At 48.6% G+C, this 71,750-nt stretch overlaps 1 protein-coding gene and 1 long non-coding RNA gene across 2 annotated transcripts; one reads left to right on the plus strand and one right to left on the minus strand.

Annotated features, from left to right (window-relative positions):
- Positions 1-14,318: 14,318 nt before the first annotated feature.
- Positions 14,319-39,228, minus strand: LOC121817262 (uncharacterized). The gene is made up of 3 exons (XR_006057096.2): positions 38,862-39,228; positions 16,939-17,117; positions 14,319-15,347 (listed from the first exon to the last, which is right to left on the minus strand). It is a non-coding gene; the product is annotated as an uncharacterized LOC121817262 (long non-coding RNA).
- A 510-nt stretch (positions 39,229-39,738) lies between these two features.
- FOXL2 (forkhead box L2) lies at positions 39,739-42,577 on the plus strand. Its single transcript, XM_027959904.3, has one exon. The coding sequence runs from the start codon at positions 40,118-40,120 to the stop codon at positions 41,249-41,251; it is 1,134 nt and encodes a 377-aa protein (XP_027815705.1). The 5' UTR covers positions 39,739-40,117; the 3' UTR covers positions 41,252-42,577.
- The last annotated feature ends 29,173 nt before the right edge of the window (positions 42,578-71,750 follow it).

Here is a 71,750-nt window from a genome sequence, read left to right on the forward strand (position 1 = left end):
TCACCAACTCCCAGAGCTTGCTCAAACTCAAACCCTTTGAGTCGGTGATGCCATCCAACTATCTCATCCTCTGTTGTCTCCTTCTTCTCCTGCCTTCAATCTTTCCTAGCATCAACATCTTTCCTAATGTGCTGGCTCTTTGCATCAGGTGGCCAAAGTATTGGAGCTTCAGCTTTAGCACCAGTCCTTCCAATGAGTATTCAGGACTGATTTTCTTTAGGATGGACTGGTTGGATCTCCTTCCAGTCCAAGGGAATCTCAAGAGTCTTCTCCAACACCACAGTTCAAAAGCATCATTTCTTTGGTGCTCAACTTTCTTTATAGTCTAACTCTCATATCCATACAGGACTACTGGAAAAACCATAGCTTTGACTATATGGACTTTTGTCAGAAAAATAATGTCTGCTTATTAATACACTGTCTAGGTTTGTCATAGCTTTCCTTGCAATAAGTAAATGTCTTTCAATTTCATGGCTGCAGTCACCATCTGCAGTGATTTTGGAGCCCAAGAAAATAAAGTCTGACACTATTTCCCCATCTATTTGCCATGAAGTGATGGGACCAGATGCCATGACCTTCATTTTTTGAATGTTGAGTTTTAAGCCAGCTTTTTCACTGTCCTCTTTCACCTTCATCAAGAGGCCCTTAGTTCCTCTTCACTTTCTGCCATAAGGGTGGTGTCATCTGCATATCTGAGGTTACTGATATTTCTCTCAGCAATCTTGATTCCAGCTTGTGCTCCATCCAGCCCAGCATTTTGCATGATGTACTCTACATAAAAGTTAAATAAGCAGGGTGATAATATATAGCTTTAACAAACTCCTTTCCCAATTTTGAACCAGTCCATTGTTCCATGTCTGGTTCTAACTGTTGCTTTTTGACCTGCATACAGGTTTCTCAAGAGGCGGGTAAAGTGGTCTGGTATTCTCTTTAAGAATTTCCCACAGTTTGTTGTGATCCACACAAAGGCTTTAGCATAGTCAATGAAGCAGAAGTAGATATTTTTCTGGAATTCTCTTGTGTTTTCTATGATCCACCAGATGCTGGCAATTTGATCTCTGGTTTCTCTGCCTTTTCTAAATCCAGCTTGAACATATGGAAGTTCTCGGTTCACATACTGTTGAAGCCTAGCTTGGAGAATTTTGAACATTACTCTGCTAGCGAGCATAGAAACTTAAGAGGATCAACCAGATGAGGATTAGACCTCTCATGGTGGCAGCCAGTGAGAGGAGGGACCTGTCCTTCCAGATGGCCCCCTCACAGATGCCCCGGCTCTGGGAACTCCAAAGTGGGAACTCAACTCCCAGAAAACAACTGGCAACAAGGTAAGGCCTCTCTATTTACTCTGAACTTCTCAATTCTGGAGCTATATTTCCCAGAGTAGGCGCTGGACCACCTGCAGCAGAATTCCCAGGAAAGCTTGTTGAACCTATGGATTCCTAAGCCCCATCTCAGACACCCTCGGTCAGCTCCCTGCACTAGGGTCCAGGAATCTGCATGTTGAAAGGGCTCCATAATCAGCCTTATGCTCCATTAAGACTGAGAACCACTTTGCGGGGGGGGGGGGCTGCCCTGGGTCTTCATTGCTACACCCAGGCTCTTTGTCACAGCGCACAGGTTTTCTCTAGTTGCAGCACATGGAGGCTTCTGCAGTGGTGGAGTACCGGCTCTAGAGCACACTGTCTCAGTAGCTGCAGTGTGTAGGCTCTCCAGTTGCAGCGCTCAAACTTAGCTGCTCCACGACATGTGAGAACATAGAGTTCCCCAACCTGGGATGGAACCTGCACCCCCTGCATTGGAAGGCAGATTCTTAACCACCAGACCACCAGGGAAGTCCCTGGTGACTTCCTGGGAAGTCCCTGGAACCACTTCTTCAGAGATGTATTTCGCCAGGTTATAGTTTCGTCCATTTCTACAGGTTTCGTGTTTCACTCTGCTTCAGTTCAACAAAAATTCATGGAGAGCCTGCTCCAGACCAGACGTTGTTCCAGGCACAGAGTGGGCAGCACTGGCAGGGACCCAGGTCCTGCCTTCCTAGAGGCTGCAGTGATTTTAGTCTCATGACAATGCCAACAGCCCCAGCATGCTAGGACTCTTTTTTTTTAACAAATGAGAAAACAGCACTTAGAGTGTAAGCAACTTACACGGACTGCTAAGTGATGTTTCTAGAGCTAGAATCCACTGCCCTCATTTCAGACCCACATGCTTTGCACTGGCCCTCAGAGCATTAAAGGCTCAGCTGGCGGAGTGAGAGCTGCAAAGACTCTTAGCAGACAACCAACTGGAATATCCAAGAGGTTTTAATTGTCATTTCAACTCTAACCAGTTGCCCCTACATGTAAGGGAAGGCTCTGCAACTATCCTAAGACCATGGCATCCAGTCATGGAAGAGCTGACTCATTAGAAAAGACTCTGATGCTGGGAAAGATTGAAGAAGGAGAAGAAGGGGACAACAGAGGACAAGATGGTTGGATGGCATCACTGACTTGATGGACATGAGTTTAAGTAAGCTCCAGGAGTTGGTGATGGACAGAGAAGCCTGGCGTGCTGCAGTCCATGGGGTCACAGAGTCAGACACAACTGAGCGACTGAACAATAATAATTGAACTACCAATACAACCATGATCAATGAAAAAAGCTGCTGCAATTGGTTAATCATGTCTACAGGGGGTATAGAACCAGGGAGAGGCTGCACGGACTACATATGCACACTGGTCCTGTATATGCACAAACCCTCCATTCTTATGTATGTATGTACGTATTTATTTTTGGTTGAGCTGGGTCTTTGTTGCTGTGCACAGGCTTTCTCAAGCTGTGGTGAGGCGGGCTACTCTCTAGTTGCAGTGTGCGGGCTTATCATTACAGTGGCTTCTCTCGTGCAGCACAGGCCCTAGGCACTCACGCTTCAGCAGTTGCAGCACGCAGTCTCAGTAGTGGCGGCTCATGGGCTTAGTTGCTCTGAGGCATGTGGAATCTTCCCAGGCCAGGGATCCAACCCATGTCACCTGCATTGGCAGGTGGACTCTCATCCACTGTACCACTGCTGCTGCTGCTAAGTCGCTTCAGTCATGTCCGACTCTGTGCAACCCCATAGACGGCAGCCCACCAGGCTCCCCTGTCCCTGGGATTCTCCAGGCAAGAACACTGGAGTGGGTTGCCACTTCCTTCTCCAATGCATGAAAGTGAAAAGTGAAAGTGAAGTCACTCAGTCGTGTCCGACTCTTAGCGACCCCATGGACTGCCCACCAGGCTCCTCCATCCTTGGGATTTTCCAGGCAAGAGTACTGGAGTAGGTAGGGAAGTCCAAATCCTCCATTTTATAGATGAGGAAACTAGGTCCAGAGAGAAATAAGTTATCCAAGTCTCAGACCTGGGACTGGACTTGAACCAAGGTCTCTAAAATTATAGTCATGGGCTCTTTATACTATCCAGTGCTGTCTTTCCCATGCAGCCAAGATAATTAAACTGAGAAATGGATCAAAGCATCAGGAATCAAAGACTTTCTGGTACTGGTGCCAAGGGTCCTGTGGAGGCCCGAAGACGGACGAGGCTGAAATGGTAGGAGGTCCCAACAGGACCAGCAGGGAGGCTGCTGCTGCTGCAGCTCTTTAGTCGCTCAGTCGTGTCTGACTCTGTATGACCCCATGGACTGTAGCCCTCCAGGCTCCTCTTTCCATGGGATTCTCCAAGCAAGAATACCAGAGTGGGTTGCCATTTCCTTCTCCAGGGGATCTTCCTGACCCAGGAATTCAATCCATGCCCCCTGCTTGGCAGGTGGATTCTTTATTGCTGAGCCACCTGGGAAGCCTAACTAGGGAGGCAGTCCCTCCCACTTCTGCCCTCCCAGAGAGGGAAGGAAGAAACCCACATTACTGAGCCCTCACCTGTGCGAAGCGCTGTGCTAACTACATCATCCCCTTTAATCCTTTGAATCACCACATGAGGAAGCTCCAGTCAGAGGAGGAAACAGAGTTGCTTGCAGGGGGTGGGGTGGGGGGGCGGCGGTTAAGTGACTGAGCCAAGCTCACATAACCCAAACCAGGGCAGGCTGCCAGGTATCGGTGGCTCTACACCCCACCTATGACCACACGGGGGCTTAGAGCACATGCTTTGGGTCCAAAAGATCTTATTTTGAGTTCCAGCTCTACCACACGCTGGCTCTGTCACTTTGGCAATGCCTTGACCTCTCAGTCTTTGCATCTGTCAAATGAAGAGATAGCAAGCCTTAGCTCAGAAGGTTGCTACTATGGTATTAAAAGAAATAGCATATAGGAAGCACTAAGCCATAGAATATAGTAAATGCTCATTAAATGCTAGCCCTTACTGTTGCCCTCACCACTGCCTTGGGCAGGTCACCTGAACACCTGGCACTCAGTGCTGGCCTGGATGTCTTTCTGGAGAAGGTCTCATCTTAAGATCATCTTGTTCCTACAGCTGGAGTTAGCAGCCCTGCTTGCAAATGTATTCAAGTATCATACAAATCACAAGGGAGTGAGTCTGTGGAGAAGTTAATGCTAAGTCGCTTCAGTCTTGTCCGACTCTGTGCGACCCCACAGATCGCAGCCCACCGGGCTCCTCCATCCCTGGGATTCTCCAGGCAAGAACACTGGAGTGGGTTGCCATTTCCTTCTCCAATACATGAAAGTGAAAAGTGAAAGTGAAGTTGCTCAGTAAGTGTCCGACTGTTTGTGACCCCATGGACTATAGCCTACCAGGCTCCTCCATCCATGGGATTTTCCAGGCAAGAGTACTGGAGTGGGGTGCCATCGCCTTCTCCGCTGTGGAGAAGTTAGGAAGCCCATTACGCACAGACAGACTCACCTCAGAACAGCTGCCACAAGATGGCAGCCTGAGAAGTGGCCGTAAGTCAGCAGAGCTCTTCCAAGTCAGGCCACACCCCGTCAGACGGGGTCTCCCCCAGCTCTGTTCACACTCACTGCAATGAGCAAGGACCTCTTCAGGGTACTTCCTGAGGTGGTCACTGCTTTCCTGACCTCACTAGGGACTATTAGGACATCAAAGAAGGGTGTTTGGGGTTTTAACCTAAGATAGTGAAGCGTGGTGCTTCTATTTACTAAGAGTAAATAAAAGTGATATGTTTCTTTCAGATGACTCTTAGATAAACGTATGGTTACCATGGGAGAAAGCGGGATGGGGTGAGGGGTAAACTGGGAGATTGGGATTGACATATACACACTACTACATATAAAATAGATAATTAATAAGGAACTACTGTACAGCAAAGGGATATCTACTCAACCTGTAACGGCCTATATGGAAAAAGAATCTCAAAAAGAAGGGACATGTGTATATGTGTAACTGATTCACTTTTCTGTACACCTGAAACCGAAACTAACGCAGCACTGTAAATCAATTATACTCCAATTTAAGATTTTTAAGAAATAAACAATAAAATGCATTTTTTCAATTAAGGTCCCCAAAACTGTGGTGTTGGAGAAGACTCTTGACAGTCCCTTGGACTGCAAGGAGATCCAACCAATCCATTCTGAAGGAGATCAGCCCTGGGATTTCTTTGGAAGGAATGATGCTAAAGCTGAAACTCCAGTACTTTGGCCACCTCATGCGAAGAGTTGACTCATTGGAAAAGACTCTGATGCTGGGAGGGACTGGGAGCAGGAGGAGAAGGGGACGACCGAGGATGAGATGGCTGGATGGCATCACTGACTCGATGGATGTGAATCTGAGTGAACTCCGGGAGTTGGTGATGGACAGGGAAGCCTGGCGTGCTGCGATTCATGGGGTTGCAAAGAGTCGGACACGACTGAGCGACTGAACTGAACTGAACTGAACTGAACTGAACTGAATAATATACCTAAGTAAAAAGTGTTACTAAAAGGCAGTAGTTTCCATTTTGTTTTTGGAAATCAGACCCAAAGAAGTCATGAACTTAGAAGGCCTGAGATGCAACCCCCTACACACACACACACACACACACACAGTGGGTCCCAGTATGTGCCGCACCTCCTCTGATCCCCTGATTCAAGGAGGAGGAGCACCCTCAGCCTCATTCATTGCACAAACTAACGTTTATTGTGTTTTATATGCGTTATCTCATTGACTCCTCCTCACAAAACCTTATACAAGTAAGATAGCATCATTATGGTCCCCATGTTAGAGGTGACAAAACAGGCTCAGTGATGTTACGTAACTTGCACACAAAGTTCTCAGTCACGAGTGGCAGGTCCAGAAGGCAGGCGTAGTTCCTCCTACTCCAGTACTTGACTTCTAACACCTCCAAGATCAGACATCTCCTGCTGCTCAAAGAATTCCTCAGTCAGTTCAGTCACTCAGTCATGTACGACTCTTTGTGACTCCATGGACTGCAGCACTCCAGGCTTCCCTGTCCATCACCACCTCCCGGAGCTTACTCAAACTCATGTCCATTGAGTCGGTGATGCCATCTAACCATCTCATCCTCTGTCATCCCCTTCTCCTCCCACTTTCGATCTTTCCCAGCATCAGGGTCTTTTCAAATAAGTCAGTTCTTCACATCAGGTGGCCAAAGTATTGGAGTTTCAGCTTCAGCATCAGTCCTTCCAATGAATATTCAGGACTGATTTCCTTTAGGATGGACTTGTTGATCTCCTTGCTGTCCAAGGGACTCTCAAGAGTCTTCTCCAACACCACAGTTCAAAAGCATCAATTCTTCTGTGCTCAGCTTTCTTTTTAGACAGACTCTCACATCCATACATGACCACTGGAAAAACCATAGCTTTGACTAGACAGACCTTTGTTGGCAAAGTAATGTCTCTGCTTTTTAATATGCTGTCTAGGTTGGTCATAAATTTTCTTCCAAGGAGCAAGGATCTTTTAATTTCATGGCTGCAGTCACCATCTGCAGTGATTTTGGAGCCCCCCAAAATAAAGTCTGTCACTGTTTCCATTGTTTCCCCATCTATTTGCCATGAAGTGATGGGACCAGATGCCATGATCTCCATTTTCTGAATGCTGAGTTTTAAGCCAACTTTTTCACTCTCCTCTTTCACTTTCATCAAGAGGCTTTTTAGTTCCTCTTCACCTTCTGCCATAAGGGTGGTGTCATCTGCATATCTTAAGCATGCATAAAGCCCTAGACAATGAAGGTAGGAAGTGGAAAAATGCATGGTCTCAGACCTTGCGTGCTAAGTCACTTCAGTCGTGTGGGACTTTTTGTGACCCTATGGGCTGGAGCCCACCAGGCTCCTGTGTCCATGGGATTCTCCAAGCAATAATCCTGGAGTGGGTTGCTATTCCCTTCTCCAGAGGATCTTCCTGACCCAGGGATCAAACCCAGGTCTCCCACATTGCAGGTGGATTCTTTACCATCTGAGCCATCAAGGAAGCCCCTCTCTGCCCTCAAGGGCCTTCAATCTACTGAAGGCAAGAACAACAGTCAGAATTGCCACCATGTGGCTGGGATAGTTTTCTTGGAGAAGAATCTTAGCAGAAAAAGTTCTGAAACAAAAGCTTTCACCAAAACCCCGGGGCCTAGGGCTTCTTCACATGGCCCACTTCCTCCAGAATCCCAGAAATCCTTCATTTTGGCTTGTGCTTAACTGAAATAGGCAATGGGGGAGGGCTGGGCCATGCTCTGATGACCAAGCTGTTATGATGTAACCTTGACTTGACCTTGCTGTCTACCCACAGATGTCCTGGTCTGGAGGGAACACAATCTGTCATTTAAGCAGGAGCCAATACCAAGAATGGGGCTGGAATCATTGTGTTTACCCCTGTGAACTGCAGTCACATAGAAGCACTTTCAAAGGGCAGCTGATAAAATTGCTGTTTTGACCCTCCTTTTAGCTGAAAACCAGACACCATCAAAATAGCTTTTCTTTTTATTAGCTACATTATTGGAGAAATGGTGAGGGATTGATTTCATAATTGATTCTCCAAATAAAGATAATGTCTGTAGAGCAAACAGGCAAGAGCTGACCAAGGATGGATACACGTGTGTGTGTGTGTGTGTGTGTGTGTGTGTGTATCTGCCTAATGTGCAGCTATGTCTCATCTCAGCACATGTGGTCTGCTCAGACTCTGTTCATCCTCCACAGATAAGACCTCTTTGCCACCAGACCTCATGGAGTGCAGTCAACCAGGCTGCCTGGAACCATCCCTGATTTCAGTTTGAAAAGTAGCAAGCTCTAATGTAACAGCCATTATATCAACAGCCTCTAGAATGAATTAAAAGCTTAAAATAAAGTTATTCATTTAAGTATTCAACCAATATTCACTGAGGCCAAGGTGCAGGGAATACAAAAGTCATCAAAAGAGCTAGTTCCTGCCCCTGGATAAGCTAGTAAGGGAGGCAGACATAAAACAAATTCTGTAAGCAAATATAAAGTACCATTAAATTACAAATAAAAAAGAATAAATTATCAGAGATGACAGTAGCTTGGCTGAAGGGGTGGCAACGGAGATGAACAGGATGGACAGGCCCATAGAAGCTGAGACTAAGAGTGCTGACTGTAAAGACAATTCTCCCCTGTCCCTGACCTAGAACTGCAATATTCTGTGGTTTACATCTTGTCAGTCCGTTGTTTATTCAGATTATTTTAAAATCATAGAATCTTAAAGACCTGCAATCTTTAAAGTCATGGAATCTTAGTTTTTTTGTTTGGGTTGTTTCTTTTTTTCTTGTGGGATCTTAGTTTCCTGACCAGGGATGGAACCCAGACCCTGGCAGTGAAAGCACCAACTCCTAACCACTGGACTGTCAGGGAATTCCCAAGGAATCTTAACTGTTAAACTGTGGTCCCTAGGGCCTTAGGTTTCTATGGGATACCCTGATATGCTCTGGGAATCTGAGACCTGTAGTCCTCGCTTTTAACCAGTGCAGTCCCACTCTCATTTATTGGAAAATCACCAGTTTTATAGATGAGAAAACTTCCAGTTCCTTGGGGGCTGAGACCTCCTCTCTTCCTAGAAGGCACATTACTTTTCCAGTTCAGGGCACACCCCATCTTCCTAAGCCACCATTTTTGCATCCGCAGGGCCCTTCCTCTGCCTGGTGGGCTGCCATTAGGACCTGGGGGGCAAGCCCACCCCACAGGCCATGAGGCCTCATGCGCCGTTTGTAGTCGCTTCTCGGGTCATCCCTGTCAAGCCTGTGGTGTCAGAAAGCGCAGACCTGCACTGAGAGCCAGGTCACCCTGAGCTGTAGGGCCGCCGGCCAGAGCCCCCTGTTTATTTTCCTTCCTGGACACACCGGTGACGCGGTGTTTGAAAAGCTCCAATGAGGCTGGAATGAGAGTCCACAGGAGAATGGACAGTCACCTCACAGAGGCCTGCTGGTGATTTGGAATGTCCTTCAGAAGGCTTTTTAATAAACTTTGTTTGTGGTCTGCCTTGATGAGGAACACATTTGCCTGGGATCGGCAGGGATGTTTGGTTTCTAGGCTTCCCTTTCTTGGCCTTAGAAGTTCTTGGTGGCAGTGGCTGCCTGCAGGCCCTGGGGACTCCCCTGTGGAGGGCTGACCTGCCTCCAGCTTTGTCCCCGTAACTTTAGTCCTGCTACACTCCTGGCCCCTGGTGTCCCTGATAAACTCCAGAGCTCAAAGTGCAGGGTCAGAAAGGTTTGAAAGTTCAACAGGAAAAAAAGGTCCCATTACCTTTTCTAAGAACCTTCCAGGCTCAGCACTGGAATTTGTTTTTTTTTTAATCCATCAAATAATGTCTCTTTTCCTCCTGGCTCTCCCTGTTCCCTGCTTTCCCAGCCTACATCAACTGTGAGAATTAGTTTCAGTAGCTTACACACATAATAGTTCCTGGCCAAGAATCCCCACTAGAAAGAGGAAAACATTTACAGGCCTGCTCCTCCAACTGGGTTTATCTCCCAGGCAGGAGTAGGCAACAACCAGCTGCTTTCCTAGACACCCCATGTGTGCTAAGTGCCCTGAAACTCTGTGCTGAACTGTTCTATTTGGCCAAAAAGGGATGAGCACTCAGCCCATGTGCTCTGTGGCCTGAGATACATGCACATAGATGAACCTCCTGGAGAAGGGGTACTTCTTATTGCCATTTGACTCGGGGGTGCACAAAGCAAAAAGTGGTCCAGGGAAGACAGGTTTGCAGTAATCTGAGGTCAGGGGACAGGAAGGAGGCAGCAGGGCCACGATCCTGCTCCATTTATTCAGGGTGACCTCCACACAGCCCAATGGAGCAAATGCCCACACTGACTGAAACATTTGCCAAAAACAGTAACAGCATGGAGGAGGGGCAACAAGAAAGCAAGCTGTAAGAAGCACACTACAATTGACTAACAGCAAAGTCTGTGACCTGCTAGGGGTCAGGGCGGTGCCCAGGATAAGGGTTTCCTGCTGCTCCCTGGAATCACACAAACTGCCTACAGTGGATTTAAAACCCAGCTCTGCTGTGTGCCCTTGAGCAAGTTGCTTAGCCTCTCGTCTTCAGTTTTCTCCTCTGTGCAATGGGGATGACAGTACTTTCCTTGAAGAGCTGTTTTTGTTCATTTTTTAAATTTGGCTGCTCCAGGTCTCAGCTGCAGTATGTGAGATCATCAGTCTTCACTGTGACATGTGGGATTTGTAGTTGCAGCATGCCAACTCTTAGCTGTGGCATGCGGGATCTGGTTCCCTGATCAGGAATTGATCCCAGACCCCCTGCATTGGGAGAGCAAAGTTTTAGCCACTGGACCACCAGGGAGGTCCCAAAGAGCTGTTTTTATGGTTAGAAAATAATATATGATATATATATATATATATATGTATACAAACGCATAGAAAGAAAACTAAAAGGACAAATCCCTAAGCTGGGAGACAGGCAAGAGAGTGGGGAGGGAACTGAAGGTGGGAGAGAAGGAGGGGCTTCGGCTTTCTTTCACCAGGCAGATAAAGACAGCGTGGGGGGACAGAGAGAGAGAAGAAAAACGGTGATTCATTTAATAATACGCTTAGCGCATTGCACACAGTAAATCCTTAATAAACAGTAACTCTTGGTACTCAACCTTTTTCTCTAGAGTCTTAGATCCTTATGTGGTAAAGGACCTGTCACCATGAAAAGTCCCTTGTAGTAGTCCCTTTGGATTCTGACCTGGGGCAGAGGAAGGAGTGGTGGTCAAAGGGCCCCTGATCCTTTCTTTATTTTGGTTCAAAACCACCAACAGGAGAGGAAGCTGGATGTGTGGACACCCCGTGGGTTACTTTCTTGTTATGAAATCCGAGCGAGAGCAGTTCCCGCCTGGCTAGAAAATGTGCGGCCTCCCTTCCGGCCTCGGCTGGAGCCCCTCTCAGGCTGTGCTCTTGCCAAACCCAGGTGGCCCCCCTCACAATACCATCCTGGAGGGGCAGCCCAGATATGCAGTACAAAAACACCCCCGCAGCAGCCCATTTCATAACATCACGTGTCCAAATAAATGGAGCTGTTGACTCAGGCTAATTCAATGAGGGGCCTTTCCTAAAGAGCAATCTGTGTGAAGCTAAGAAAAACAGGATTCTTGGTGGACTTAGGCTCCTAATCCCCAGCTTCCCCAGCAGAGCCATGGCCTGGAAGAGCTGGGGGGCCTCCCAGAGATGCCCTGTGATGAGCAGGCCAGAAGGCTGCATTCTTGTTCTGCTGCCTGCCTCCAGGCTTGCTCATCTCTCCAAGCTAGTTCATTCTGCCAGGGCAGGAGGATGGGGGCCTCAGGGCTGCAGTGGGGCCAGGACCCAAGCTGAGGGCTTCCCTGGGGCTGCACAACTGAGCTGTGGGCAACTGGGGCTGGTGAAGGCACCCCACAAGCCCCTCACTGTTACCTCACATGGGCTTACTTTAACCCTAGGAGTTGGGTACCATTCAAGCTGTGATTACCCAGGCTTACTTTCCAAGGGGAAATTAAAGGGAGAGATGGGTTTATGGGGAACCCCCCTACACACACACACACACACACACACACACACACACCAACACACAAAAGAAAAAGGAGGAAAACAAGAGGGTATGTGTTATAAGCATCTGCAAAGGGGCTGGCCCCCTGGCCAGGCCCACACTATCTTGCATCCACATCTCTTCTGTGAGTGCCTGTGAGCAAGGACCCTGTTCAAGACCTCTTTCCAAGTCACCTGGGGGTCAGTCAAGATCCAGGGCTTGTTATGAGGAGTAAATCTGGAAACTTGTGCCAAGGGCTTGGCCCCTTGCCCAGCCTGCAGCAAATGCTTCATCAGTGGTCTAGCCCTGTCCACGAATCTTACAGGGCCGGCAAAGAGTGGGTTGGAGCTGTGGCTCCTGCCAGAACATGGGGAGTTTATAAATAGGGTAAACAAGACAGACATTAGAAAAGGCCCTGGGACCCTCAGCTAAGAACTAGGAGAACTGGAGTTCAGAGCATAGAGCAAGATTACAGAAAGGGCCAGAGAGGGCTTCCTGAAGGAGCTGAAATTCCCAGAGGGGCCATGTAGGGACAGGCAGGATTTGGGCCCATAGAGAGGACAGAGGATGACATTCAAGTGAGGAAACAGCAAACACAAAGGTGGGAAACCAGAAAGGAGTCCAGCAAGAGCAGAATGTCTGCAGGGGGCCAGCAGGAGAAGAGGTTAACATTTCAGAGGAGACGCTGGACCTCAAGTGACCAGACAAGACCCTTAATGCAGGGATGGGGCCCAAACAGGAAGTGCTGCAGATAAAACAGGAAGCTTCACCTTACTGACTGCCCTGTACAGCCAGCCAGGCCTGCCCCCTCGCCTCTGCTCATGCAGTTTCCTCACCTCTCTCACCTCCTGGACTTATCCTCCCATCTGCCCTCATACACACTCAAAACTCGCCCTCCCCAAGAAGCCTTCTGTAAGGGTTTGGGAGTCAGACTGGGGTTGAGCAAGTCACTCAACTTCAACAGACCTCCTCTTTATACTCACACTTGCTTAGCTGTGAAATGGGAAAAGTACCTACTTCTGTGGCTATACTGAGATGAAATGAGATAACATATGTAAAGTGCCTCATAAGTGTCTGACACATAGTAAGGAGGTTCTCAGTAAACACTTGTGTTCTGAATGGGTTTCAAGCCACGTAAACTCCAACCTTTCCACCCTGTGAAGCCCTCTCTAATCTTTCCTTTTCTCCTCACACTTGTTGGCGTAGTCCCCTCCCCCCAGAACACCTTCCCTACTCTCAGCCTAACACAGTGCCCCACAGAGGCCCAGCTCAGCATCCTCAGGCCTGACATCACATGGTCCTAATTATGTACACCACATTATTGACTGTTCCCTCAGAGGTCAGACCTAGTTGTCCACTCCTTGGAGGCAGAGAACAGTCCACCTTCCTTCCACAGTAACCAGGATAAAGCTGGGTACATGCTGTGTGCTGGGCAGGGACTGCAGCTCAAATATCTTCAAAGACCAGGCAGGTCACACAAATGAGGGATGCAAGCCTGGTGACATACTATAGGGCATGGTGGGGCCTGTGGCAACCTGGCCAGCCTTGCTGTGTGTTGATTGGTTGACCAAGTTGCACAGGGAAGAGGCTCTTTAGAGACAGAAGTCCTGGATCCCTTGGTGGACAGGTGACTATAAGCCAAGTGGCTTCCCTCTCTCTGGACCACAGAGACACTATCTGTCCAGGGAAGCCAATAAACCCTTTCAGGAAGTTCCTAAGCTATGAAAAAGATCAAATGAGTTGGTGTTTCTCAGAACACTTTGAAAGCCTGAGGCCCTGTGGGATCTGAGGGACCATGTGCCGAAGTCTCAACATTTTCCCCAAACCAGGCCCCATATCTCAGATGATCAGGAACGGGTGTACTGTTAGCAGAGCTTAAAAGGCCCCTGCTGCCCAGCTGGGAGCCGCCTCCTATCTCCCCAAGATCTCTGGTGGCCCTGGCTCCAAAAGAGGGTGGTAATTGGGTCCCTCTGGAAAACAGCAGAAGCGGCTTAAGGCAGCTGGAGGCGGCAGAAACTCTATCCCCTCCAGAGCCCTGACATTCTCATCAGCTCCCTTCCCACCCACCAGCCATGGCTGCAGCTTCCTGGGACCACCTGGCTTCCTGCCTGCCTCTGTTCCCATGGCTCCCTGCAGCTCCTCTCCACTGCCTTGGCTGAGGCCAGTGACTGAAGCTGCTCCAGGGCTGTCTTCACTCCAAGGTCTTGGTGGCAGCTGCCAAATGGCACAGTGACCTCCTCAACCCCAGTTCCAATGTCGCTCACTTTCTGAGGCAGGGGGACACTGAGCCCCAATCTTCAGCCCAGCCTGACCCCAGAGGCCAGCTGTCACTGGCCACAAGGAGCACAAGCTGCCCATGAACAAGTGCATTCCTGGCTTTGTATCAGAGATGTACTATGATATTAGGTTGGTGCAACCTTAATTAGTTTTGAACTGTGAATTTTAAATCATTATAACTAGGCACAAACACATCTTTATTCATCAAAACAGGAGCCATTACAATTAACATGTTTTTATGAATAAGAAATGTTTGTTTATTCCTGTAGCATAAAAATCTGTGCTTCGGAATTTGAAAAACTCTTGGAAAGCATTCTCTGCCTCCTGCTGGTTGCGGAAGTGTTTTCCCTGCAAAAAGTTGTCAAGATGTTTGAAAAAGTGGTGTCGGTTGGCAAGAGGTCAGGCAGATGAGGCAAAACATCCAGCCCAATTCATTCAACTTCTGAAGTGTTGGTTGTGCGATGTGGTTGGGCATTGTTGTAGAGAAGAACTGGGCCCTTTCTGTTGATCAATACTGGCTGCAGGCATTGCAGTTTTTGGTACATCTCATCGATCTGCTGAGCATACTTCTCAGATGTGATGGTTTCTCCAGGATTCAGAAAGCTATAATGGATCAGATGGGCAGCAGACCACCAAACAGTGATTACGACATTTTTCTGGTGTAAGTTTAGCTTTAGGAAATGCTTTGGAGCTTCTTCTCGGTCCAATCACTGAGTTGGTCTTTGCCAGTGGTCATATAAAATCACTTGTCATTGCACGTCACAATCCAATTGAGAAATGGTTCACTGTTGTTGCATAGAATAGGAGAAGACAACACTTCAAAACAATGAGTTTTTTTCCAGTCCGCTCATGAGGCACCCACTTACCAAGCTTTTTCATCTTTCCATTTGCTTCAAATGCCGAATGACCACAGAATGGTCAGTGCTGAGTTCTTCAGCAACTTCTTCTGTAGGTGTAAGAGGATCAGCTTCAATGATGGCTCTCAATTGTCACTCTCAACTTCTGATGGCTGACCACTCCGCTCCTCATCTTCAATGCTCTAATCTTCGCAAAATTTCTTGAACCACTACTGTACTATTCCTTCATTAGCAATTCCTGGGAAAATGCGTTGTTGATGTTGCTAGTCTTTTCCACTGATTTACAACCCATTTTGAACTCAAATAAGAAAATTGCTCAAATTTGCTTTCTAACACCAATTCCATAATCTAAAATAAATATAAAATAAACAGTAATAAGTCATTAGCCAAAAGAAACATAAAGCAAGAAATGCACACTAAAATGATGTATAACATAACCACATTTATTTAGAATGTACTCCAATACTGAATGGCAAATTTCAACAATGCAAAAACTGTGATTATTTTTACACAAACCCAGTAGTTTCCAGGGCTCGTGCATGCATGCTAAGTCGCTTCAGTTGTGTCCAACTCTTTGCGACCCTATGGATGGTAACCTGCCAGGCTCCTCTGTCCACGGGATTCTCCAAGCAAGAATACTGGAGTGGGTTGCCATGCCCTCCTCCTCCAAGGGATCTTCCTGACCCAGGGATTGAACCTGCATCTCTTACATCTCCTGAATTGGCAGGCAGGTTCTTTACCACTAACGCTACCTGGGAAGCCCTTCCAGGCCTCAAGCACCAGCTATTTACCCAGCACTTCCCATGTCCTTTCAACAGCACCAAGAGGCGGTATTATTACACCCATTTTTCAAAAGGGAGAACTTCAGCTTGGAGAGCTTAGGTAACTTGACAAGATACAGATATAGAATTTACCCCCAGTTCTCACTAAAAGCTATTGTGTGTGTGTGTGTGTGTGGTGTGTATACATATACATATACACACACATTATCCCTCACCCATGAACATCCCCCTAGTTACTGCTCTTTCTCTCCCCACTTTTTATCTACTCATCTTAAGAAAATTACCTGGGGAATGCCCTGGTGATCCAGTTGTTAGGACTTGGTGCTTTCACTGCCACAGCCTGGGTTCAATCCCTAGTTAGGAACTAAGATCCTGCAAGCCACACAGTGTGACCAAGACAAAGAAAATTTTCTTTGCTCATTCTCTGCACTTCTTCATCTCCCTCAACTAACTTCAATCTGGCTGCTACACTATTTGCCTCACTCTTGTGTCATAAAATAATATTTGTAAAATGTTCCTAGCAGGAGCAATATAAGGATAGGGGATTCAGAGGTAAAAACTATTACATATAAAATAAGCTACAAGGATATATTATACAAAACACAGTATATAACCAGTATTTTATATAATAACTGTAAATGGGGTACATGGGCTTCCCAGGTGGCTCAGCTGGTAAAGAATCCACCTGCTGATGCAGACAGAGAAGGCAATGGCAACCCACTCCAGTACTCTTGCCTGGAAAATCCCATGGACGGAGGAGCCTGGTAGGCTGCTGTCCATGGGGTCGCACAGAGTTGGACACGACAGAAGTGACTTAGCAGCAGCAGCAGCTGATGCAGAAGACACCGAGTTCAATCCCTGGGTCAGGAAGATCCCCTAGAGAAGGAAATAGAAACCCACTCCAATATTGTTGCCTGGGAAATCCCATGGAAGGAGGAGCCTGGTGGGCTACAGTCCTCAGGGTTGCAAAAAGTCAGACATGACTGAGTGAGTAAGCATAGCACGTAAGTGGAGTACAAACTTTAAAAATTGTGAATCACTCTATTGTACACCTGTAACTTATATAATAGTGTGTATCAGCTATACTTCAAAAATAATAAGTAAATAAATAAATATAATCATTTTTAAATGTTCATATTAGTTTTATTAGGGCTTACCCAGGTGGCTTAGTGGTAAAGAATCCACCTGCCAAGCAGGAACCGCAAGTTCGATCCCTGGATAAGGAAGATCCCCTGGAGACGGAAATGGCAACCCACTTCAGTATTCTTGTCTGGAAAATCCCAGACAGAGGAGCCTGGAGGGCTACAGTCCACGGGGTCACAAGAGTCAGACACGACTGAGCAGGGAAACAACAACAACAAACTCATCAGCTTTATTATGATATCTAAAAACTGTACGCAGCTCAGGTGTCTAACAATAGGAGAATGGATAAAGTAACTGTGTTATAGTCAAACAATTAAATATTACCAGCAATAAAAATGAACAAAATATGATACACATACCCATAAAATATGAGTGAATCTAAAGATTCTTTTCCTGAATGAAAGAATAATTACCCGAAAAAATACACCTGGTAAGAATTTCTAGACCAGGCAAAACCAGTCCATGAAGGAAACAACAAAAGAGTTCCCTCTGGGCAAGGGCAGGGACTGACTGGGAGTGGGCAGGAGGGAACTTTCCTACAGAGACAATGATACTCTGTATCTTCATATTATACAGGTGGATACATCAGTCAAGACTCATGTGTGGTACATGGGGGGAAGAACCATAAATAAATATTTAACTCTATTTAATCATAGGTATGGGCTTCCCTGCTAGCTCAGATGGTAAAGAGTCCACCTGCAATGCAGGAGACTGGGGTTCAATCCCTGGGTTGGGAAGATTCCCTGGAAAAGGGAATGGCCACCCACTCCTGTATTCCTGCCTGGAGAATTCCACAGACAGAGGAGCCTGACAGGGTATAGTCATGGGGTTGCAAAGAGTTGGACACGACTGAGCAACTAACATTTTTACTTTCAGTAATATGTATGCCAGGTAATTCCCTGGTGGTCCAGAGGCTAGGACTCAGCATTCTCACTGCCAGGGGCCCAGGTTCCATCCCTGGTTGAGGAACTAAGATCCCAGAAGCAACAAGGCACAGCAAAAAAAAAAAAATTATATATATATATATATATATATATATATATATATATATATATATATATGATGAACAGGCTTCCCTGGTGGCTCAGACTGTAAAGAACCCACCTGCAATGTGGAAGACCTAGGTTTGATTCCTGGGTTGGGAAGATCCCCTGGAGGAGGCCATGGCAACCCACTCCAGTGTTCTGGCCTGTAGAATCCCCATGGACAGAGGAGCCTGGTGGGTTACAGTCCATGGGGTCGCAAAGAGTCAGACATGACTGAGTGACTAAGCACAGCACATGCATGCTAAACTGTTTAGAGATGATGTATATTGATGCCTGCAACTTATTTTGAAACTTATCAAAATACAAAAGGAATAGATGGATGACTAGAAGGATGGGTAAATGGACAGACACATAATAAAGCAAATACAGCAAAACAACAATTGTAAACTCTGGGTAGATAGTATGTATATGTATTATGTTTGAAGATTTTTATAACGAAGTTGAAGACTTTTATAATGGGGGAAGGAGATCATTACCAATAACTTCCTAAAGGCTACCTTAAATGCAATCAGAAAAACTGGGTTCAAATCTTGACAAAGCCACTTCCTACCTGTCTGATCTAGGACAAGACTTAAATTTGCCAAGTCTCAACATGGTAGTGCATAAAAAGAAGCTGATAAATAAGGTCTGTGTCACACAGTACTCGTGAGGATGACATGAGAGAACATATATGAAGACCCTGGAAAGGTTCATCGTGACCTGAAGCTATAAGAGGAAGAAGGAGGAGAAGGAGGGAGGGGAGGGGGGAGGGAAAAAGAGAAAAAGGAGAGTCTTCTACTACAAATTCACAGAAACCCTAGATTTTAAAATAACTAATAAAAAAATAAAATAACTAATAAAAAAGATCCACTTTTTTCAACTTCTTGCTCTCAAGAAAGACAAATCCCTAGACACCAGAAATAGAGGGAACTGAAAGCCAGAAGAGCAGCACGAGAAGACACTGAAGGAGCCCCAGACAAGGGGCAGAGGGCTTGCAGACTGCAAAATCTCCTTAAAGGCGGGGTGCTGCAGTTTGAACCTTCTTATGGACACAAGAGACAGAGCTTTGGGATCACTCAAGGTAAATTAGGAGTGAAAGTCCTACAGAAAGTCAGGACTTGTGAAGAGCTGCACCCTTAGTATAAAGAAGCTTAGAAAAACTTCCCCACCAGCCGAGACATAGCAATAAAACTTGTCTCTTCCTGATCGCCCAGAAGAAATCAAAACACCATCCTTTCACTACGTGATGGTTTAGAGGTGGACTTCTACCACCCGCACTGTATAGCAATCCCAAGTCAAAAAATTAACAAATAAATTAAAAATAGATTCCAAGCTGCTGATGTCTCCAGGGGACCTGGCAAAACCAAAATAAAACGTCTTTTTGAGGTCATTCCTACAACTCAGGCAGTCAGTACAGGATTCTCACTGATAGAGAAATCACCAATGAAAATGGCAGACAATACAAAGAAAAGCTTACCATGAGCAAGTTTTCAGACACAAAAAAGCAGGATAAATAGCATCCCAAGAGCTTCTCATAGATGAACATTCTGAAAGACTATAAAATAAGTATGTTTAAAATAATAAAAGAGAAAAAGAGAAGAAACCAGAAACCATAATGAAATACCAGGCAGTTGTTTAAAGAACCAAACAAAATTTGTATAAATGAAAAAATAGTCATCAAAATTAAAATTTATTGGATGAGTAAAATCATATTTTAGATGGAGGTGAAAAGAAAATTACTGACTTAGAAAATAGCTATGAGGAGGTCACCCAGAATATTGTACAGAGAGATAAAGCAATGGAAAGTATAAAAGATAATTATGTGAAAAAGAAAAGAAAATTTAAAAATCAACAAATTTATAATAGAAAAGAACAAATAATGGGAGAAAAGATAATATTAATAGATATAAACAGCCAGAATTCTCAAAAATGATGAATAATATGAATCTTCATGAAGAAGAAGCACTCCAATCCTCAAACAGAATATACAAAAATAATTCCATGCCTAGACATACCATATTAAAACTGCAAAACATCAAGATAAAATCTTAAAAACTGCTAGAGAGAACAGACACATTACCCACAAAGGAACAATTAGGCTTAATTCAACTTCTCAGCAGACACCACAGATGCCAGAAAGTAACAGAACATTCCAAGTATCTTCCATGTGCTGAGGAAAAGTAACTGTCACCTTCAGTGGTCTATATCCAGTGATATTAACATTTAAGAGGGAGAATGAAATTTCTTAATTTCACCAGGATTTTCTACTCACAAACTTTTGGTGAAAGCACCATGAAACTATATACATCAGGAAGAAGGAAATTAAACTCAAAAGGAAGAAATGGGTGAACAAAGAAAATGCAAACAAGTAAGTGACTCTAAACTAAGCATTAACTGTAAAAACACACAGATAATTGTGACAGTCTTAGCACATAACAAGTGCTTGACTGATGTTTACTGGTTGGTGGTGATTCTTGACCACATATACCTCTTCTGAGACATAATGCTACATATGTTTTGGGCACAAAACACTCAGAAGCACTTCAGCTTATGGTTGTCATATCCTATTCACTTCTTCATCCCAGGAGTATTTTATCACTTCTGATCTGCATTTATTTTTTTTTCCATCTTCTGTTGATGAGGGAGGGAATTCCAGTTTGAGTTCACTCTAGTATTTTGAAACTCCACTCGTTAAATTTTTAATGAACTGAAAAAATTATTCCCACCCCTCTGATACTGCACCCAACAAGAAAAATCCTCACTGCCTGCCAAACTTCAGAAGAGTTAGATTCTTACATGGCAACTTGGGGCTCCAAGTACAGGTCTTTCTTTATTTACAATGGAGTTACCTCTCAATAAACCCATCATAAGTTGAAAATATCATCAGTCGAAAATGCATTTCATATACCTAATCTACTAAATATCATAGCTTAGCCTAGCCTGCCTTAAACACACTCAGAAGACTATAGTTGGGCAAAGCCTGTTTTATAATAAAGAGTTGAATATCCCATGCAGTTTATTGAACACTATATAGAAATTGAAAAACAGAATGGCTGTATGGGTACAGAATGGTCGTTAGTATATCAGTTAGTTAATCTCATGGTCTCGTAGCTGAGAGCTGCAGCTTGCTACCACTGCCCAGTATCACGAGAGTGTTATACCACATTATCACCAGGAAAAGATCAAAATTCCAACTGTGAAGTTCCAGTTTCTACTGAATTTGTATCACTTCCACACCACTGTAAAGGCTAAAAATCAGAATTCAGGGACCATCTGTACAAGTGTTCCAGCAACCAAAACAAAGTCACACAATATCACTTCCACTGTACCATACTGGTCAGGGAAATCACACGAACACCCAGATTCAAGGGGAGGGGACACAGACCCTACCCCTTAAATCGAGGAATGCCACCGAATTTGGAGCTCTTATTTTAAAACTATCACCTGCAATCAGAACACAGCTGACATTCGGTGCAATTAAAAGTAGGAGGCAGGCTTTACAGGTGGCTCCAGTGGTAAAGAACCCACCTGCCAACACAGGAGACGTAAGAGGCACGGGTTTGATCCCTGGGTTGCAGAGATCTCCTGGAGAAGGGCTTGGCAACCCCTTCCAGTATTCTTGCCTGGAGAATCCCATGCACAGAAGAGCCTGGCAGGCTACAGTCCATAGGGTCACAAAGTTGGAAGCAAATGAAGTGACTTAGCGTGCAGTCACACAAAAGTGAAAGGTAAATAACCAGTAACAACAATGAGATCTGTAAGTTACTGAGCATATCCCATGTTCCAGACACTTCCATATTTCACTTACCTTTATGCTGAACCTGTGATATAGGTAGGACTAATACACCCCATCTTACAGAGGAGGATGTGCACTCATAGGGTCAATGCAAATGCCCAAGGTCCTAGAGCTAAAGAGTAGCCAGATTCAAATCCAGGACAGCCACAGGGCAAGGCCATCCTTTTACCCACCCTGCTATGCTAATTCTTAAAGTAATTGAGCAGGGATAGCATACTCCAGTCCTGGCTGCCTATAAGGAATTTGAGCTTGGAGCCAGCCATCAGGAGAGGGAGGTGGCACCCCAGAGCAGGGGCTTCCTGTATAAACAGGAGGTGCATGGGAAGCGGCACTGTGGTGCAGGGACAATGGGCAGTGAGCAGGCAGGGCCTCCTGTCTCCGGTGGGCGCTCAGGGCTGCGGGCGGCCGGGCAGGAACAGCTGGGGCCCTGACTCCCTGACGCCTGGCCCAGGAGAGGAACTGCCCCTCTCATGGCTTTCCCAGGAGGAAGTTCCCTACTGATTCTCGGGAAGCCCTTCCCATCCCAGGCCTCGGCTGTGCCTAGACCTCCTCTTTCTTCTTCAGGAGCATGTTGTCTTTAGGGCTAATCTGGGATACAGGCCTCCTCTGAAGTCCCCGTGGGCTGGAGGCTTGGAGGGTGTGGGCAAGCCAGGCCAGGTTCAGATGCCAATCTAGGAGGCAGCCACCTGTGAAACGTGTGCTAAGGGAAAGAGCATAGGGCAATTAAAGGGGAAAAAAATGGAATAGTAGAGCAAACAGATCTGACTCCATATCGCAGCTACAGTTCTTACAGCTGTGTGACCTTGGGCAAGACACTTAAGCTCTCTGAGCCAGTTTTCTCACTTGTCAACTCTGAAAAGAGTCGTTTGAAACTTAAATGAGATAATTTGTGTAAAGTTACCAACACATAGTGAGAGTTACATAAACAGTATCTGTGAGTATTTAAAGCACACAGAAGCTCCTCCAACCTCTGCCCAACAACCAGTTTACTGTAGCATCTAAACTTTCACCATCAGAGAGACTGTGTCACCACTAAAATCACCTCATAAGAGACAAGGCACCCCAAGTCTGGGAAGCCAGAGGAAGTGGGCTTGAGGGAGGGTCCCAAGCAGCCCCTCACCACTGCCTTCCCAAGGCTCCCCTTACACCACACTCTCCTGATCACCCCCTCTTCTCTGTCAACTCCTGCTTTTTACTAGCTCCTCAACTCTACCCATCTCTTTTTTCTTCCTCTTTCTCTCTCCACCCTCCTTGGGTGTATTCATCCTGTCCCATCTATAGGTTAGTGACTCGCAAACCTCTCTCCTGAGTCCACACCTTCACGTCCAACTGCCTCCCAAACATCTCTAGCTGGATGCCCCTTGGGCAGCTCAAATGCAACTTGCTCCTCACAGATAATCATCTCACCCAAGAAACCAGTGGGCCCTTCTCACCATCTTCCTGCTCCTTCCTTAGCAGACCTATCACCTCTCCCCTGTGTGCCTGTCACGTCCTTCCATCCTCTAAGCCACAGTCAAAATAGGCTAACAGACAAACCCTCCCTTTCACTCCCATTTGACAGCCAAATGGCCTCAGGATAAAGTCCAAGTCCCTCAGGAAGGCACCCTTGGCCCTCAGTGATGTGTCAATGGGTAGAGCCTCATGGTCCACTGCCTGCCACCTCCCCCCCACACTGGGCACTGCCAAACCCAGCCACTGGTGGTTCCCTGAGAACATCATTCCCTCCCTCAGCTCTGGGCCTTTACACACATGCTTCTTACTGGAATGCCTTCCCTACATCTTTCCTTAAGACTTAACCCCAGTATCACCTCCTCCAAGAAGACTTCCTCCTCCTTCCCCTATCAGAACTTATTACACTATACTGTATTTGCCTGTTTACTTACACAACTCACCACAAAACTGTACTTCCTAAGGGCAAGAACAAGGCCTTCCTCTCTAGATCCCCAGATCTAGCACAGGACCAGTGTGAAGGCAGTGTCTGGATAAGTTCATTTGAATGCGTGAATGAATGACAAATTCTGCCCAACAATGAATGGTACCTAAAGGCAATCTTTGTGGGACAGCTAGTCTCAAGCAAACCCACATATGTCACAGAAGGCTCCCAGATGACTCATGTAGTTTATTTTAATTTTTGGCCACGCAGTGTGGCATGCAAGATCTTAGTTTCCGGACCAAGAATGGAACCCACGGCCCTTGCAGTGGAATGGGAGCGTGGAGTCTTAACCACTGGACCACCAGGAAGTCCCAACTCATGTAGTTTAAAGCTTGAAAACAATTTTGAGCCACAGCCCCAGAAGTCACGGGAATGATAAACATTCTGTAATGGAACTTTTTTAAAGACTCAAACTGGAGAGAAAAGGGGTGGGTGTGGGGGAATGTGCGTGTTTGCACACACACGTGAACAACTGCATGTGAATGTGTGGGCACACCTGTGCAGAATGTATGTGCAATGGTGGGCACACACTCACCATTTGTGATTTGCTCTCCATTCATACACTCTACAGATGAAAGAAGGACCGCCCCGTGACATAGAAATAATGCCCCGGAACTTGCGAGCACCCATTTCTCAGAGAAAATTAGAGCGAAGGCAGCCCCGTCCGTCCCGCATGAAGCTCCAGCTTCCTCGCACAGGGCTTCCCTCGTCTGGACTACCTCGTCTCTAGTGTCGCCCCTGCCTAGAGACCGTCTTAGCTACGCCTTCTTGCGGCCACAGGAAGCTGCAGTGGGTCCCGCCGTCTCGGGCGGATCCTCTCTTCCCTTCCCGGACGGGCCTCCGAGGCAGGGCTTAGCAGAGGCAGACAGTGAGGGGCCAGAGTCTCCAAGGACTCGAGGAGACAGGGAGATGGCGGGGCGACCGCAGGGCAGGCCCCAGCCGGCCCCGCCGCTCTGGGCGGGCGCGTCTGCGCTGAGAGCCCAGGGCCACGCACCACGCCCGGCGGAGGCCCCGCGCCCCAGGCGCCGGTGCGCTCCACACGGGCTTCCTGCGCCGCCGCGGGCAAGGATGACATGGTAGGAACGGCCCCGGCCCCCACCGCCGCCGGCCGCCGCTTCCGGCGCTGCAAAGCGAGGAAGCCCCCCGGCGGCGTCGGGCCAGCCGGCTTCCGGCCCGCGGGGCGCGCAACGCGGGGTCAGCGTCCTGCACCCTCGGCACGCGGCGTGCCTGGCACACCCGGAAGCTGCGCCTTCCTTCCTCCACCCGAGGGCCTGGCGAGACTGCCCGCACAGCATTTGCCTTCTAGTCCTCCGGGACCCTCTCCCATCCAGCATTCCCTCTGCTTCATCCTGGCATCTCACCATCCATGAACATACACGTTCGGACCCCAACTGTTGGCCTAGAGTCCCTCCCATTCCCAGTTTCTACCTCTCAGAACTGTCATGAAATCCTGGATTGATTCATACTCAAGTGTCAGTGACGAGAAACATTTGAAGGCCTCATCTTTCCCCAGACTAAATCTGCACCTAAGAGAAAGCAGCGCTAAACTTGGAATCTTAGACATTCATTCAACAAACATTTTCGGCACTTCAGGAACATCAGTAACTAAGAATACAAAGATAAGAACGCAGTCACCACCCTCAGGGAGTTCACACTCTAGGAGGAGATAAACAAATTAAGAAATAATTGACAGCAGAGGGTAATAATTGCTGAGATAGAAGGAAGCACCAACAAAGTGCCATAGAAGCCCAAACACCCAGCCCAGCCTGCTGATGTAGATTATTGCAGTGGTTCCCAGCCTTTCTGGAACCAGAGACGGATTTTGTGGAAGACAGCTTTGCATGGACCAGGAGTGGTGGGGATGGTTTCAGGACAATTCAAGCACATTACATTTATTGTGCACTGTACTTCTAGTCTAACGCCTGCACTGATCTGACAGAAGGTACCAGTTTGCGGCCTGGAGGTTGGGTACCCCTGGATTACTGAGCCAGGGAATACCTCCCGAGAGAAGCCTATGCTTGAGCACACTTGAAGGATGAAGAGCAAGCAGCTGAGAGGATGAGCAAGTCACTTTTACCAAGACCCACATGACCCAGGATGCACACCTCGTTTGGAGTGAGAGGAGGGGTGGGCAGGAACACAGAGCACCCAAAACGTGGACATGCTGAGAAGGCCACACAGCCTGTTGAAGGCAGGGGGCATGTCCATCTCACCTTCAGTGCCCTCTTTCTGGCATAACTTAAACACTTCAGAAACGTTTGTTGAATTACAACCAACAAGCTGATCTATTGTAGAGTCAGTGTGTGTTGTCTTTCTTCCCAATCAGACTGAAGAAAACTCTTCATGTGTAGAAACTAGGTCTTTTCCATGTCCACCATACCACTTGGCACATACCTTGGCACCTGACAGGCACAAAGCTGAAAAGCACCCCTTGATTAAGGCAGTAACATGCTGTTTTCTGGCCCCCCGCACCAGCAGTGGCGGGGGGTGGGGAGGGCAACACAGCCTCTCCTGGGGGCATGACCTTTACCTGCCAGGCCTGCTCAGATTACCCAGCCAGAAATCTCTCCTTTCTTCCTCTTGTCACCTATGGCATTTGCATCTTGGGCTGGGGGGATGTGTACAGGCTGTGTACCTGTCACCTGGAACTCCCTGTGGGCAGAGAACACACATGGCTGCTCTCTGCATCCCCACACCTGGAACAGCCACTGCACAGAAAAGGGTCCAACACGTGTGTGAAGAAGCAAATTAAGTGATTGGGGAGTTTGTGAATTTGTTCAATCTTTTTTTTCTTCCTTTCTTCTTTTGGGTGGAAGACACACCTGATATCATCCAAGATGCACAAAAACAGCTATTTCCCAAACGATCACTTAGCGTCCCGTTGTCATTGTCATTAAATATAAGAAAAATCCATTATTCATCCTGCCTGTCCTTCACAGACACTACCTCAGGGCAACCAAGTGGTTGATAAGGGGTTTCTCTTTATGGAAGAGCCCAGTTAATTAATGAAAAGGAACGACAAGATTAGAATATCACCATTTTGCAAATGAACCCTAAGGAATAAAGCCTCTAGACAGTGATCATCAATGGCTGTTAAAATCCAAAAGAGGAAAAACTAAACATTAGTGCGTCCTGATTGAACTGTGGACTTCCCTGGCAGTTCAGACCGTGAAGAATCTGCCTGTAATGTGGGAAAACTGGGTTCAATCCCTGGGTTGGAAAGATCCCCCAGAGAAGGAAATGGCAACCCATTCCAGTATTCTTGTCTGGAAAATCTCATGGAGAGGGGAGTCTGGCGGGCTATGAACTATGCAACACTATTGGTAGAGTGTTCTTGCCAAAATATCAAACCTGATCTAACCAAGCCTCTAGATCTACTTGCACACAGGAAATACAGAGGACAGAGGAGCATGTTAAAGGATGCCACAGGGATGCAATCAGCAAAATCCAGGCTGTGAGAAGCCCTGTCCTAGAGGACGAGTGGTCCACTATTGTAGAGAAATTATGCATGGAGAAAGAAGAGATGTGATATCTATGGACAAAAAGACTTAGAGACATATTAAACAAATGTAGTAGTCCGTCTAGTCCAAGCTATGGTTTTTTTCAGTAGTCATGTATGAATGTGAGAGTTGGACTATAAAGAAAGCTGAGCGCTGAAGAATTGATGCTTTTGAACTGTGGTGTTGGAGAAGACTCTTGACAGTCCCTTGGACTGCAAGGAGATCCAACCAGTCCATCCTAAAGGAAATCAGTCCTGAATATTCATTGGAAGGACTGATGCTAAAGCTGAAACTCTGGCCAGCTGACTCAAAGAACTGACTAACTGGAAAAGACCCTGATGCTGGGAAAGATTGAAGGCAGGAGGAGAAGGGGACGACAGAGGATGAGATGGTTTATGGCATCACCGACTCAATGAACATGAGTTTGAGTAAGCTTTGAGAGTTGGTGATAGACAGGGAAGCTTGGCATGCTGCAGTCCATGGGGTTGCAAAGAGTCAGACACAACTGAACTGAATATATGGATAGGGCTTCCCTGATGGCTCAGCAAGTAAAAAATCTGCCTGCCAATGCAGGAAATACAGGAGACCCAGGTTCAATCCCTGGGACGTGAAGATTCCCTGGAGGAGGAAAATGGCGACCCACTCCAATATTCTTGCCTGAAAAATCACATGAACAGAGGAGCCTGGTGGCCTGCAGTCCAAAATGTCACAGAGTCGAATACAACTGAGTGATTAAGCACACACACAAAAAAATATGGATATATGGACCTTATTTGGGTCTTGGCTCACACCAACTGTAAAATCCTTTTGAGATATTTAAGAAAATTTGAACATTAACTGTGTGTTTGATATACTAAAAACATCACCCTCAATTTTTAGACATGATGATGGTAGTGTGGCTATTTTTTAAGTGCTAATATTTTAGGGATATTGACTCTCACATATACAAGTAAAGTAATAAATACAATGTCTCTATTTGGCTTCAAAAGAATGGTGCTGCTGCTAAGTCACTTCAGTCGTGTCTGACTCTGTGCGACCCCATACACAGCAGCCCACCAGGCTCCCCCATCCCTGGGATTCTCTAGGCAAGAATACTGCAGTGGGTTGCCATTTCCTTCTCCAATGCATGAAAGTGAAAAGTCAAAGTGAAGTCCCTCAGTCATGTCCAACTCTTCACGACCCCACAGACTGCAGCCTACCAGGCTCCTCCGTCCATGGGATTTTCCAGGCAAGAGTACTGGAGTGGGGTGCCATTGCCTTCTCCAAAAAGAATGGTGGGGAAAGGGTAAAGAAATGGGTGGGGATATAGAGAAAACCAGATGGAGGTTCACTGTACTATTCTCTCTTCTATTTTATAGACTTGAAATGTGCCACAATAACAGGCTAAAAAGAGATCAGAGACATTGTTATTATTGGTATTATTACTATTACTACTGTATATTGTCACGCTGCTTATTTAACTTATATGCAGAGTACATCATGAGAAATGCTGGGCTGGAAGAAGCACAAGCTGGAATCAAGATTGCCAGGAGAAATATCAATAACCTCAGATATGCAGATGACACCACCCTTATGGCAGAAGGTGAAGAGGAACTAAAAGCCTCTTGATGAAAGTGAAAGAGGAGAGCGAAAAAGTTGGCTTAAAGCTCAACGTTCAGAAAACGAAGATCATGGCATCTGGTCCCATCACTTCATGGGAAATAGATGGGGAAACAATGGAAACAGTGCCAGACTTTATTTTTCTGGGCTCCAAAATCACTGCAGATGGTGACTGCAGCCATGATTACTCCTTGGAAAGAAAGTTATGACCAACCTAGATAGCATATTCAAAAGCAGAGACATTACTTTGCCAACTAAGGTCCATCTAGTCAAGGCTATGGTTTTTCCAGTAGTCATGTATGGATGTGAGAGTTGGGCTGTGAAGAAGGCTGAGTGCCAACAAACTGATGCTTTTGAACTGTGGTGTTGGAGAAGACTCTTGAGAGTCTCTTGGACTGCAAGGAGATCCAACCAGTCCATCCTAAAGGAGATCAGTCCTGGGTGTTCATTGGAAGGACTGATGCTAAAGCTGAAACTCCAATACTTTGGCCACCTCATGTGATGAGTTGACTCACTGGAAAAGACTCTGATGCTGGGAGGGATTGGGGGCAGGAGGAAAAGGAGACGACAGAGGATGAGATGGCTGGATGGATTGGGGGCAGGAGGAAAAGGGGACCATAGAGGATGAGATGGCTGGATGGCATCACCGACTCGATGGACGTGAGTTTGAGTGAACTCCAGGAGTTGGTGATGGACAGGGAGGCCTGGCATGCTGCAATTCATAGGGTCACAAAGAGTTGGACATGACTGAGCGACTGAACTGGCTGACTGACTACTACTACTATTATTATTACTGGGTTTTTTAGTGCTTCTTCTTTAACAGATCCTGTGCTAAATACTTTTCACACAGTATATTATTTAATCTTCTCAAGAAGACTATCAGTTCAGTTCAGTTCAGTCACTCAGTCGTGTCTGACTCTTTGCAACCCCATGAATCACAGCACACCAGGCCTCCCTGTCCATCACCATCTCCCGGAGTTCATTCAGACTCACGTCCATCCAGTCCGTGATGCCATCCAGCCATCTCATCCTGGGTCATCCCCTTCTCCTCCTGCCCCCAATCTCTCCCAGTATCAGAGTCTTTTCCAATGAGTCAACTCTTCGCATGAGGTGGCCAAAGTACTGGAGCTTCAGCTTCAGCATCATTCCTTCCAAAGAAATCCCATGGTTGATCTCCTTCAGAATGGACTGGTTGGATCTCCTTGCAGTCCAACGGACCCTCAAGAGTCTTCCCTAACACCAGTTCCAATGCATCAATTCTTCGGCACTCAGCCTTCTTCACAGTCCAGCTCTCACATCCATACATGACTACTGGAAAAACCATAGCCTTGACTAGATGGACCTTAGTCGGGAAAGTAATGTCTCTGCTTTTGAATATAGTATCTAGGTTGGTCATAACTTTTCTTCCAAGGACTAAGCGTCTTTTAATTTCATGGCTGCAATCACCATCTGCAGTGATTTTGGAGCCCAGAAAAATAAAGTCTGACACTGTTTCTACTGTTTCCCCATCTATTTCCCATGAAGTGATGGGACCAGATGCCATGATCTTCGTTTTCTGAATGTTGAGCTTTAAGCCAACTTTTTCACTCTCCTCTTTCACTTTCATCAAGAGGCTTTTTAGCTCTTCACTCTCTACCATAAGGGTGGTGTCATCTGCATATCTGAGGTTATTGATATTTCTCCCGGCAATCTTGATTCCAGCTTGTGTTTCTTCCAGTCCACCTGAATACTATTATTTCTGTTTGCAGATAAGGGAACTGAAGCACAGAGAGATTGGGTAATAGCCCAAAGTCACACAGCAAGTAGATCCTGGAGCCAAGATTTAAGTATATATCTACTGAGATCCAAGCCCACTCTCTCCCATTCCACCATCTCGCTTACCGACACTGGCTTCCCAGGGACCAGGCATCACTCTCTCTGTTTGACAGATGAAGAAGCTGACGCTCTGTTCAGTAATAACTAGCAAAGTTGAAGACATCTGAATCCTTTGATCCAGCAGTCTCACTTCTTGGTAAACTGTAGCACATGAGCACTGGCAGACATATACATGGACATCCATAGCAGACTAGTTGGTAACCTTAAAGAATAGGAAATTACCCAATGTCCCTCAACAAGAACATGGATAAATAAACTGTGCTGTGTCCGTACAATGGAATGGTGCAACCCAGTGAAAATAAATGGAGTTTGTCTTGTATCAACCAGGAACTTTTCTCAAACATAAAGGTGAATGAAAAAGCAAGCAGGCATCTTTCTGCAACAGCAGGATACTATTTAAATAAAGTTAGGAAACACAGCAATACTAAGTATCGCTTAGAAATGGATACATCTCAAACAAGTATTAAAATAGTGGTGGGAATATTTAGCACCAAATTTACTGTAATCACTTCAGGAGAGAGGGACAGAGAAGGATCAGAGAGGATTCAGGGGAGTCCTTGACTATATCTTCAAGATTTCTTGAAAAAGTTTGTGGAGAAGCAGGAATCCCATTTGGGAGTGCACACTGCTTCATTCTATAAGGAGGGTAATTTGGCAACATCTATCAATGTTGCAAATGCACAAACCCTTGGACACAACTCTGCATATTTAGAAATTTTTGTACAGATATATGCACATACCTACAAAATTAGATATATACAAGATTTCACATTACAGTAATTTTTTTCCTTTAATGAACCATCATAGGCTTTTGGTATTTTGTTTTTAATTTTTATTGGAACATAGTTGCTCTACAATGTTGTGTTAGTATCTATTGTACGGCAAACTGAGTCAGTCATACTTTTATATATGTGTTTGTATGTGCATGCTCAGTTCTGTCCAGCTCTCTGTGATCCCATGGACTGTAGCCTACCAGGCTAGTCTCTCTGTGGGATTTCCCAGGCAAGAATACTGGAGTGGGGTGCCATTTCCTACTACAGGGGATCTTCCCAACGGAGCAATTTAACCACGTCTCCTGCATTGGCAGGCAAATTCTTTACCTGCTGAGCCATAGAGAAAGCCCATATTTACATATATCTCTTCTTTCTGGGATTTCCTTCCTATTTACGTCACCATAGAGCACTAAGTAGAGTTCCCTGAGCTATACCGTATGTTCTTATCAGTTACCTACTTTATGCCGTGCTGTGCTTAGTTACACAGCCATGTCCAGCTCTTTGTGACCCCATGTAGCTTGCCAGGTTCCTCTGTCCATGGGGATTCTTCAGGCAAGAATACTGGAGTGGGTTGCCATGCCCTCCTGTAGGGGATCATTCCAACCCAGGGATCAAACCCAGGTCTCCACATGGCAGGCAGATTCTTTACCAGCTGAGCTACCAGGGAAGCCCTACCTAGTTTATACACAGTATCAGTAGTGTATATATATTCAATCCCAATCTCCCAGTTCATCCCATCTCCCTTTTCCCCCTTGGTATCTATATGTTTGTTCTCTACATCTATGTCTCTGTTTCTGCTTTGTAAATAAGATCGTCTATACCAACTTTTCTCAGATTTCACATATATGTGCTATATACAGTATGGTTTATAAAAGCAAAGTATTTGAAACAAGCTAATATTATGCGGCTCTAAAAAGGGAATGCACTGATATGGAAAGATTTCTAAAGTGCAGAACACTGTGCACTCAATGCTTCCACGTGCAAAAAAGTGAGGGAGGACTGGAGAGCGCATGCTCAGTTCAGTTCAGTTCAGTCGCTCAGTCGTGTCCGACTCTTTGCGACCCCATGAATCGCAGCACGCCAGGCCTCCCTGTCCATCACCAACTCCTGGAGTTCACTCAGACTCACGACCATCGAGTCGGTGATGTCATCCAGCCATCTCATCCTCTGTCGTCCCCTTCTCCTCCTGCCCCCAATCCCTCCCAGCAACAGAATCTTTTCCAATGAGTCAACTCTTCACGTGAGGTGGCCAAAGTATTGGAGTTTCAGCTTTAGCATCATTCCTTCCAAAGAACACCCAGGTAGTATGTTGCATATGCCCCAGAAGGCTCCACCCTAAACTAGGTCACTTGCTGCCTGTGAGATGGGCGACAGGGAAAGAATTGAGAGACTTTTCATTGTAAGCCTATTTTTTTTTTAAATTTTGGTATATGTAAAGATATTGCCTGTTCAAAGAACAATAAAAATGTTAAAACTCTGAACCTAAGCAAGGTTTCATAATCTCTGAGGCTGATGTCAATAAGAATTAAGACAGAGGGGAATTCCCTGGTGGTCCAGTAGCTAAGACTCCTCGCTCCCGATGCAGGACCCCAGTTCAATCCCTGGTCAGGGAACTAGATCCCACATATCGCAACTAAGACCCAGCATAGCCAAATAAATAAATAAATAAACAATTTTTTTTTTTTTAAGAATTAGTGCAGAGGTCTGTGTTAACCACTCCACTACCGTGCCTCCGAGCCTGCAGTGGGAGGTGCAGCCTGCCATAGGTGACAGTACCATGCTCCAGGACCTTCCTTCCATCTACACTATTCCTGGGGCCTACATTGTGTATTTCTAGACCTTCGTTCCCATCACCCTTTCGAGGGGGGGCCCTTCTTGTTCAGACATGCTACCAGTTCCCATTCCTCAGAAGTACTGCTTCCTAGCAAAAGGTTAAGGCCAAGAGGTACCTGGATAGAGCACACAAGAATCCTGACTGTTCCCACCCAAAGCCCCAAATTCCTGACCACAGTTTCCCCCAACAAAAGCCTCTTGTAGCACCACCACAGCAGCCTGCCAGCAATTACCCCCAATTACAAACCCAGAGCCCAGCAAGGCCTCAATTAGTCTAAAAAGGGGCCTGAGGAGGGGCCAGCCACACAGTGTAGTGCCCACGTATCACCTCCACCCACAGGGCAGCACATTCCTCTCAGTGAAGCCCGGGGCCTTGGTTACTTGGTAAACAAGTCCTCAGGATATGATCCTGAGAAGGCATTCAGCTCTTCTCCGAGTGACCATTCCCTGCAGGCCTCAGTCAAGCACTCTGTCCTGAAGTGCAGCCCCTCTCTGCACAGACGGCACACATCCTTCCCACTCCCCACTATCCCAGGCAGGGTGTGACGTTTCCAGGTTATCATCCTCATCAACCCCAGATGAACATCCCTGGATGAACTTGCAGACAGAGGGATGCCCAGGGCTGATGCCTCTAAATCGCCATGGTTAGGGACTTGGCTCAATGTGTTGGGAGGAGGACCAAATGCCCATCTCTTCCCAGGAAAGGATGGCCTCTGAATTCTTCTCAGGAGCATCCAGAAACAAACTTGTCCCTGGTCTAATCTTTTCCTGAAAATTCCCTGAGAGGAACACCATCAGGTTGCAGAGCCCTGGGCTTGGCAAACTTTGAGGGTTTCATGAATTAGCCCCCGTGCCCATCTTCTTCACAGAGGGTGTGCATGGCTGTGAGAATGTGTGCATATGTGTGTATACACAGATCTCAAGCTTAAGTGTGACTATGTACTCGGGGAGGACCAGAGGTTACAGGAAATAGGTCTCATAAATAATAGCTAGATTTGGTCAGATGGAAGGAAGGACTGCCTGACCTGGCAGCGACAGAGGCACACACTCAGAGCTCCCAAGTCAAACTGCCATTTAGTGACTGGGGGCCTCCAGCAACTTACTTAACTTCTCTGAGCTTCAGTTTCTTCATCTATCAAATGGGAATAGTACCAACATTTCAGTTTGTCATAAAAATGACATGAGAGAGACACAGTTTGGGAAAGATTCCTGCTATTCTCCTACTTGCTGCAAGTAATAAATCCTTCCTTCTCTGGGAAAAAAAAAAATTAAATGAGAAAATGTACGTCAAGTCCCTGGTTCAAAATAAGTGTTTAATAAAAGACAGCCACTTTAACCCTTTATTATGAGGACAATAATAGCTGGAGGTACAAAGAGGTCTTCAGAGAATGCTTTCTAGAAGGAAATGTTTTCTAGAAGGCCCTGTTAACAGCATGTCTGTCTGTCTATATAACACTGTAATTTGTTCTTCCACTTTGGAAAACTGGCAATTTCTACTAAAACTAAATAGATGCCCACTCTCCTACATAGCCATTCAAGAGTGACTATGAAATGCCCTTCACAAAAAGACATGTAAAAAAACATTGACAGCAGCTTTATTTATGATATCCCAAGACTGGAAATAACACCATCAATAGGTGAATGGATAAGCAAATTGTGGAATATTACACAGCAATAAAGAGAATGAATGTCTGATACATGCAACAAGATGAGTGAATAGCAAAAATATTTTATGCAGAAACCAGACCCAAAGAGTATGTATTATGTACCCCACTTATGAAGCAGAAAGTTAATTTATGATGATAGAAATCAGAATACATGCTACCTTTGTGAGTAGGTATTGATGAGGCTGGAATTTCTAAGAAAGGGACTACACGTGAAGAAGAGTGGCTCAGATCTTGAGCTGGCCCTGTGTGGTCCAGCCACCCTTCTTCACCTATAGTCCCTTTCTTAGAAATTCCAGTTATTCCCTCATAACTAGGGAAATGGCATCTCTCAATTCTCTGTGGAGCACAGCCATGTTCCAATTCCACTATAATACATTAAACCCATGCTGGTGGGAAACACTGAGTGAGAAGTAGAGGACAGAGTTTCTGTCCATCGAGGTTTACAGTTTGGACATGGACAAAAGCAACTTTGGGTTTCCCTGGTAGCTCACTCAGTAAACAATCTGCCTGCATTGCAGGAGATGGGGATCAATGCCTGGGGTCAGGAAGATGCCCTGGAGAAGGAAATGGCAACCCACTCCAGTACTCCTGCCTGGAGAATTTCACGAACAGAGGAGCCTGGTGGGCTACAGTCCATGGAGTTGCAAGAGTTGAACTTAGTGACTAAAGAGTTGAACTTAGTGACTAAACCACCACCACCACCAAAAGCAACTTTAAACAACACATCAGCTCCCTCCACCCTAGACTTCTCTCTCCAGAGAGAAGCATTCCAGAGGACTTTGGAAGAGAGAGGTCCTGACATGGCCCAGGAACCAGCCCCCTCTGTGTTTTCAACCCTGAACTAGGCTCAACCAGGGAAAAGGTCTACAACTGCTCTGCAGTCTGCCTGGTACAGGGGAGGGCATACACTCCTTGGGACCAAGAGGGGCTGGTAGACTTGAGGCTCAATATCAGTAAGGTAAGGAGGGACCCAGAACTCTGGCCTGCTGCCTCCCAGCTCAGCTATCCACAGGGTAGGGTGGGCAGGGAGGTGGAGGTGGGGGAGATTCAGCAAGACACTTACCAACTGGAAACAACTCTCAGCTCTGTTTGTAAGTTCTTCCCCAGAATGGGTAATGGCTTCTCTCTCTCTCTCTGTCTCTCTCTCTCTCTCCATATCCTTACTCTTTCACGCTCACTCTCCCAAGCACTTATTTGGATAAGTGACTCTGCTAATCCTAACCAGGCAGAATAATACCAGCTGGCCTGGAGCCTGGTGCCGGGTGAATGTGTGCACAAGAGAGAACCACGCAACCTCCTCTGCAGCCTGTCGCAGTAAGTCCAGCTACAGGACAGAGATGAAGCCTGTGTGAGGAGCCTGCATGTATTAAAGCGCGTCAGGGGTCTGTTCTGTACCTGAGCTTCTCTAAAGAGCTCTAAACAGCGATCTTGCCATGGGAACATCCAGGTGGCAACCCAGTCACATGAAACACAGGCCAAGGACATCAGAGAATCAGCAGGCTTCTGGGAGTGTCAGACTTGCAGACACGGAGCCAAGAGATCAGCCACGGGATAGCTGGGTGTGGGAGTGTGTGAAGAGGCTTAAGGTGCCAGCCTCAGATTGGCAGGTTTTCCACCAAAATGTGCAAGATCCGAGCTAGTATATGTGACAGGTGAGTGTGAGAGAGTAGTGGGGAAAAGGGGAACTGAGCGGGCGCAGGGAGGATACAGGAGCTGACAGACAGATGGATAGAGGAATGTGAGCTGGGGAGAGGGCCCTGGAGTCCGCTGGGCGGGAGGGACCTGGGCGGCTCTAACAGCTGCTGAGGCGTCGAGTCGCGTGGGGAGGTGTTAATCAACACGGATACTCAGGCTTCCCTTTTCCCGCCGGCGAAGCACAGCAGAGAGCTCCCTCTTGTCCCGCAGGAGTGGGGAGCGGAGGGTGTTGGAGAGCCCCGCTGGCGGTGGCGCGGGACCCGCTGAGCGGCGCGGGGTTAGCTCTGCCGCCTCGGGCCGCCGCGCCGCTCGCGCGACTGTGGCAGGACTCCCTGCCGCGGGGAGAGGAGCGCCTCGCCGCAGGAGAGCCGAGGGCGCCGCTCGCGCTGCCTGTCGGGGCCTCCACCGCGCCGCGCGGGCGCGGGGCCCGCAGCCGTGTTTGGTCAGCGGTCTCATTACCGCTGCTCCGGCGGGAAGACCGGCGCGCAGCGGCGGGCCCCTGGGAAAACCGGACAGGAGAGGTTGGGAGCTCCGCCCGGCCCCTGGACGTGGGCACCGCCCCAGGGTCACCGAGCCGCAGCCCTGCGTCGCCGCGACGCCCTGGGCCCCACACAAGCCTCGGCGCGGTCCACCCTGCAGGCGGGATCCCGACCTCGCTCGGAAGTGGGGCCCTCCCCAGCCTGGCCAAGAGGGTCAGAAGGGAACGAAGGCGCGCCCCACGGCTTCCTGGAGAGATCAATACCTGCAGGCAGGACTCCTCTTCCTGCCACTCAGAAAACCCTTTAGAGCAACCCCTTCCTTTAACCCCAGCCCCTACACACACACACACACACACACACACACGCACACACACGCACACACACTCCTCAAAGGCTGAAAGGGAGCTGAGCTTGGAATTCGGGGAAGTGATGACACACACAACAATGCTGTCACACCTGGCTGCTGCAGGCCAGCAGCGGAAATGCCTGCAAGGGGGAGAGAGGCGGAGAAAGAGGACACCAGCCCGGGTGGTCAGAAAGAAATGGAGGACAGAGCATCCACCCCCAGGCAGGGACAGACCCAGCTGCTTTTGCCTCTGTCAAAGCCCTGGGGGAGGATGGGCAGTGGGGTCCATCTGTAGCAGCCCTAAGCCCAACTCACAGCATTCCTACCCAGAGCCTGGCCATAAATGGGGGTAAGCAAGAAAAAAAACATCTTCACTCCAGCTCAGGAAACAACAACAAAAGTTCTGAAGAAGACCCACTTGCCTCCGTGTATGCTGGAATCAGTGGAAAAAAAACAAGACACCTTGGGATCTTTTCAGTGGCGGGTGGAGAATGGTATTTAGTGAGGTGAGTTTAGGAGAGCCCTGCTTCCTCTTACTGTGGTGCTCAGGCCACACTGCCCTGCTGACCTCTCTGGAGTCGTCTTCAAGGTGCTGAATTCCAGAGAGCCCGATCACCCTGTCCTCTGTTCTTTTCATTGCAGAATGCAGATCAGGAGCCTAAGCGGGAAGAAGCACCTCGTGAGGGTGGCCCGTGGATGCTGGGGAAAAGGCCCAGAGGCCACCAATGGCTCTTCCCCAGAGATTGGGCAGCTTGGGAGGAAGAGGTAGCAACAGGCATTGGGCCAATCCAGACATGCCAACTAGTACACACAAAATTGCATGCCATCCATTCAGTTCACCTTCCTGCACAAAGGACCCTGGCTCTGAGGGGGACAGGGAGTTTGGGGCACGAAGACTCAAAACACCGGCCATCTCTCTCACACTTCATGTGACTGCAGACTTTTTGTTAAGGCCAAGTTAACCATTAAAAGGCACACTTGAGTATTTTTCCAGCACTGATTTCCCCCAAGACAACCTCCATGCATGCAACTGGGTCCCAATCAGATTTATGCTGAACATAGATGAGAACTCACCCCCCAACACTGGAGAAAGATCAGAACAAAGGTCTTGTCCAGAGAGAGATTTGAACAAATGCCTCCCTCACAGCCTGTTGTTTTTCTTTCTAGGCTGTGACAGAATGTGTACACTGGCAGGCAGGCCGGGAAGGAAGAATTGAGAAAGAAAAGAAAAGGAGGGAAGAGGGAAGGAGTGAAGAAATAAAGGAGGAGAGGAGAAAAGAGAAGATGAAAAAGAAGATGCAATATTCATGAGTCACATTTACTGATACATGATATTCAAATGTCATTATGCATCTATAAAGTATAAACGTGTTTTACCCCATAAATATAAATCTCACATCTTATATCTGTGCATACCTGTGTTTCTGCACACGCACATCCGAACAGCTATCCCACGTGTCACAAGGACAGACCCTGCCCATGACTTCTATTTGTGATACGAAGCACAGACGTAAACTGTCCCCCAAAGCCCCACGACAACCTTCGCGCCTGTGTCGGAGTAGAAGCAGAGTGGGGTCTACTTGGTGCTTTAAAGCGTACGTCCAACCCGTAGGATTAAGACGCGGATACTGAGTAGGTATCATAGGTCCAGGAGCAGCGCGAGGAAGAGCGGGAGCTTCAGGCGGAGCCCCTGGGCGCCTTCTCCCAGCGATCCTCTTCTCCGGCTCCGTCCCGGCCCAGACAGGCCAGGCCGAGGTTTCTTCGTTCAGTGACACGCGTTTCTGGGCTGATTTTTCCAAAGCCACCGCTCAGCCCTCTCCACCCCACCCCCGTCCGGCCCCCTCGCCGTTCCGCCCCTCCCCCGGGCCCGAGCTAGTTTAGCCCCGAGGCAGCGGCGAAGGGCAGAGCAAAGGAGCCGTTTTCTTTCACCTGGACGCTGCGAGGAGGCTTGGCGCGCCTCTCCGCGCTAGGGCCCGAGTTCCTCGCGCGCGCGGGCCGAGGGCGGACGGACCTCGCCGGGGCCCGCGGCATCTCCCGGCCCAGTCCGCAGAGCGAGCACCGGCAGATTCAAGGGCTTGTGAAAGCGTGAGCGCGGCTGTCCGCCGGGCTCCCTAAGCTCGCTGGGAGGGGGCAAGCCGGTCCGGGCTGTACGGGGCGTTTACCAAAAAGTGACTTGGAGATGAACTCTCCCGTGCGCGACTGGCCGCCCCGCTATAGGGGCGAAGGCGCCTGACGCAAGCGGAACTCGGCGGAGCCCATACGAATCAGAACAGAGCGAGGCTCCTGGCGCTCTGGAAACTCCAGGAGGCAGCTCCGCCAGAGACGCGGGTCGTGTCTCGGGAAACCGGAGGGTGGGGGGAGGGGAAGAGCGCAGAAAAGAAAACCCACCGAGGCGGGGACTGGCCTGGGCGGGGAGGGGCGGCGGAGCTGGAGCCCCTCTGTTGGGCGGACTCCCCATGGCCAGAGGCTAAGCTCCACTCCCGCCGGCCGCTCCCTTGGGGAAGGGAAAGAAGAGGAGAGAGGAGCGAGAGGCCGCCAGCAAGAGCGCGGGCGGCATCCGCGAGTCTGCAGAAGTTTGAGACTCGGCCGTGAACGGACTTGTGCGCCCGGATTCTTTGCCGCGCCAGCGGGAAAGAGCAGGGACTGCCCGGCCGCGGCGCGCCGGCTTTGTCATGATGGCCAGCTACCCCGAGCCCGAGGACGCCTCGGGGGCCCTGCTGGCCCCGGAGACCGGCCGCGCAGCCAAGGAGCCCGAGGCGCCGGCGCCGCCCAGCCCGGGCAAGGGCGGCGGCGGCGGTGCGGGGGCAGCCCCGGAGAAGCCGGACCCGGCGCAGAAGCCCCCATACTCTTATGTGGCGCTCATCGCCATGGCGATCCGCGAGAGCGCCGAGAAGAGGCTCACGCTGTCCGGCATCTACCAGTACATTATAGCCAAGTTCCCGTTCTACGAGAAGAACAAGAAGGGCTGGCAGAATAGCATCCGCCACAACCTCAGCCTCAACGAGTGCTTCATCAAGGTGCCGCGCGAGGGCGGCGGCGAGCGCAAGGGCAACTACTGGACGCTGGACCCGGCCTGCGAGGACATGTTCGAGAAGGGCAACTACCGGCGCCGCCGCCGCATGAAGCGGCCCTTCCGGCCACCGCCCGCGCACTTCCAGCCCGGCAAGGGGCTCTTTGGGGCAGGAGGCGCTGCGGGTGGCTGTGGCGTGGCGGGAGCAGGGGCAGACGGCTACGGCTACCTGGCGCCCCCCAAGTACCTGCAGTCCGGCTTCCTCAACAACTCGTGGCCGCTACCGCAGCCGCCTTCGCCCATGCCCTACGCCTCCTGCCAGATGGCGGCGGCCGCCGCGGCGGCTGCGGCGGCCGCGGCAGCCGCGGGCCCGGGCAGCCCTGGCGCGGCCGCGGTGGTCAAGGGGCTGGCGGGCCCGGCCGCCTCGTACGGGCCGTACTCGCGCGTGCAAAGCATGGCGCTGCCTCCCGGCGTAGTGAACTCGTACAACGGTCTGGGAGGCCCTCCCGCCGCGCCTCCGCCGCCGCCGCACCCCCACTCACACCCGCACGCACACCATCTGCACGCGGCCGCCGCACCCCCGCCGGCCCCGCCGCACCACGGGGCCGCCGCGCCGCCCCCGGGCCAGCTCAGCCCAGCCAGTCCGGCCACTGCCGCGCCCCCGGCGCCCGCGCCCACCAACGCACCCGGCCTGCAGTTCGCCTGCGCCCGGCAGCCCGAGCTCGCCATGATGCATTGCTCTTACTGGGACCACGACAGCAAGACCGGCGCGCTGCACTCGCGCCTCGATCTCTGAGAGCGCAGCGCGTGAAGGCTGCGAGGAGGCAGGGACCCGCGACGCCCGCCTTGGCCGCAGCAGCCGGCCAGACCGCGCGCCCGCCGGGGCCCCCTGAGCCAGCGCCCCCCGCCCCTCTGCGCCTCCTCGCACTCCTCGGCTCCTCTTGCTCCTCTTTGTCTCCGCTTCTCCCCGTGTTCGCCTCCGTGCCCTCTTTGCCCTTTCGCTCCTCTGGCCTGCAGGCCGCCTCTCCACGCGTTTTCCGCAGGCCTAGCCTTCTCCGGGCACCTCAGCGTCGGGGCTGGACACCCGTCGCCAAAATTCACGGCGGAGAGGAAGTGCCCGGGGCCGAGGTGCAGCCGGGCTTCGGCTGCGCAGACCTCCTGGCCTTTTCTCACAGGTCGGTGCACTCGCACTCGGCCCTCCGCCGGGCTGCCGCGCCATCCTTGGCTAGAAGCGCCGGCATGGGCCGGCAACAAGACCCGCGCCGCCCGAGAAAGGGACAAACGGATGTTTGCTCCGCGTACCCTTTTGGAGCTATTCAGAAGCCCCTTCCTGGGGCCCACTGGGCAGGGCGGGGGTTGGGCTGGATCAGGGAGCCGGGTCTGCCTCGCTCGGCGGCCTGTACCCGGGTTTACACAGCATCCCGGCTCGGAGAGAGACTGCGTTTCCTCCGCTCTCCATCCCGGCGCTTGGGGCCCCTTCAGGCACGGGCGGCTGGCTCATGTTTTGCTAAAAAGATTACGAGGGCTATTTTAGATAATATAAAAAAATATTTTTTAAAGGAAAAAAATTCACCGGAAAACCGGCGAAGTATTGTGGCCTTGGAGTTTGCTAAAGCAAAACATGAAAATCTTTTGCAGGAGATTTGAAGAATTCCTGTCGGGCCTTCAGAAAGCTATGTTCAGAGAGGTAGGAGTACATGCCCAGTATCAGATGGTTTCCTTTACAAATTAGAGCATTTCACCCCTCAGCCTATCTTTTTTTTAAAAGTCGAAAACAAATTTCCCCCTATCTTCCGATGCCAGCCCTGAGCGGGGAGATCACTGTCTGCCTGGCCGAAGCTGCAGGGTCGTCTCATTCCCTCCCTGATTTTTGTTTTTCAAACGTCTTGCTTCTCCCACTTTGGGCAAGAGAAATGTGAAACCCGGCAGCAGTCGGACCAGGCGGGCTTGTGGCTCCGAGCCTACGGGCCCACAACTCTAGACCTGGTTGTTTTGTAGTGTGTCGTTCGGAGGACCAAATTTTTCTAGAAAGAACTAGAGCACTTTTGTTGTTCTGTTGTTTGTTTGTTGTTGTTGTTTTGTCTTGTCAATTCTCGAATAAATTTTTTGTTCTTTCTTTTAACACGGACTTACATTATTTACATGGCGCCTAACTTTGTTCCGCAGCTAGTTAAAACAGGGAGATTTTCTGCAAAAAATGTATCCTTTCTCAGATAAAGGAGGGTTGAGGACGGCCAGAGTGGGGGGCCTTTGTGGTTGTTGCTGCCGCTTTGTTTTCCCGGAATTGTTTGTTTTGTGTGTCATCGCTGACTTGTTGCGGCTGTTTCACGTCATGGGAGAGGCTTTATCTGCCGTGGTTCTTTCACAAGGCCCACTGTAGGTAGGATTTGTTCTATTTTTGCATCCATGCAAGTTTGAACTTTACCTCTTACATAGCCATGCTAGGTGTATGGGTCATGTTTGTATTATATTGTCTTTATGCTATTCAGTTTTTCCAGCTATATCTAACAGAAGAATTTATTCCAAATAGATAAAATCTTCGTTGTGGTCAAACCTCTGTACAAGTGTAACGAGTGACTGGTTGCCTTATTTTTAATAGTCGGAATTCATTTACCTTGACATATGTGTAAGAGATTTGGGGATATCAGAGAGAGGTGGCTATAGAAAATTTAATCTTTTCTCTCTTTTTCTTTACTGAGACTCTTCAACGAATTAAGACTGGCGCTTCTGTGCAGGCGCACAGGCAGGCATTTGACTGGATTGCAGGCTGCTAGAGGGATTATGCATTGGAGAAGGAAATGGCAACCCACTCCAGTGTTCTTGCCTGGAGAATCCCAGGGACAGGGGAGCCTGGTGGGCTGCTGTCTGTGGGGTCGCACAGAGTCAGACACGATTGAAGTGACTTAGCAGCAGCAGGGGGATTAGAGGTGGTCAGCATTGAGTCCTCTGGTAAGATGACAAATATTATCCAGCTCTCACCCCCTCTTCGGTTCAGCTTGAGCAGGACCCGGTGCCCAGCCACATGTTGCTCTCTGCCCCTCACCTAGCCTGTACAGCAGTGACCACAGGTCTAGGCCAACCAGTAACCTGGGAGGGGCTGCCGGGATCTTCTTTGGGCATCCTGGGGAGGCTAGAAGGTGGAGGATGAAGCTGTGCGGCTTCTGAAAGGCATCACACTGAGACCAGGACTGGAGCCTGCCAGGGCCAGGAGAACCAGAGCACACTGCAGATACGACTCAGCCAGCCGGGGCAGGCAAGAAGCCCAAGAAGCTGATCAGGCTTGGTGTCTGAGGGTTTCTGGCAACCTGTTGCAATTTTGTCTGGCTGACTAAGGTGAGTAGCAGAAAAGAAGGTGGACTGCTGCATACTTGTCTTTGCTTTCTGTGGTGTGAACAACTATCTCATGGGCAGTCGTATAGTCTATACCTCCTGTAAATGAGTGTGTGTACGGTGTAAGTTATGTCCTGGTTACAGGGAGGGCAGTGTCTATGTCTGTCACTTACCTTCGGAGAAGGCATGTATTTTAGGCATTGTACTAATCGTATCACTAATTCAGGGAATTCTTCCTGGGACCACAGTGTGTGTTGCATTCAAAAGTCATTGGTAACATGTGCAGTTATGTTCTGGGTATGTAATCTTGGTTTGCTGAATGAAAACAGAGTACACACAGAGCCTTTGCTTCAGCTGGTTGAGGCTCTGTTCCAAGGCTAACTCCCAGCACCCTATAACTGCTATTCCAAGCAGAGAAAACAGAGGAGGGAAATCTGGGTAGAGGCCCTGGTGAGGTGGGAAAATGTCCTAGGCCTGCACTAGAGGACAGACCCTCTCTCGGTTCCTCAAGAACTGAAAGGCGAGAGGCACCCGTGACAGGGGAAAGAGCAGTAGCCTCTCCCAGTTTGGAGGATAAGATGAAGGAATCTGGGAGGGATTCCTGGTCTACACAGGGATTGGAGGAGTTGAGAGAAAGAAGCCAAATCAACCCTGCTTCCCCATGGATGCCCACAGGAAGACATCTGTCTCTAATTCCAGCCCCAGGAGTTTCTGCAAAACTCTATAGTTTGGTCATTTCCCCCCAGTGTTACAAGTTCGGGGCAATGGTTGACTTTCTTCATCTCTCATTTCCTTTCTTTCCTCTCCCTCTTTGAACTTTTGAGTTTCTGTTAGAGAAGATGATCTAAGGAATTCTCTAAGCAAGGACAAAAGTATTTAAGAGAGTTCTTGGTACGTAGCAATTATGCCTTAGCATATACAGTCTGGTCTAGATAGCCAGACCACATGGGTATATGTATATATGTCTGCTAGAGTATATTGTAAATACTACGTAAATAGTTTGATACAAATACACTGCCAATTTCAGCATGTCCTGGATAATGAGTTGCTACACATGGCATTGAATGAGGAGTACGTGTGTACTTATATGCATGTAAATATCCTCACACTCAGCACTGACAAGATGAGCACCCCCCTCACATTTACACACAAATTCTTGGTCAACCCCACACCCTAGAAGTGCTCAGCCAGAGTACTTGGGTTCTGGTGGGGAGCATCCTGCTCTCAGAGGGAACTGGGAGAAATCTTTCCCAGTGCAGTATATGTACCAAGGGACTGTAAGGTGAGGACCTAGGGGGTTCCCTGAGATGGCCCTGCATCCTACTCTAGAGGTTGTTCTGGACCTGTTTCCTCCTTTCCTAAATAAAACATTCACTGCTGTGCATCCTGGGTTTAGGTGGGCAGGAGGCCCAAGACCTTTCACCTTAGGGTTAGGTGCCCTCCGGTCCTTGTCTGGGCTGCTCACCTTGGGAGGCTGGAGCTACAGATTGGGAAGAGCCCCCTGGTGGTGGGTGGAAACCAGGGGCAGACCAGGGCTTCTTGCACCCACAGGGGCAGGAGAGGATGGGCCAGGAAATTGGGTCAGACCCAACACCATCTGCCTGTGAATAAGCTCTTCCCTTAATGGAGCTTTGGAGCACTGGAACTGCTGAGCCAGGCTCGTGGTCTCCAGGAGCAGGTCAGGGGCCAGGAAGTGGCCTGGTCAGACTCAGGAGTCCTGCAGTGCTCCCACTCTGTAAGCCAATGGTGACTATGCCTTCTCTGTCTTGCTGCCTCCACAGGTCAGCCCCTACTTCTGGGTGTAGCCTGTGGAACCTGTAGGAAGAGATGGGCCCAGGAGCCCTCACCTCTCTTCTGTGGTGGGGACCAGAGGCCTGGAGTGGTTGGAAATGGTCTTCATGCCCCAAGTCTGTGTTAGGGAGTACCAGAAGTGAAGGATTCTTAAAACCAAGTGGTCTGATTGGCTTTCTGCTTTCTGGAGAGATGGCTCCACTGTGTCACAAGAGTGTCTGGGCCCCAGATACCCCAAATCTTGCTTACATTTAAGGAATCTGGGGTCCTGAGAAGAGAAGGGGCCAGCCAGAGGTCACCCAGCTGTCTGTGGGACAAACAGCCTCAGAAATTTTAAGGAGACCTGAGAGTTTTGAGCCCAGTTCAGCCCTGCTGACTGTGTTGGAGAGCTAAGTGGGTAAAGGGGAAGCCAGCCAGAGGAGAAGGAAGCACAGGGTTGGATCTGAGCCGTGGACTGACTGTACTCTGGAAACTTCTGTTGTGCCAGCTGTTTGCTGCCCAGGCTCCAGCTTGGTGGTAAGCTCTCACAAACCTGTCCTGAGACCAGGTCACCCGACAGAGGCTGTTCAGCCTGGAAGGACTAGTGTGGAGGCCACTGACCTTTAATAACTGTAGGATGTTGGTTAAAAATAATAATAATTCTTAATTTCAGTTTTATCATCTGTAAAATAGAATATATATATACCTTGCAGGGTTATTGAAATAATTAAATGTTCTACTGTCAAAATGCCCAGTTTACAGTAGATGGTCAATATGGTTTTCCTTCCCCTATTGAAAGAGGAATGTAAGAAAGAAAGAGAATGGATGGAGAAAAGGAAGAAAAGGGGAGGGGAGGAGGGGGAAGGGAGGAAGAAAGGAAAAGCCTTAGGTAGTAACTCTGTGGGGTCTGACCTTCAAACGCAGCGGCTGTGGCCACCCAAACGTGCCCCAAGAGCCCGCGCCACCGATCACCTTCCCGCGGCGGGGCTTGGCCAACTGTTTCCACCCTGACCCAGCCCTGGGGCTGAGCCGCGTGCTGTTACAGGAATACCCGAGTCTTGAGGGCACAGATCTAGAGCCCAGTTCAGGGCTCCCCCAACCGCCCTCTCTTTTCTCCTAAGGCGCTCTTCGATACATGAGGTTTTCTCTGAGAAAGGCCCGCTGACCTGCGAAATGTCACTGACTCAGGCGCTTGGGTCCGGACACAGTCGCCACTCTCAAGCTCTGGGGCAGACCCCTCCCGCCTTCACGCACCTCCCTCTAGAACGCGAGGCTGTTAGAAATATTCTCCTTTTTTTTTTCAGAAAAACAATAGGTAGCCACCTGGCGGGAGCTGGCGAAGATCAGCTTGCAGCAGAGGCTGCCCTCGGTCTTTGCGGAGACACGGGAAACCTGAGGGTAAACGCAGGAAGCGGGTTGGTCGAGCTTCGGCGGGCAGACACGCTGCCCGCAGGTGGCAGCGAGGACCGCATGGTGCTGCGGATCCGCAGACCAGCCCGGGCGCCGGAGCCTCCTGTTTGCGGGCCTGGTGGCGGCGCTGCAAGCGCGGATAGTCAGGAGAGAATTCGGCTCCATCTAGCAGTTCTAAACCAAATTCGGGGAGAAGGGCTAGGCCCATCCGACCTCAGGGTGCTACCGACGGCAGAGCCGTCAGGGGAAGCCCAGAAGGCCCTGATGGTCCCCGGAGGTGGCTAAGCGCACCCGGCATTGGCCGCCAGAGTTCCCGCCACGCCGGGAGACCGACTCCGCTTCTCCTTGTTAGGAGCACAACCTGACCCCTCGTCCTTAATATTGGCCCTATCAAACCGAATAAAATAAAACCTTTCCCAAATTCTCCACGGAAAGTTTTCTTTAGGCAGACAAAGAAAAGGACAGAATCCCGGGAATATTAATGGACAAACAGGGAAGGGGAATGTGCTGCTTGCTTTTTTGTTTGTTTCTAGGGAGAAAGAAGGAAATTCGACACATATTTTTAAAAGTCTCCCCGCAACAAGCCCTAAAAGTCTGAGTGTGAGCAGAGAGTCAGGAAACCGAGCCCCCGCCTGCAGTGACACCGGGCCTTTGTCTTCTTTCCTGAAGCCCCCATGACTGCTGACCGCGCCAAGATAAAGGCCAGGTCAGAGCCCTGTGGAATCCGGAGGGAGGGGGCCGTGGGGCCATCCACTGGCCACTTCCAACAGGCCAGCCTTGCTGGAATGGGGCTACTCGGCCAGGGGCTGCTCCCCAACCCCCAGGCCCGACTGAGGCATGGACCTAAGTTTCTCAACTTGCCCTGCGTCTTCAGCCACTAAATTTCCTGGACCCAGCCCCACCAGCATTACATTTTCCTACTTAAGGACTCCAGGAGAGAGGTGAGGGCCATGCCCGCTCCCCACCCAGACGGACTTTTCCTGACTTGATCCTCTGGAGTGGACTTGTGAGCAACTTCTGCTGCATCTCTGGCGCTTGCGGTCGCTGGGCTCAGTTGATCCACAGGATCCGAACCTGTGCCCTGCCTTCGCGGCGGAGCCTCGTGCCTGTCTCAGGTCTGGGCAGACCTGAGGCTCCTCTAGCTCTCGGCCTCAAATTTTCTGCGTCATGCCCTCCTGTCGGCGGAGCTGGTCTGCGGTGGTGACGGGAGAGCGTTTGTGACCTTATTCTGCTGCTCTCTCTGTGATCTGAAATGTGGGTAGCAGCGGAGCTTAAGCCGCGGCGATACTGACTTTGCAAGGCGGTGGGCTTGGGCTTTCCAGGGTACTCGCTTGGGGCCGTTTCTCCGCAGACACTCGCAGGTGATGGGAGTGCCTCGCAGCTTAGAACTATTCCGAAGAAAGAAGGGGAAGACGAGCCCGGCGACTGCATGAGCAGATAGCAGGGTCTCCAGCAGCCACGCTCCGCGCCTCCCACAAACACCAGGTTGTGCCCTGGGGCCCCCGGCCAGTGCTGCAGCCGCACGTTTTCCCAAGCTGATGACGAATCTTCGGTTCCCCTCCCTTCATGATGGCTTGTGGAGTAGGGGCCTGGGCCGCCTTTCCAGAGCCGAATGGAAGATCCGGGCCCTGCTTTAATCTTCCACAGAGACGCGACCTGGAGAGGAAAAGGAAAGGCGACAGACCAGGGAAGTGAGGTCCCCAGGCTTCGCGTGCCGGAGTGCCCTCCACCTCTTCCTTCTCTCCAGCCTTGCTCCCTCCAGCCGACTCGGGGATCCTGGTCCCTACTGAAACTGGAGCTGGCCACTGGCCGTCTGATGAGAGATAAAGGAGCTCGGCAGCGCCGAAGCACTGACCGGATCCGGGCTTTCTCACACCCAGGAACAGCACCTGAGATCCTAGTTCCCCAGGTGGCACTGACTCAGTTTGAGAGGAAGGGTCAGCTGAAGGGCGTGCACATTCTGCCTTCAGACACAAACAGTAACGTCGGCATGCGGAGTGTTCACAGACACATCTACACGAGAGAATCCCGTATCTGTGTGCATGTACATGCACACGTGTGTGCATCTGAGCCTAGAGAGACAGACACATCTACACACGTGTGATATACCTGTGCGTATATCTGAACACTCATCTTGCCTCTGTCCTGTTCGTGAGCTGTGCAGACGCTGATGGAGCCGGCTGCTGGTGAGTGGCAATTATGCCTCACATTTACACAGGCATTGACAGTTTCTAATCAGGATTTTTACAACTCACGCGGAGAATATTGCCCTTCTGAATTTTCGATGGGGAAACAAGCCCAGGCAAGTTAATGGGTGCCGTTTTCACACAGACCCTGAGAGACCCGGGCCAGCCAAAGACCTGGCCAGTTTGTTAAAGGTGGATGTGCTTGCTAGAGGCGCACCAAGGTTGGCCTGTTAAGCTCACTAAGCTACCCCCAGGCCCGGCTGGCCTTGGCCCTTGGCCAGGCTTCCCCGAGAAACCCACCGCGCCGGGTTTCTGGTCTCAATTCGTTTGATGGTAAGTGCGCTCTGCCGGAGCTCGGTGACCCCGGTGCCCAGGGCAAGGGAGCTTAGGGCTCGCCGGAGTGCCGTGGAAGAGCGCCGAAGATTCCAGGGCTGTGACAGCCCACGCCCAGCTGGGTCCCCAAAGCCTGGCGGGCCTGCGTCCTCACGACAGCCACAACAGGCAAATGCGCGGTCCTTTCACCCCAGCCGCAAGCCCAGGAGCCCTGAGTTGTGCCAGAGCAGGAACAGTAACGAACGAGTTCTGCTGTCTCAAATCTCGAATGGCCCTGCAAACCCTTGAGCCCACCATGCCCAATTTACAGAAGTGACTAGTCGGAGGCAAGAAAGGTACAGAAAGTTGCCCCAGATTCAACAGCCGAGAAGTGGCCGGGGTCGGGGCGGAAATCCCCAGTTAGCCGAGTCTGGATCCTAATGCGCAGTTCCTCTGCTTCCAACCCGGATCGCCAGGTCCCTCCTTGCGCCAAGTCTCCCGCGCGCGGTTCGGAGTCGCCCGGCTCTTAGCCTCTGACTTCCCTCACCAAGGACGCAAAGACTATTCTAGCTCTCACCCACATCACTAAAAAGGTTCCCACACGCTTGTAACATGTTGCTTATATAGCAACATCCCTGTGTGTGTCGGGCTTTGCTTCTTCTCCTGGGTTATCTGGTTTCCCGGCCCCAAGCCTTCGCACTCCTGAGACTGGGGTTGTCCGAGGGCTGCAGCTTGACCACATCTCGTCGGGTGCCCTTGGGTCCCGGAGCCCGTCTCCAGCAGGCTGAGGTCGCTGGGCTCCGGGCTCCAAAGGCCGCCCGCACCCCGCCGAGTCGCGGCGCTGGAAGGGAGCCTGCGGCGTGGCGAGGTCGCCCGGCGGCCTCACAGCCTCGAGGCTGCCCTCTGCTGGCCTTAAACGACATCATCGCCGCCTCCCTCGGCTGCCCCGGACCTGAGCGGACAAGAGGGGCTAGCGCAAGGCAAGACAAGCCCACACCGCCGAGTGGGTGACACCACTCTCACCGGATCCCGGGAGTGGCCGACGCGCCTTCAACCACTGCCGGTACCCTCTGATACCTCTCAGCTTCTGGTCCCTGCTGCCCGCTGGCACCGGACACTCCGCGTGCTCCAACCCGGAGCCGCTCAGAAAGCCAAAGCTCTGTGCTGGCAATCTAACTGACCTGGGGTTTCTGCCCAGATCCCGAACTCACCGTCCCTCCGGGAAAGCGGGCTGGGGTTCGGGGCGGGGGGCGCTCGCCGCAACCTACAGGCGCCCACCAGGCGCGTCACAGCAGGCCATTGGCGGACTCGGAAGAGTCCAGACTGTGCTCAGGCTCCTTGATTTTCAGCATCATGGCATTCATTGGCACCCCTGGGTCAAGACCCAGAAAACACTGCCTTCCCACTCCGCTCGACTTCCAACTCCACTATATAGTCGCCCTGGCGCCTGGCTACCTCTATTTCTCTCAGTGCACTTGTCTCCTCAACCAAATTAGGGTGCTTCAAAGAACCGAAAGGACCGGTCCCCAGCCTATACCGCGCGGGCTTGCCTGGAGTCTGCCGAGCGGAGACTGAGCTGCCATCCTTACACTTGAAAATAAGCCCTGGGCAGTGCGGTGGGAAGCCTCTTGCGCCTGCTGAAATCCAAGGTGGGATAAAAATTATTCAGTAATCATACCTGTGCCCTTCCCTTCCAGTGCTACATATCAGGACTTTGCATGTTTTCACTTTTTCTCTCATTTATAAAGCTAATCCAGATTAATGAAAATTGAGAAAAAGAGAACAAAAATTACAGTGATCACACCCCTCCTCCTCTGTGTAACCACAGTTAATATTTTGATGACTTTCCTCTGATCTTCCATCTACTTTAATAAATCTAATTTACATAATTAAAAGAATATATTTTATATGGAATTTGCCATTTTGTATAGTACTTCTTTTTACCTTTCACCAAGAGGGTTTCTCCACATCTGATCCTTTGAAAGAGGATTTCCAATGAATGTTTAATAATCCATCAAATAGGTGAGCCACAATTTTTTAATATAACGGCACTAATCCACTTTGTTTTAGGTCTAGGAAACACACTCTCTTGGTCATTAAATATAGAATCAATTGTTGATAAAAAATCTTGAGTCCTTTGCTAGCCCAAAAAGGAGTGTTGTGGTTCCACTCTCAGGGCACAAAGGATCCACCCAGAAATTTGAAATTGCGTTGAGCTGGGAGAGAGCCTTCCACAGCCTGCTGACAGCTATTTTCCTCTGCTGGAGACCAGCGGAGCTGGGGTGCTGGTTGAAATGTTCCAAAAGAAAACAGGGATGAGGAATGTGTCTGAAAAGCTGCCCTGGACTGCTTCTAGGACCAAAGCCCTGAATCCTCAGCTAGCACTCAAGAAGGTAGCTGAGACCTGGGTTTCTGTGTGCAGTATCTTATAACAGGAGTCAAACATGCATTTATCTGCATCCTGGATCTTCCCTTAGAAGCTGTGTGACCTCATAAAAACTGCTCAACCTCTCTGAACCTCATTCAAAAAATTGCAGTAATAATGCTACCACACTGAGATTTTTTAAAGTATTCCACTAAATGATTACATCATTTAGCCTGGTACCTGAACCAAGAAATTCTCAATACATAGTAGCCACTGCCTCTGCAGCTGCTGCTGCTATTGCTTCTGGCATTTACTTTGGTCTCAGGGATCACTGCAGTTGCCCTCTCCCTCAACTCCTGACCCCACTGCTACTGTTAAACACAAGGCTGAATCCTGGCACTAAGCCGGGTCCAGGTTCTCAGGGCTGGAGTTTCCAGCACTCTGGTTGGGCTGCTCAGGACCTACTGACAATCAGGCCTGGGCTTGGGCTGTTTATACTAGAACCGTTAAAACAGGAAAATATGCAAACCCTTCATTCACAAGGATCCGGCTATTGTTGGGTCAGAAATGATATTTTTGTTTCTAAAATAAAAAGTACATTTGCTGCTTTACTCACACATACAAATGCTGTGTGTGTGTGTGTGCGTGTGTGTGTGTGTGTGTGTGTGTTGGTGGGGAGGGAGTTGTGTCTACAGGCAAAGTAAATGATCTAATTCATTTGACCAGTTCAACAAGCCTGAACTTCACTGGGCTCTGTTCTGTCCGTACAGGATCTTATCCATCCCTTAAACAAAACGACTTCAAAAGCCATCTCCCAGACATGATAGGGGGATACCACCTCCAATTAGAAGAGGTTAAAAGGGAATTTCATAAGTTACATTAATTCAGCCAGCCTGATGCCAATAGATGCAAATACATATCAAAATCTCACAAAGAAAGATTTTAAAGGGCAGATTTCATGATGCCCTTCATACTGGGCAGCTTTTGCTTCCCTGAGGCTGGTGCTTGGTGATCTATGCGTGTGCATCTCTAAGTCAGCTTCTCCAGGTGATTCTGATGAAGCCAGTGGAGCCACATTATGGAACCACTGCTGTTCCCAATTGAATTGAAAGCTGAGGTTTCTCCTAGTGGACGCCGGAAAATACAGATTCCAAAGAATCTTCCATTGGGACCACATGGAGTTACAAAGAGCCTGATTCAAACACCGAATGTGTGTGTGTGTGTGAGTGTGTGTGAGTGTGTATGTGCGTGTGTGTGCGAGTGTGTGTGAGTGTGTGTGTGAGTGTGTGCGTGCGTGCACGTGTGTGTGTGCGTGTGTGTGTGAGTGGGTGTGTGCATGTGCATGTGTGTGTGTGTGCGCGCGCGCGTGTGGTGGGGGGTGGAGTGTGAATACATGTTTGTTTTTGTGGGCTTTTGTTGTACTGTTGCCTGTGTGTGTGTCAGGCCTCTTTGGTCATAAGTAACATAAACCCACTGGAGCTGGCTTAAACCAAACAGAGGGGGTGGGGTGAGATTGTTAAAAAAAGAGGCTGAGGTGATGGCAAGAACCCAGGTCGATTTCCTCTACAGACTGACTTTTCTTTTTGCTCTGAACAGGCCTCTCCTCTGCTGTGTTCTAGAGAGGAGCCTAGTCATAGCTCAAATCTCTGAATCCCAATTCTCTTTTCCTTTGAAAGAGAGAGAAACTGGCCTACCAGTGTTGGGTCCTGTCAACTGGAACTGTTGGTGAGCGACGGGGTAGAGGGTGGGGGCGTCTGATAGTTTGGGATGGTTCCTCCCTGCAGGGAGAGAGCAGTCATGATGCTCATTGTAGGCTAAGCAGACACCCCCCCAAAGCCTAATTTGTTTCTTGGCCCCTCCAACCACTCAATCAGTAGCTCAGAGCTTTTGCACTCCAAAAATCACCCAGAGAGCCTTAAAAAACATTGTGTCCAGGCTCCATATATGGGATGTAAGCAGGGCATCAGGATTTTTCAAAGCAACCCTGGTGATTACAACACATAATAGCTATAACTAAATAGGGAACCTAGAACCAATTTAGCCATTTCCTAAATCCACAGTTTCAAAGTACAACTCATTAAGAGGAAAAGTATGAAAACCTAATGGGTGGCTGCTGCTGCTGCTAAGTTGCTTCAGTTATGTCCGACTCTGTGCGACCTCATAGATAGATGGCAGCCCACCAGGCTCCCCCATCCCTGGGATTTTCCAGGCAAGAACACTGGAGTGGGTTGCCATTTCCTTCTCCAACACATGAAAGTGAAAAGTGAAAGTGAAGCCGCTCAGTCATGTCCGACTCCTAGCGACCCCATGGACTGCAGCCTACCAGGCTCCTCCGTCCATGGGATTTGCAGGCAAGAATACTGGAGTGGGTTGCCATTGCTTATTTTCATCTAAATTGGAGACTGACAACCTAATCCCAATGTTAAATGCCATGCGTATTCACATTTGACATTCTCTAAACCTCTTGGTGCAAATGTTGTTACATTCCTAAAGAAACTTGCCTTTTCTGGAGATCCTGAGCAACAAAAAGCAAAGGATGCCTCCTTGTCGCTTTGGTTGACCCCCGCCTCCCAGGGACTACCTACCCTTTCTTTTCCAAGGTCTCCAGCTTGCTGGGGCAGTCTCAAAGCTCCCAGCACCGAAGCACACTGACCTTGCTGGCTCCCACCCCACATCTGTGCTTCAGGGTTCCCACCTAGGAGCCTCTGACACAGGAGACTATAAAGGAGAGACCTTGCTTCCTTAGCCAAGCTGAAGGATGCTGATCAAAACCTTGTCCTAGGGAATTCCCTGGTGGGCCAGCGGTTAAGACTTGGCACTTTCACTGCAGTAGGCCTAGGTTCAAATCCCTGGTCCAGAAACTGAAATCCCACGAGATGTGCAAAGTGGCCAAAAAAATACCAATCACCTTGTCCTAGTCCATGGAAAACTTGAGGAAGGTCTTCATTTTGTTTTGTTTCTCCTTCTGCTAAGTTTCCCTAAACAGTTAATCAGCTGAACAGCAAATATTTCATAAATCGCTATAATGTACAAAGCAGGGGAGGGAAAAGTGTCACTCTCCAGATATTCTGTTGCTGGCAGAAGAGCAACAGCGACCCCTCTGGGCCTGGCCTTGCATGGATCCAAAGGAATACATTAAAGGGCCCTTTCCAGCCCCTGCCTCCACCCCAACTAGGACTCAAGCACATCTAGAGGGTGAGGGATAGCAGGAAGGAGAAGGGAGCTGTGGTACCTGGTTGTGTGCAAGAATGGGAGTGGGGAATGCTGCTCTTCCCATGCCTGAATCACCCTGAGAACTGTTTCCTGCCCCAAGAACCAGAGAGCACAGAGAGTAAGACCAAACTGCTTCTGAAAGCTGGAAAGGCAGTCAACATAAAGGCCAGTGACTGATGAAGGATGTACAGAGGGTGGGGCCAAGCACACATACCATGACCATTCTGCAGCTACAGTAAGGGCTTTGCTGCTATTATTGTTAAGTCAATGTCACATCCAACTTCTTTGCAACCCCATGGACATGTAGCCTGCTTGGTTCCTCTGTCCATGGAATTTCCCAGGCAAGAATACTGGAGTGGGTTTGCCATTTCCTTCTCCAGGAGATCTTCCCAACCCAGGGATAGAGCCGTGTCTCCTGCATTGGCAGGTGGATTCTTTACCACTGAGCCACCTGGAAATAAAGCCTAGGGTAATGGTTTTCAAAGTGTGGAACCCTGATCATCAGCATCACCTAGGACCTTATTGAAAAACCCATTGAATTAGCAACTCAGGGGTGGGGATGGGAAGCAATCCAAGTCCTCCAGGTGACTGTGGTGCACTGGAGTTGGAGAATCAGTGGGGCTGCAGGCACTCTTTCCAGACTTAGTAAGTCTAACTCTTCCAGGTCTCTCAATGGTTTCCATGAAGCCAGGCAGGACCTCAGAGATATCACCCCAGTAAGAATTACTGCTCCTGTCCTCTCCAGTATCCACCTGATCACCCCGCATACTCCACTCCCCTTCCCACACACACACCCTCTACTAGGAACCTCTGGCCCAGGCAGGACAACACAGAGCCCAGGAGCTTCTCTAGAGGCCAAGAAGCTGGAAGAGAAGCATCACCCAGAGAAGCTGCCTAGAATCCTAGAGCTGGCATCAGTTTTTTTCAAAGGCCTTTGGCAGTTGCCCACTTACCCTCACAGGCTGCTGGGAAATTCCAGACAGGGAGCTTTGGAGCAGGACTTGGTTGGTTCACTTTTGGACAGATGTCCTTTGAGCAGTTCCTGGATAGTTGACCCCCTGTAGACCTCTGTGGGACTCAGCCGTCTGAATGTCATATTTGTCCGATGGTTCTCAAAGTTATGTGTCTGGATGAGCAGCACCAGCATTACCTGGGACATGCAAATTCTCAGACCCCACCCTACCTGAACCCCACCCTATCTGAAATTGTCCGGTAGGGCTCGGCAATGTGCTTTTTAACCAGCCCTCTGGAAGATTCTGGGACACCCTAGCCCAAGTTTGAGGATCACTGGCCTGAGGGCGATTTCGGCTCAACCGGCAGCCCACCCAGAAGCGGGGTGCTCAAATGACAGGAAGGATTCGGAGCCCCGCGGGCTAGGACCCCCCTACCTCCATCCCCGCCGCAGTGCAGGGGGAGAGTAGTCCCCCAGTGCACCGTCCCTGCGAAGCTTTGCGGGGTTGTGAGGCCCCGCGGCCGCCGACAGAGACCTTGCGGGTTGGAATGACGGCCGTGAGACTCCACTCTGATTTGTTTTGTTCCGTTCCGGGAGGAATAATTTGTTTCGTATTGGAATCAAAGCGCCTCTTGCGGCGCTTCCGTTTTATCTCAGAGGCTCTCGGCCGGGGTGCGGCGGCTGCTTCCCATTAGGGCTGGCATGGTCCCCATTACGCGCTGAGCCCGTCCCGCCAAGGGTACTGACGCTGACCCACCCCTGCGCCGCGACATCCAGAGACCCACCCTCTACCCCGTTACAGATGAAGAAGAGAAGTTGGAGCCGACCCTGGCAGTCCCAAGAGCTGGCCTCCGCTGCTTGGCTGCCCCGCGCCTGCAGCTACATCGAGAGGGCACTCTTGGGCTCAGGCTGTGCGTTTAGTCGCTTAGTCGTGTCCCAACTCTTTGCGACCCCGTGGACTGTAGTCTGCCAGGCTCCCCGGTCCATGGGGATTCTACAGGCCAGAATACTGGAGTGGGTTGCCATTCCCTTCTCCAGGGGATCTCCCCAACCCAGGGATTGAACCTAGGTGTCCTGCATTCTGGGCGGATTCTTTACCTTCTGAGCCACCAGGGCTCAGGTCGTGGTCCAAAACTGCAGGTACAGGCCCCTAGCTCTTCAGTGGAAGTAAGTTCAAAGGGCTCTCAGATTTCAGACATGGGCCTACTGAAAGTGTCCCCTGAGGGGGGAAAGCTTCACAGGGATTCCCTTGGTGGAGAGGGAAAGGTTTCCAGTTTACCTGTTTAACAGCACCTAAGCCCAGGCCCTACACAACTGCTCAGGGAAAACAGGTTGACCTGGTTTTCTCCTACTTTGGTATTCATTTTTCCCTGGTGTCTCAGCTGGTAAAGAATCCACCTGCAATGCCAGAGACCTGGGTTCGATCCCTGAGTTGGGAAGATCCCCTGGAGAAGGGAACAGCTACCCACTTCAGTGGTTCAGCCTGAAGAATTCCATGAACCATCCATGGGGTCTCAGAGTCGGACATGACTGAGTGACTTGCACTTTACAAACAGTATAGAACCTCACTGATAAGAAGATTAAGAAGGAAAAGCCACAGTCAGTCCCCCTGCCTTAATATCCTCTGCAGACAAGGGGGACCTTGAAGCTTACCACCACCTATTTAAGAAGAGATGGGAGCCAAATGAAGTTGTCCCTGCCACATCCTGGTGTCCCCAAGGTGACAAAAGTTCTGTGCTGGGGACCTGCCAGTGCTTGGGAAAGAGCCGGACACCCCGACAACCACCAAAGTGTAACAAATGGCCACCACAGTCCCGTTCAACTCACACTTATTTTCTTTGATCTCATTTCTTTTTTTATTGCACAAACAATATTCTAATAATCATGACAACTTTAAAATAGGATGGAAAGCCAACAGTCATCCAAAGTCTGACCACTAACAAAGCAATTCTCTTCATTTTTCCATTTTGCTACACATTTCACAACTATTTAACAAGTGTGTGATATTCAGCCATGTGGATGTGGTATAAATTATTTTACTCTGCCATTTATGATGGGCCCAAGTTTTTCACCATTATAAAAAGAAAACACTGGTTGAAGAATAATAAAATAGAATAATAAAATGTATAGTGTATTTTAATAATGTTTATGCAATTAGGCAATGGATTTTTTTACAGGGAATTTGAAAAGTTCAGAACATTATAAAAATCAACTATTCGGAGTTCCCTGGTGGCCTAGTAGTTAGGATTCCAACCTTTCACTGTCATGACCCGGGTTCAATCCCTGGTCAAGGAACTGAGATCCCAAAAAACGGGCAGCTCGGCCCCCCCAAAAAATCAGTTGCAATTCCAAATCCCCTTTTGTTCATCAAGTTTTTCTCACCACTGAGCACATGTCCCTGTACTCCTACAACCTCACACCCTTTCATTTGTCAGGTCTTGCTTTGTATTTAATGGCTGTTTGTCTTTTCCATAGTCGTTGATTGTAATGCTACTGAAGCAAAGATTTATACCCTTTTCATCTCAATAATAATCATAAGAGCTAGTTTTTACTGGGTGCCTAGTCTGAGCCAGGAAGGCTGAACCCTAAAGAACTGATGCTTTTGAATTGTGGTGCTGAAGAAGACTCTTGAGAGTCCCTTGGACTGCTAGGAGTTCAAGCCAGTCAATCCTAAAGGGAATCAACCCTGAATATTTCCTGGAAGGGCTGATGCTGAAACTGAAGCTCCAAGACTTTGGCCATCTGATATGAGAAGCTGCCTCATTGGAAAAGACCCTGATGCTGGGAAAGATTGAAGGCAAAAGGAGAAAGGGGAAACAGAGGGTGAGATGGTAAGATAGCATCACCAACTCAATGGACATGATTTTAGCAAATTCTGGGAGAGACAGTGGAGAACAGAGGAGCTTGGCATGCTACAGTCCACGGGGTCACAAAGAGTTGGACATGACTTAGCAACTGAACAACAACAGTCTGTGCCAGACATAATACATTATCATACTGAATTCCCACTCTTATACTTTATTTCCTTTTACTCTATGAGGAAAGTGAGGCTGAGCAAGATCAATCTATGTGGGTCATTCAGCTTGCAAATAGCATCCCTGGGAGAGAAACTGACTTCACATTCATGCCCTTTCCATTGTGTGAACTTAAGAGCAGAATTGTATTGGGAGACAGCTTCTAAAATCTTTACTGGTTCAGGATTATAGTAATCTGGTTGTTACTAATAATAACCTGTTGTATCTTTGCATCAATTACAATGTTTTTGGATTTTTTTAAAAAAGAACTTTAACGATGAGGTCTTTATTATCTCATGAAAGAGAAGACTCGGAGATTAGTGGCTCCTGGCTATGAGTAGCCACTCAAAGATTTGAGTATGAGTCCTGCTCCTTGTCATCTTTCTCCTTTGTAGACTGTAGCTGGTCCAAGCATCATGTTATTTTTAAATGTCTGTGGGAAAAGGAACCGTTTCTTCCAGGTTTTTTCTTAGGACTCTGGACCACTTACCCAGAAACCCTCGGTAGACTCCCCACTCATCTCGTGGGCCACATGCTTGTTCCTATTTGCTGACAAAAAGATGAGAGCACTGTGACTGGCCCAGCTAACTGTGGTCTGCCCAGGAGTGGGGCCAGGGTCTCAGCAGTATCTGAGTTACCTGCATCACTGAAGAAGGAAGAGAGGGAGAGATGGCTATTAGAGGGGCAGCTAACACAATAATCTGAAAGGGAAATGTAGGACTTTCCTGGTGGTATAGTGGATAAGTTTCCACCTGCCAATGCAGGGGATGCGGGTTCAATCCCTAGCTCGGGAAGACCCCACACTCCATAGAGCAACTAAAGCCCCTGTGCCACAACTGCTGAAGCCCGTGGGCCTGGAGCTGCTGCTCGGTAACAGGAGAAGCCATGGCAACGAGAAGACTGTGGACCACAAAGAGGAGGAACCCCCACCCATCGCAACTAGAGAAAGCCCGCATGGTGCAGTGAAGATCCAGTGCAACCAAATAAAAAACCAATTTTTAAAAAAGAAAAGAAAACACTGAAGGGAGGACTTCATCTTCCCCATTGTTTAAAAAAGGGGGAAATATACATTAATATAAATTAATGTATGTGAGCTAAAGTGAAATTAATTTGAAAATCTTCCCCCTCCACTTGGAATATTATTATCTGGTTTTAAACTTGTAAGTATTAACAAAATGGTTAAACATAAACTGTCAAATGACTGTGTTTGAGTTAGACTGTGAAGTGACCAGGGAAAGAAAAGGGGCTCAGTGGTGTGGTCTTGAGACTGAACTGCTGTCTGGATCAGAGGCTCCTCTGCTCTCTGACCCCGTCTCTCTCCTCAGCTGCCTAGTCTCTCCCAGCATCCCCACCACCCCCACTCTGGCTTCCCTTGCAAGTCCCCCCTCCCTCTCCTTATCAACTGCTCCCTTGAGCCACTGGTTCGCCTCCTGGATTTGGTGGCCACTCCCACTGCAAATTAACAGCCTCTCTTGAAAATTCCTACTCCCAGTCTCCAAGAGAGCGACTGTTTGGGCTGCTCATCCTGTCAAGACAGCTACCTCAGAGGTTGCTGACCTGGCCGGCATCTGGAGTGGCCGCCGTGGGGTCACGAGCTACCCTAGGTCCATCTGGCTGACCAAGTGAGGAAGCAGGGTCACTTGTTACAAAAGCTGACTGCTGAGATCAGCACCTATGGGGAGGCCTCAGCTGTGGGGGTGAAGGTGTGATGAGATGGGGGTGGGATGGTGAGGCTGGGCACATCCCATTAGAAGGTCTGACCCTTGGAGTTCATGTTGCTTTTCTGTGGCCAAACCTACACTCCTGGTATGTCGGGAGCCCGTGTTAGGCATTACTGACAAAATGGAGGCACGGCCCCAAACCCCTCTCCTCATCCCGCAGGCACGGTCCCAGGATGAAGAAGTTAGGCCTTGTGATTCTGACTTGTTCTTTCCTTTCTTCAGTTGCGTTGGCTGGAAAGAATGTTAAGGTGCTTGAATAAATGCTGGAGAGGATGTGGAGAAAAGGGAACCCTCCTACACTGTTGGTGGGAATGCAAACTAGTACAGCCACTATGGAAAACAGTGTGGAGATTCCTTAAAAAATTGCAAATAGAGCTGCCTTATGACCCAGCAATCCCACTGCTGAGCATACACACCAAGGAAACCAGAATTGAAAGAGACACATGTACCCCAATGTTCATTGCAGCACTGTTTATAATAGCCAGGACATGGAAACAACCTAGATGTCCATCAGCAGATGAATGGATAAGAAAGCCGTGGTACATATACACAATGGAGTATTACTCAGCCATTAAAAAGAATACATTTGAATCACTTCTAATGAGATGGATGAAACTGGAGCCGATTATACAGAGTGAAGTAAGCCAGAAAGAAAAACACCAATACAGTATACTGACACATATATACGGAATTTAGAAAGATGGTAATGATAACCCTTTATGCAAGACAGCAAAAGAGACATAGATGCATAGAACGGACTTTTGGACTCTGAGGGAGAGGGAGAGGGTGGGATGATTTGGGAGAATGGCATTGAAACATGTATACTATCATGTAAGAAACGAAGTGCCAGTCTATGTTCGATACAGGATACAGGATGCTTGGGGCTGGTGCATAGGGATGATCCAGAGAGATGATATGGGGTGGGAGGTGGGAGGGGGATTCAGGATTGGGAGCTTGTATACACCCATGGTGGATTCATGTCAATGTATGGCAAAACCAATACAGTATTGTAAAATAAAATAAAGTAAAAAGAAAATTTAAAAAATAAATAAAATAAAATCCACATACTCTAAAAAAAAATAAGAATGTTAAGGTGCTTGAGAGAAGCATGAGAAAGCACAAAGCCTTCTGCAGTTGTGCCCAGAAAATAATCTATAAAATAACCATTGACATTTGTTCAAGGATCTTTACAAAGAATGTCCCAGGATGAGCACGTAGGCTGCAGCTTGAGGCCATGGGAAGGATTGTTTTCTGAGACCTGTTTGTGAGGGAAATATTTATGGCAAGTGGTCTGCTGAGTTTAGGGTTTAGGAATAATTAAGAATAGCTAGAAGCCTTTTTAGGAGATAGTGATCTTAAGATGCTAGGGGCAAACAGGATTTAGAAAGATAAGAAATAAACTGAGGACTGTGGCATGAGTTACAATGTAATCGCAAGTTAAGTATAGAACACACAAGAGAAAGTAGATAATAGATAGTAAAGCCAATTCTGAGAGAATCGCTAAAGGAGGAACTCTGCAGGACAACAATGATTTCTGGAGATGATAACTCTGGGTGGGGGAAACTAAAAACGTCAAACCTCTGACCTAATGCTTTTGTCAGAGTATAAAAGAAAACCTGAAGCTTGAAATAAACATGTAGTTCCGTACTATGAGTCAGAGGCCGCATCACCCATTCAGGCTGATTCCCTGGCTGCCGGAGCTGGACTCCAGCACTGGTAAGTCAGCTCCTTAATCTCATTCAGTAGGTGCTCAATAAATGCAAGTTGGCTCGTCTCCTCATCCTAAAGGGCTGTTATGTGTTGTGCTGTGCTTAGTTGATCAGTCATGTCCAACTCTTTGGCACTCCATGGATTGTAGCCCACCAGGTTCCTCTGCCCATGGGGATTCTCCAGGCAAGAATATTGGAGTGGGTTGCCATGCCCTCCTCCAGGAGATCTTCCCAGCTCAGGGATGGAACCCAGGTCTCCCACATTGCAGGCAGATTCTTAACCATCTAAGCCACCAGGGAAGCCCAGAGTATGGGAGTATAACCTATCCCTTCTCCAGGGGATCTTCCTCACCCAGGAATTGAACTGGAGTCTCCTGCATTACAGGCAGATTCTTTACCAGCTGAGCTGCCAGGGAAGGGGCTGTTATAGGCCACTCTGTATCCAACTTTCATGTGCATGCAAATGACCTGGGATTGTTAAAAATGCATATTCTAATTCGGAACAGCTGGGGTGGGGCCTGAGCACTGCATTTCTTACAGTCTCTTCTTCAGGCTCACAGGAGGCAGCCCCAGCATACCTATGGCACAGGGTTGTAGAGGACCTCAGGAGTTCCTTTCAGCCCAGATATCTATGGTTTTAGAGTTCTGTCAGCATGCACCCTCCCCTCCTGCCAGGCTGCCTATGACCTGCCCCCACTGACCAGATACTTTCTCCTGCAGTACTCTCGCTTGCGCACATCCTCTGCTAGGAATGCCCTCCATGAGCTCCACTCTACCTCAGCACTACTGACATTCTGGACCAGGTAATTCTTGGTTGTGAAGGGCTGCCCTATCTGCTGGAGGGTGTTGAGCAGCAGCCCTGGTCTGCACCCATTAGATGCCAAGAGTCCCCTTCCTCAGTTGTGACAACAAAAAATGTCTCCAGACACTGCCAAAGTCACCCCTGGCTGAGAACCACTGACCTAAGACCTTGAATCAGAATCTACATTTTAACAGGGTCCCAAGTGATTCACATGTATGTTCACTCTGTCCTCTGAGCTCTCAGAGTCCTCGCTCTCTGTCCCCCTCATTTGAGGGGTCCTCACCCCTCATCTCTATTAGTATTTAGTGGGAGCTTGGACCCCAGCATGACCCTCAGTTGCTCCCAATGCAGGGATGCAGGTGGGCCTGGGTGTAGGACACACCTGAAATTTTGGTCCTTCCTGGCATTTGTTCTCCTTTCTCCTTCTAAGAGAACTTTGATTTTTCTGGGGGAACCACCTCTCCCTCACTCTCATTCCAGTAGTTCAGATGGAGCCATACACACTCCCACCTCCACTCTCATGGGAGGGGATGTATATTTCACCCCCCATCTCCCACAGGGATTGCTTCAATGGCAGACAAGTGATTTAAGGTAAGGAGACCCAATTCCAGAAATTTGTAGGCACTGAGGGCAAAGAGAAGCTTTCTTTCCACCAAGACTGATAGCTCTAGAGAAGACATAAGCCTGGAACTTATGCAGACACGCAGTTGGAGAAAGTCTGCCTGAGAGTGAAGCCAGCACAATGGAAAGCAGAATAAACAGAAGAGACTGCATTCCAACCACATTATTTGAGTCCCTGGTTCAAGCCATACCTGAAGACTTGCGATGAGTTTTCAGTGACCTAAATCAATACATTTCCTTTAAAAACCAAGAAGGCAGCTTGAGTTGAGTTTCCATCAATTGTGAACAGCAGACTCATGACTAATATGTGACTAACAGCAGTTCAGTTAAGTTCAGCCACTCAGTTATGTCCGACTCTTTGCGACCCCATGAACCATAGCACGCCAGGCCTCCCTGTCCATCACCAACTCCTGCAGTCCACCCAAATCCATGTCCATTGAGTCAGTGATGCCATCCAACCATCTCATCCTCTGTCGTCCCCTTCTCCTCCTGCCCTCAATCTTTCCCAGCATCAGGGTCTTTTCAAATGAGTCTAACTTTCTTAGGAGTTAGGTCATCATGACTGTATGGCAGGGTCCTACGGAACCATAGACTGAGGCAGTAGAGTCCTTCTCAGAAGGGTCCTAAGAACCCAGGACAACAGTCAGCACTACATCCGTGCCCAGGTCACCAGGTGCAATGCAGACCAAGCGAGGGGGCAACCTCCCACCTCTGCTGAGGTCGCTGCCTGGCTGCAAGGAAACCACAACTGTGTGGACCCCTGGATCCTCAAGGTCTGCAGCTTTGAGACGCTGGTTGATGCCCCCTGGACAGGAGAAGAGCCTCTCAGTCATCGCAACTTGGGCAGCAATGGCAGTGAAGAGTTGCCACCCTGAAGTGGTTTCTCAGGCAGTCAAATTCCACCAGGGGGCAGGGCAGACCTGAGTATAAGGTGAGAGCAACGTGTGAGCTCTCCTGAAATGTTGCCTGGCAACCCCAGCAGCAAGAAAAACCGGCAGTTTTGCAGCAAGTCAAGTTCTTGCATCCCACAGATGGAGAATGTAGCCATCCAAGTTGGAGTCAGACCTGAGTACCCTTAGCTCCCACACATAGGAAAGGCTTCGTGGCGCTAAGTTTCAGTAAGTTTCCCTGAAGATGCCCTGAGGAGGCCGATGACCACGGGCTACATGTGTGACTTGGGAACTGAGGTTCCCAGCTTCACCGACACGGCACCGACAAAGCAGAGATGCCAGGCCCAAAGGGACCGTGCAGCCTGGGAGAGCAAGCAATTTGGCGGTAACTTCTGAGAACTGATGTACCAAGACCCCGGACATCAGGCAAGGTAAGGGATTAGACAGAACTGAAGAGGACCACAGGTTGCGCTGTTTCTTCCACACCTGAATTTGTGGAAGAGCATTCCGTTCTCTCTGTGTGGTTTCTGCCTGTCTAGGGCAAGCTGTCAGGGAAAGAAAGGTCCCTGAGCATCTGAGCAGACAGGAAGGGGATCCCAGCAGGAGAGACCCCTAGAAGTCCAGCTTTCCCTTATGCCAGGGCCCCTGTCCCTAGAAGCCTGGGTGTGCGGCCTGAAGCATCCTTTTTAGCCAGGATGGGGTAGCCATAATTCAGTCACTCGGGCTCTCTCCTGAGCTAAAGGGCAAGTGCCCCAACCTGCAACCACCTGAGGAAGCAGAAACCAAACTCCAGTAATAAATTAACAGAGTGGTAGGAAACGTGCTCTGCACATGGAAGCATCAGGGGAAATTCTAGATTCAGAGGCTCTGAGATGGAAACGTTGTCACGCATCACCAAGCCCAACCCACTTAGGAAGCTAAAAGAAGGCAACGGACTTGCCTGAGATCACGCAGAGAGTCGGTGGCCCAGCCAGGAGCCAAAACCAGGCCTCCCAGCCCCAGATCTGGGGCTCTGTGGCCCAGGCTTCAGGACACCCCCCTCCCCACTCCAGGGAATCTCCATGTTTCAGAAGAAGAAAGAGACAATGCCATCTAACTGAGTTCTGGCTAAGGCTGGTTCCAGGCAATAAATAGCCAGAATTCAGTTACATGGTAACTACAGCACCTATCATTCACTGAGCACTAGGATTAGTCAGGATACTTCAGCAAAACAGAACCAACAGGGAGAAAGAAGGAGAGGGAGGGAGAGAGACTGATTTTAAGGAATTCAGTTCAGTCCAGTTCAGTTCAGTCAGTCGTGTCCGACTCTTCGTGACCCCATGAATTGCAGCATCTGTCCAGCACCAGCTCCTGGAGTTCATTAAGATTCATGTCCATCGAGTCGGTGATGCCATCCAGCCATCTCATCCTCTGTCGTCCCCTTCTCCTCCTGCCCCCAATCCCTCCCAGCATCAGAGTCTTTTCCAATGAGTCAACTCTTCACATAAGGTGGCCAAAGTATTGGAGTTTCAGCTTTAGCATCAGTCCTTCCAATGAACACCCAGGACTGATCTCCTTCAGAATGGACTGGTTGGATCTCCTTGCAGTCCAAGGGACTCTCAAGAGTCTTCTCCAACACCACAGTTCAAAAGCATCAATTCTTCAGTGCTCAGCTTTCTTCACAGTCCAACTCTCACATCCATACATGACTACTGGAAAAACCATAGCCTTGACTAGACGGACCTTTGTTGACAAAGTAATGTCTCTGCTTTTGAATATACTATCTAGGTTGGTCATAACTTTCCTTCCAAGGAGTAAGTGTCTTTTCATTTCATGGCTGCAATCACCATCTGCAGTGATTTTAGAGCCCCCCAAAATAAAGTCTGCCACTGTTTCCACTGTTTCCACTGTTTCCCCATCTATTTGCCATGAAGAGATGGGACCAGATGCCATAATGTTTGTTTTCTGAATGTTGAGCTTTAAGCCAACTTTTTCACTCTCCTCTTTCACTTTCATCAAGAGGCTTTTTAGATCCTCTTTACCTTTTGCCATAAGGGTGGTGTCATCTGCATATCTGAGGTTATTGATATTTCTCCCGGCAATCTTGATTCCAGCTTGTGCTTCCTCCAGCCCAGCGTTCCTCATGATGGACTCTGCATAGAACTTAAATAAGCAGGGTGACAATATACAGCCTTCTGCTGCTGCTGCTGCTGCTAAGTCGCTCAGTCGTGTCCAACTCTGTGCGACCCCATAGACGGCAGCCCACCAGGCTCCCCCGTCCCTGGGATTCTCAAAGCAAGAACACTGGAGTGGGTTGCCATTTCCTTCTCCAATGCATGAGAGTGAAAAATGAAAGTGAAGTCACTCAGTCGTGTCCGACTCTTGGCGACCCCATGGACTGCAGCCCACCAGGCTCCTCCGTCCATGGGGTTTTCCAGGCAAGAGTACTGGAGTGGGGGGATTTCAGTGGCAAATCTGAAATCCTAATATGCACAAAGTATGACAGCAGGCTGGAAATTTCAGCAGGAATCCACGTTGCAGTCTTCAGTCCAAAGACAGAATTGCTTCCTCTCAGGAGGACTTCATTCATTCCCCCCCAAGGCCTTCAACTGTTTGAAGGCCACTCAGACAATGAGAGGTAATCTGCTTTACGCAACTCTGATTTAAATGTTGACCACAGCTAAAAAATAACTTCATATCAACATCTAGACTGGTGTTGAACCAAAAAATAACCCAGATCATGACACATAAAACCATCACCTAGACTATGACACATAAAACCAACCATCACAAGCACTTTGTGCCAGGCACTCAGATATTTCAAACAACCCTATGAGACAGCCAGCATCATCCCCATCTCACAGAAGAAAAGCCAGGGGATAAGCCCACAGGAAACTGTGGACCATGCCTGGAACCCCAGTCTCCCTTCCTTGTTCACAACTTCCCTCTACCTCATCGTTTCCTCTCACTCAGTTGCTAGAGCACAAAAAGGTGCTCCTAGGCTTCAGGCTCTCAGTCACTGATGCACTTTAGAATCACCGGGGAAAACCCCTTTAAAAACCAAAGATAACACACTACTTTATGTAAAGCAGATAATGACAAGGACCTATTGTACAGCACAGGGAACTCAACATCTTATAATAACCTATGGTGGAAAAGAGTCTGAAAAATAACTGATATATATATATCATACATGTATATCACTAAATAATAATTGAATCACTTTGCTGTACAGCTGAAACACTGTAAATCACCTATACTTCGATTTTAAAAAAGAAAGATACAACATTGTAAATTAACTATACTCCAATAAAAATTAATTAAGAAAGAGTTTTAGGGATTTCCCTGGTGATCCAGCGGTTAAGAATCCAACTTGCAGTGAAGCGGATGCAGGTTCAATCCCTGATCAGGGAACTAAGATCCCACATGGCACACCCTGAAAATACTGAGCCTGTGCGCCACTACTTGAGAGTCCGTGTGTTGCAACGGAAGATCTCACATGATGCAGTAGAGATCCTGTGTCCTGCAACTAAGATCTAGTGCAGCAAAATAAAATGTTTAAAGAAAAAAATTTTTGATTTTTCAATTATTTTTGAAAATTAGAAAAATTTCTTTAAAAAATTAGAAAAAAGAAACCGTGAGGCTGCACTTATATTCTAGATTTCCTCTTCTGTTTCCCTGTTATGTGTATTTCTTAATCCCTCTGGGAGCTAATCATTAAAAACAGTAAAAATAAATAAATAATTTTTAAAATTCAAAACAAATTTAAATAAACAAAACCAGAAAGAAAAAAAAAAGTCAATGCTCAGACCCCATTCTGGTTCCACTGGTCAGAAGTGAGCCCAAGAACCAGTATTTTAACTCTTTCCTATTGGTTCTAATGTGCAACAAGGCTGAGAATCCCTGTTCTAAACGGTGTCACAGTGAAAGGCATGAGTTCCTCTTGGTTTTGGAGTGTAGGTTGCCCAACAGAAAATATACAGCCTAAAAGGAAATCAAGTAGCTATAAAATAGCCTGTGGGGAAAACTAGCAACTATATTTCCTCTCTCAGCATGAAACTAGCCATTTCCCCTCTGATTTTGAAGTAGCTTACAGTGAGGACTTCCTTAATTATTTAATTGGAAATACAAAAGAGTGAAATGGACTCTAACTCATTCGGGCAGTAAGCATTTGGTGAGCACCTGCTGAGAGCTGGGCACAGCGCCGCCGGGCAGCCAGCAGCCAGATCTAATGCAGCTCCTGACTTTAGCCAGCAAGCCTTTGAGTGGGGCTGTCAGAACAGCAAAGCAGTGTGCGGAGGGCAGTGACAGACAGCTGTCCCAAAGGTCCCAGAGTCCAGAGATGGTGGGTGAACTGCCACAGACCTGGCAGGTGGAGCACTGCATTTTATACAGTGGTGTCTGTGTTCTCAGAGACTTACACCCTGGGTGGATATCCCTTCTAGATCAGCAAGCCCGCAGGGGCTCAGGTGAAATGGAAAAGGGGCTTGGTAAAATGAGAAAAACTTCATGTTTTGAGTTTTCTCAAAACTCTTGGGGTTAAAATATCCTTTCTTTTCTAAACTGATCATAGAATTTTCTTTTTACAATATCAACTTAGAAAAAAGCACAACATGAGAGTTGTGAGTTAAGTTTTATTTGGGGCAAAATGAGGACTGCAGCCCAGGAGACAGAACCTCAGATACCTCTGAGAAACTGCTCCAAAGCGGCAATGGAGACAGTTTAGTGTATATATATATGATTTTTGTGAAGGGGGAATGCATGCAGTCAAGCACTTATTTTTCCAAACTTTTTTTACTAGTCTCATGAGGCTTTTGCTAGTCACGAGGAACAGTCATCACCACGAAGAATTTTAGTGGTTTTCTAGATATGAGGAGATACAAGAATTGGGCTCATAAAATCAGCTCCTGAAAATATCTAACTATCTGAAGACCTGTCTTGCCGGTTTTTCCCTGAGCACAGAGTGCCTTATTTCTGCTCTCCACCCTTCAGGGGGTGTTGAAAATCAGCAGCTGCAGCAGCATATGATTTAATCCTTATAGAGGCAGATGGCAATTGACAATTGTAGTCGACACTAATGTCTTGATGTACCAAAACAACAGGCTTCCCAGGTGGCACTAATGGTAAAGAATTCACCTGCCAAGGCAGGAGACGCAAGAGACACGAGTTACACCCCTAGGTCAGGAAGATCCCCTGGAGAAAGGAAATGGCAACCCGCTCCAGTTTTCATGCCTGGGAAATTCCAAGGACAGTCAAATCTATATAGTTTCCCCAATAACTTTGGGGGATATTTCACTGGTTTCCAAAACCTGGGAACAACCACTCTAGGACAATGACCTGGGGCCACATATGAGCAGGAATCTCTGGAAATGTCACCTTCTGCCCCCAGACTTGTCCCCACCCTGTCCACCCACAGGCTCCTGAATGAACTACGTGATACTCATAAGCTGTCAGCTCTTTGAAAGAGGATATCTGTTTTGGAGCATTGTTGCTGTTTGTTGTTCAGTCGCTTTGGAACCCCTGGACTGCAGCACACCAGGCTTCCCTGACCTTCACTATATCCTAGAGTTTGCTCAAACTCATGTCCATTGAGTCAGTGATGCCATCCAACCATCTCATCCTCTGCTGCCCCCTTCTCCTTCTGCCCTCAATCTTTCCCAGCCTCAGGGTCTTTTCCAATGAATCAGCTCTTTACGTCAGGTGACCAAAGTATTAGAGCTTTTGCTTCAGCATCAGTCCCACCAATTAATATTCAGGACTAATTTACTTTAGGACTGACTGGTTGGATCTCCTTGCAATCCAAGGGACTCTCAAGAGTCTCCTCCAACACCACAGCACAGTTTGAAGCATCAGTTCATCAACGCTCAGCCTTCTTTATGGTCCAATTCTCACATCCACACCTGACTGCTGGAAAAAACCATAGCTTTAACTAGACGGAACTTTGTCGGCAAAGTGATGCTTTTTAATACATTGTCTAGGTTGGTCATAGCTTTTCTTCCAAGGAGCAAGCGTCTTTTAATTTCATGGCTGCAGTCACTGTCGGCAGTGATTTTGAAACCCAAGAAAATAAAGTCCATTGCTGTTTCCATTTTTTTCCCCACCTATTTGCCATGAAGTGATGGGATCAGATGTCATGATCTTAGTTTTTTGAATGTTGAGTTTTAAGCCAGCTTTTTTACTCTCCTCTTTCACCTTCATCAAGCTGGTACACTGAGACAACCCAGAGGAATGGTACAGGGAGGGAGGAGGGAGGGCAGTTCAGGATGGGGAACACATGCATACCTGTGGCGGATTCACATTGATGTATGGCAAAACCAATGCAATATTGTAAAATAAATTTATATTTAAAAATAAAATAAAAAAGAAAAACAAACAAAAAAAAAGAAGCTCTTTAGTTCCTCTTCCCTTTCCGCCATTATCTGTTCAGAATTGCTGAACTGGGTATTTTCAGGCGATTATTGGGAAAAAATAAATACAATTTTGTACTATGTAAAGTAGAAAATGAGCATAATTTTGCTACTAATGGAACCTGGACTTCTGGGGCTGGACACCCTTGACTAAACCAGGAGAGGGAGCTACAGAGTTGGCCTTTGCCACCCTACATATGCAATGCTTCCCATCGTGGAGGTGGCCCTTTGTAAGCAATTCAGATCAACTGAGAAAGGGGCTCACCCGTGGCATTAGTGGCTGCTAGTATATCAAAATAAACTACTTCAATAAAAAAAATTCTCCTTGAGTAAGTAAGAACCTGACAAGGACAAAAAAATTTATAATCAAGTTATGAAAAAAGAGAATAGTAGGAAACCCGAAGAGATGCCCCTGCCTTTTCTCTGACCGCCACCAGGCTCTTCCAGTGCTACCCCGCTTTTTTTGTGGCCACTCCTCTAGTTCCACAGCTGCCTCCAGTGTAGTTTCCAGCCCTGGGGGCAGATGGACCAGCCCTACCAACACCTGGAAGGAAATGTAAACCCTGGATTAACAATGGTGTGGAGTCTTCACACCATCCATGAAGGCAGAAAGT

Source organism: Ovis aries, chromosome 1 (genome assembly GCF_016772045.2).
Source record: "Ovis aries strain OAR_USU_Benz2616 breed Rambouillet chromosome 1, ARS-UI_Ramb_v3.0, whole genome shotgun sequence".
Lineage (NCBI taxonomy): Eukaryota > Metazoa > Chordata > Mammalia > Artiodactyla > Bovidae > Ovis > Ovis aries.

Coding starts and splice junctions, on each gene's coding strand:
- FOXL2 (XM_027959904.3), top strand. CDS start 40,118: ATGATGGCCAGCTACCCCGAGCCCGAGGACGCCTCGGGGGCCCTGCTG.